This window comes from Phymastichus coffea, unplaced genomic scaffold, assembly GCF_024137745.1.
Source record: "Phymastichus coffea isolate CEN01 unplaced genomic scaffold, Cenicafe_Pcof_1.1 PCOF00038, whole genome shotgun sequence".
Lineage (NCBI taxonomy): Eukaryota > Metazoa > Arthropoda > Insecta > Hymenoptera > Eulophidae > Phymastichus > Phymastichus coffea.
In genome coordinates this window covers 891,166-963,038 of record NW_026706849.1, presented here as the reverse complement: position 1 = coordinate 963,038, position 71,873 = coordinate 891,166, and the positions used below count along the sequence as shown (strand labels likewise).

The 71,873-nt window shown below is 49.2% G+C and overlaps 1 protein-coding gene across 1 annotated transcript; it reads right to left on the bottom strand.

Moving 5' to 3' along the window:
• Positions 1-38,569: 38,569 nt before the first annotated feature.
• On the bottom strand, positions 38,570-40,129 carry LOC131663795 (keratin-associated protein 10-4-like). Its single transcript, XM_058934431.1, has 4 exons — positions 40,041-40,129; positions 39,029-39,965; positions 38,858-38,917; positions 38,570-38,770 (listed from the first exon to the last, which is right to left on the bottom strand). Exons 1-4 carry the CDS (start codon positions 40,127-40,129, stop codon positions 38,570-38,572), a joined length of 1,287 nt encoding a protein of 428 aa, XP_058790414.1.
• Positions 40,130-71,873: the final 31,744 nt, after the last annotated feature.

Below are 71,873 nucleotides of genomic sequence, written 5' to 3'. Positions count from 1 at the left end.
CGCTCGCTCGCCCATATATCTGCACTGCTTTCGCCACCGATTTCGTGGCTTTTATCACATCGCTTCCGTCTCGTTGCCTTCTGATACGCCTAGTCTGTATATATACCTTCCTCCAAATATTTTTCTTCCTCCCTCGAGTACGTGGACTTTTTCCAAGGCCGACACATCTTTCCAATTCATTTGGTCGGCGCACCAGTCGTTTGTTTTCATTCGAAACGCTATCGCGTGGACACGATACATTTTGTATAAAAAACTGACGGGTGGCGTATTCCCCAATAACTTTGACTTTCTCAATGGACGGGCCGAGTTTTGTCCATCGATGCGGTAAAAAGTCCGTCTAAAATCAACTCGCCTCGATACATCGTAGGCGCAAGACAAGCCAACGAATAGCAAAGACAAATGAAAGTATCGAGTAAAAAGATGGAATGGTTGGAGGCAGGGGGAACAATGAACGCATGTGTCCTGCATCGGTGGTCTTTAACGAGTAAACCACGGCTGGTACGAGATAGATTTCATTCTGTCCGTGCACTGGGCAAAAAGCTCTGGATTCGCGCGAGCGTAGGTGCCGCGCGACTCGTTCCAAGCTTCCGTCGACAGGCTGAAAAAAGCGCGGATTGGGAGCAGCAGCACCGACGACGGCGACGGCGACCAGATGCAGGAAGTCCGCTGCGCGATCAGTCGAGAATTTACGGGCGGGCACTTATCGAAAGCGAAGTGGCGAGCGAGCGCAGTAGGCGCAAAGAAGTTGCTAGCTGTGGGAGTAGGTAAGTAGACGACGACGACGACGACGACGACGACGCACTCGTTATGCGCGCCAAAGACAATTCCGGTAGTTCCTTATCGTTTGCGTGCTTGATTTACTACCAATTTAAATAAAGCCCCCCTCGCCCTCTTACCTTTGCCAGGCTATAGCTAGTGTTCAAGTTTAATTAGTACGGCAAATGTTTTATGCTATCTTCGGCTTTGCCGCACAACTTTGCTTTTGTTTCGTTAGCTTATTTTGCTGGCCAGATTTGAGAATGCGATTGTCGCTGCGCCGTATTTGCTTGCTGGGATTGGCACGCGAAATCGTCCGCCGATACAGGTTCGATAATGCGTTTGTCGTCGCAGTGCGGCGCAATTATATAAGCCCCCGCAAAAGCGACGCAACCTTCGCGCCAGATCGCGGAGATTCTTATTTCGAGCCTAATGGCAGCTGCTGCTCGCGAATCCGATCGAACAGAGCAGAGCCATCGTATGCACAAACGAATTCTGAGCACATAATAAAGACATTAATGCCGGCGTAAAATCAAGAATAATGAGCATTAACGATAATGAAATTGGGAGGAGAAAAAATTGTTTAGAAGCCGCTTGATTAGGGTCCCAGCACGTACGGACCTCATTATTGCTTCATTGTTTTGCAAAGTATGGTTTACGCGGGAGAACATATGGGTACCGTAATGCCGCAGCAGCAGCAGTAGCGGCGACGGCGGCGGCGGCGGCGGCGGCAAGTAACTCAAAGCAGCGATTTAAGCGCACGTCGACGTCGTTGCTTCCAATTTACCGTTCGACAGTCGTAGGCTGCACGCGATGCGGTTGACATTTTTTGATTATATCCGCGGAAAACCTCTCGGCGCGCTCGAGTATTTGAGCTTCCAGGAGAAAAGTCGTCGGTCGATAAACGCCAAAGTGCTTTCGAAATTGATTCGCAAATTACGCAGCTCGACAAGCGCGCGAGCGAGCGCAAAAAATGATCGATCAAAGTGGATTTGCATGCATAGGCAAAAGGCTGGCTCGCCTCGTGCGGCCAAGGCGAGGCGGCTGATTTTAATAAAATCGTAATAGGAAGGTTCGCTCGCGCATGCAGCGAAAATTGCCCGAGAGCGCGTGCACGCAACGCTCATCGGGCATTCGGTATTTTCGCGTCGCGGTGAGAAGCTCGGGGATATATTCCAGGTGCGCTCACGCGGGACTTGACTTTTATTAAAGGCGAGCTCGGACAATTGCGCAGCATGAGAACGCGGGGCCTCGACTGGCTCGCGGCTCTGCGGGGCTCGCCCACACGAGCCTCGATGTGACACGCGGATGAGCGGTTACGAGCTGATGATGTGCCCTTGCTCGCCGCGCGCTCCGCCAACCTACGTGCTCTCGCTGTCTTTCCCGTCTCTCTCGCGCGCGCGTAGGTTAAGCGCTCGCCGCCGCCGCCGCCGCCGCCACCTCAAATCTACGCTAATTTCATCCTTTAGCGAGATTATTGCAATTTCGCCGGCTATCGATTGTTGTGATTCACGCGCCGAGCCGCGCTCTCGCAGTTTTTCGCGAGCCCTACAAGGACTCGTCCTGACGTCGACAAGTTGCTTCATTCGCGCACCGTGCCACTTTCGAACAACCACCTTCGTTTTTAGATAGCAATTTAGTATTCACGACAGAACATCATTTCACCAAACATTAATCACACGATATGGCCAAATCGCAAGAACAGCGCTTTCTTCTTTCATTACAAACACTTGAATATCTGTCTCTCGATTGCACTCAATTTTCTTCGCGAGTAAAGGCTTTCTTCGTCGTTCGCATTTATTTCGAAAGTATTGCTTCATTAACAGTATGTTCATTCCAGTATGCACAGTTGCTTTTTCTTTTTCTTTTTTTAAGGAGATCATCAGTGGCAAAGATACAGAGGTTGGAGCATTTCCTTTCATGGTTTCTTTAAGAAACGAAACTAATAAACATTACTGCGGCGAAGCCCTGATTACAAGGCTACACATCCTAACGACAGTTCATTGTTTATTCACCACAGCAGTGTTTTTCTATGACGATTCAGCAGAGACGTACTCGTATGTGGCGAGCCTCATAAGAGCAGTCGTCGTCTTACCATATCGACTAATGACCTGCACGAGGAACTTGTCGCCTCACCCATAATACAACAGTCATTCGGATTCCATATTCCATAACATTGAAATTGTCGAGGAAAAACTGTAATCGTTCTACGCGATTCTATCCGTTGCATTAGGACGCATAAACATTTTTTACAAAGATTAATTCCTTCGCAGTTTCATAATGACTGGAACCTAAGTAAATTTATACATTTCAGACTCTTATTCACAATACGCACTTCTATTTATAAAGATAAAAAAATCTTTAACGTTTGGAATATTGTTAACTTCACGCATACCATTGCTATGTCTCAAAAAGTGGAATTCTTTTACTTGAACATGCAAATACGTTCGTTTCTCTTAATAGATCAATTTAAAATTGTGTATAGTCACTCAACTGAACAGGATAAAATTTGTATTATAAAAATGAAGGATTTTATCGATCTTTGAAACATATACGAATTTAAATTTAGCCACGAAATACGCGCCGCGATAGAAAGAGCCTAGTAATCCTGTAGGTTTCGGAAAAATCGAATTCTTCAAAAAGCGGATATAAAAGTTTAGAAGCTTGTACGAATGCATACTTGAAGAGAACTGTAAAATTTGCTTTTTTCCAGCGGCCCGAAAGTAGCATTTTCCGGCCGTTGTTCAATCGGTAACATGCTCATTTCGGCTTCGCTGAGAAAGAGAAAAAAAAATAGTACACGCACCACGGCCGCGAAATTGACGAGTCCATAGCACCGCTTCGCCTCGGTTATCAATACTTTCCCGGCAATACTTTACGTAATCTATTATTTGTAACGAAAGCTCTAATTTTCGATGCGGCTTTCTGCGGTTTCCGCGATCATCATAATGTGTGCTACGTAAGGCTGCGTAGGTATAAGATTTTCAAGCATTCTCGTAGTAAGTGCCATTTTTTATAAGATAATCGACAACAGTTTGCGCATTTATTTTTAACAGCGTGATAGCGGCAGTCGATCGATGACGAACTTGCGATTTTTGAAAATGAGTGTATAGAGAGCAAAACCCGGACATTCTTACGTTTGTATTCTGTGACTTGAATTTCATTCGTCGTTGTATTGATAATCGATGCACATAATCGCGAACGTGAATTGAGATTTCATCATTTCTAACCACTGGTGATATCTCAATTGTTGAATAATTATTTTGTCTACGTATTAATTGTGAATATTTAGTTAATCTGATTTTCCACGACAAATTGAAGTTCTGAATATTTTCGCGATTTGCGCGATTTGATTAACAGTCAGCAAGGTATAAAACTTGAGAAACGAAGTGTGTGGTATTTGTCGTCTTATCGAAGTAATACTTAGCAAGAGGAAAAGAAGAGTGAAAGTTATTCGCTACTAAATGCAGCCCCAGCGCTCGAGCTAAGAAGAAGGCGAGTGTTTAGCGTGATCATCCTCATTTGAATAAAACATGACGAAGTGGCAAGCCTGGAAAAGGAAAGTTGGGCACGCAGCCGAGGTCGACTTTCTAATGGAGCAGCGGCAAGAGCAGCTTGCATTGTCTCTGTGATTCTCAGGACATTTGATATTTCAATCGCGAGAGCCGCGCGGACGGCGACGGGCGTCAAACTTTTTTCGCGAGCGCGCTTCGTTAAGCCGCTCGGCACGCGATGTATCCGAGCATGAGAGCGCACGCGAGCCTCGAAAGCCGAGGAAAGGCACGGAGTGAAAGTTGATTATACGCGCGCGTGCGCTGAGGCTGCATATGCACGAGAACAATCGCTGGAGAGGACGAGTGATAAGCGCGTGGCGATCGAACGCTCGAAAGTACAAGGGTGCCATTAGAAATTTCAGCCGAGCCGTTGGCGGACGCGTGTGCCAGGCGGAAAGAAACGCTCGCCGGCACCGAATCGACTGTGCCTCGCTGCCGTAATTCACGCCAGTCCCACAATTAATTGCAATGGAAATGTGGGTTGTTCGACGTTGGCCGTGTTGCGCTCGCGCTCGCGAGTCCGTCGCGATCTGTCGGGAATGAAACATGTGTCGGCAGTAGCGCCAAGCTCAAGAATATGCTGTTCGGTCTCTAGTTAGATTGCTGCAGTCGGTGGCGCGCTGTTCCGTTAGGGAAGAGAGCAGGCGAATGGTAGTTAACGAGAGTTGCAGGGCGCATTATCGCCGTGCGATCGGCCAATACTGTCGGCGAATAAACGGAGAGGAGGCACTGCGCCGGGGCACAGCCAGTTGGAGACCAAGACGACCACGAGGCAAAATCATTACGGTAACGAGACATTAAGCGCAGATAAGCCATGGCTAAGCCTTCGTCTCTCTGCATAGCTCCCGCGGCACATTGCACGATCACTCGCGCAATTTACACTTGGCCCTTCGCAAGTGCCGATTCGACGTGCTCTTCTTTCATAATTCTCTGGCAGAGCCAGAAGGACGCAGAGCGCGCGCGGCCAGGGAGGGAGACAGTAATTGCGGATCCTGATTTGATTGCATTGATTGCACGCGCGCGAGAGAGAGAGAGAGCGAGGGGGGGGGCAGTGTGCGCGGCCTCTTCAGATCAATCAGGGTGTTGAGAGGCTATCCTCGCTGTGAAAAAAGCCGTATGATTACATACTGTAATTACTTCCAAATACTTTTTCGATGAGCCCCCCCCCCCTCCGCCACCCCACTCTCTACCGCAATGAAAGTGTAAAAATTCTTGTCAAGATTTAATTATCGGAGCTTGATGCCTCCGAATTAAAATTAACTTGGCACATTCTAACTGTAAGTTTAAAATTTGTTTTTGAAAAGCGCGAGGAATGTTCAGAACAAAAGAGCAACGATTGTCAGGAGGGGCGGATCAGCCATGCCTGAAATTCGCATTATGATAATGAGCCAGTTTTACGTGAAAAAGGAAAAAAAAAATTTGATCGGCTGGCTGCCGCCGCAGCACGTTCCGATAGGCACTTTTGCAATATTATAAGCTGCAGACGCGCCAGATAGATATAGGAATGCGTACACCGGCAGCAGCTCCAACGATAGCGGCCGCACAACGAAGCTTACGCTTCGTCAGATTATAACCTGATCGGATAGCCTCGCGCGTGCGCGCATAGTTTTATTTCTTAATTATGAATCGATACGTGACATTATACACGCGCGTTTGCATATCGAGCCTTCAACTTATTTATATTCCTAAGATAGATCTCTGTCTGGACTCGGCGCGCGCGTCTGCGAATGCTTCTGAAAGTGCGACAGGCACGTAGGTACGGCGCTTATCCGCGCGACCGCTGTTCGCGGCCTATCCGCGACGCCGAGAAGGCAAACAATTCATTGATTTGCTTTCGTTGGCATAATCTTGTCCGAGTTCAACTGGTTTACAGGTACACTCGATACGGGGCGTCCCCTGCCGGATCAGCCATCGAAGCGACAAATTAGGGAAACCAAAGCTAAATCTCCTTATCTCTGCATTTTAATTTCTCCCAAGCGAGAGCGGCCGGCTTGCTACAGGGATTACGGCTTATCGCGCTCAAGAATTTCCCCTAATGGAAAAAAATCCAGGGCGTCGACGAAACTCGTCTTAAAAGCATAGCCAGAGCGAGAGAGAGAGAGAGAGAGAGAGAAAAGGTGGGGGGAGGGGCGAGAGGCTTATGCAGGCGCCAGTATGGTTACACGATCGCCTCGCGAGAGAGCCAATTCACACGAGGGCCCGCGCGCGCTCTTCAAAGAATCCGGATCGAGGGAAATGGAAAAAATACTAGCCGTGAGCCGGTGAGACGTCGCGCGAAACTCGGTATCTTTCTGCGCTCGAAACTGGCCGACCGCGAGTCGACCGCTCGAGCGACTAGCCCGGACGAAATTCGGAGGGCTGAAGCGGCCTTGACACGATAATTTAGGACCGAGCTTGATCGCGCTCTCTCGCGGAGCTGCTAATGGCGTACTCGTGTCGGTCGCCGCGCGACGTCCATATGTCTTCTGATTAAGATTAAAGAAAGCGCGTGCGTATATCTGCGGCTCGCCGCTCGAGCAGACCGATAGGCCGTGTACAAGAGAGGCTCTTTGGAAAAGGCTCACCGACGCGCGTGGCATTCCCGGCGCGTATCTCGCGGCTAAAACTTTTTCCTCCTGTCCGCCTATGGCCGACTCTTGCCGGCGAGTTTTATCGACGCCCCTCCGTCGTTCCAGCCTTTCCTTTTGGCTTCGCAACAAACGAGCGCTTTTCCTGTCTATCTCTGCGAGGGGCGGGGATGCTAATAAGGCCACTAAGAAATCCGCGCCGAGAAAATGATAGTCAGCGTTTTTCATCCGTTCCGACCGGCCGCTCCATCAGATACCTGCGCTACTCTCGATTTCTCCTCTACAACAGACCGCCTGAACAAATACGACGTCGCGACACGATGAAATTCGTAGCCTGCCTCCCTCCAGCTGTGCCCAAGTCGGAAGTATCGTCTTGCTGCACTCACGTTTGACCGATTCACCGACTCACCGATTCGCGCAGACAGACGAGGATAAAAACTGTGTAAAATGAAGAGCGTGTGTGATCTAGTTTGCCGATAGTTTCCTCATAACGTCGAACGTCGAGGGAGCAGAGGAAAGGACGTATCGAAAGTAGCCGGAGGCGTCGCGACCAGCCATTCTCTGCGTCGGCACTATTTTCCTGCTAGGCAGGCGGGCAGGCAGGCAGGTAGGCGGCCGCGCTGAGAAGCCATAACCCGCAAAAGGTGTTGGATGACGCTCACCTGGCGACCGCACACACGCTTGTACTAGTGCTACTCGTCGAAGTATCGATCCTTGGCCCTCTCTCTCTCTCTCTCTCTCTCTCTCTCGACAGTCGACGCTCGCGAGAGAGAGAGAGAGAGAGAGGGTTGCGAGCAGCTCGGCTACGTGTCAGCGGGGTTGGCTGTGTTTGCGCGCTCAAAAGAAGGGCGAGGGAGATTCTGCGACGATGAAAGACGCCCGAGCCGCGCTGTACTTTTAATTACGGCTTCTAAGTTTTTTGCCTACCCCTTTTGCTCCCCTCTCCGTCGCCACTCTACCCTGCCACTGACAAGGCGTCATTAAACTTTCCAGCTGCAATTTTTGCCTCCTCCTCCTCCTCCTCCTCCTCCTCCTCTCCAGGCAGACCGACACTTTTATTGATGTCACGACTTTTCTCGCGGCTTCGCATGTGCACTCGCAAGACAATGACCGCGTTCCCGTTCTTATTCCCACTCTCCTCCTGCGCCGTCGCCGTGGCGAGGTGTTGATTTTTGTCAGATGACAACACACAACTGCTGGACAATGTCAAGCCAACTTCATTCGGCTCGCAAACAATGTCGTCTCTGTGTAATTGTTTCAGCCACTCGGGAGTTCCTCAGTTGCATTAAAACTTGGTCAACCAAGTGATTTTCTTTGCTCTGTAATCTGGCACTCGCCGAGGAAAGGAGATGTTTTTTAAGAGCTGACACAGTTGTAGAAGAGGCGGCTTAATGCAGCAGCGCCGTAAAAAGATAAAGTTTCCCCGAGCTGGCAAAAAATAGGATTTTTTCTTGGGACGAGAAAAAGAAGCTCGTCGTTAAAGCCCTTTGCGCTAAAGCACGTAATCTAAGCGTTAATTAACGCGTTAAAGGCTAGTTCGCAGGCGAAAAAGAAAAGCGCGCGAACGTTTAATTGGCTGCCCTGGCAGGCGTGAAATTTTGGAAAGAAGCGGTCCCGCGCAAGCTCGCGCAGCGCCGGGCCAATTAGGAGAAAAAAATTTGTCTCGTAGGTTGTGGCCTAAGGGGGCAGTTGGCAGGGGAGGCGCGGTAGGCAAGTGTCGCTGGCGTGGGGCGTCGCTCGTCGCTCGTCGAATGCATATCGCACTTGCCGGCGAATGCAGTCGAGCTATCGCACCTCGGCATTGCAGCAGTGCAGTGCAGCGGAAAAGGGGTGGCAGGGGTGGGGCGTCGCGTTGTAATTGTAGAGCGCAGAGAGACAGAATTTCTCGCCTCGCTAACAAAGACGCGCGCGAGCTCTCTTGAGAGAGCTGCAGCGCAGCTTCGACAAAGCCCATCGTCCCAGAAATAAAGAGGCGTCCGTACGTGCGCGCATGCACCCTTCCTCTCTCGCTCGCTCTCTCTCTCTCTCTCTCTCGCGAGCGCGCGCGCGCGGCCACTGAGAAATCTCCCCCATCGCGACTCGGCGCGTATACGTGTGTGGCGCACGCTCGCAGCCCCGCATATAGTCGCACATCAATGGCCGATGCCCACACGAGAGGAAATATCGCGCTAACCGATGTTGACAACCATTACGCGCTGCCACCGCCATTGAGCCGCCGCTATTGTTTCTTCCTTCTCGCTCACTCTCCATGTGCGCATTTTTTTCTCAAGTGGCGCACACAGCTTCTTCGCCAATTTGCTTTTTCATTTTCTTCACGCCTCTCTCTCTCTCTCCCTCTCCCGAGCTACTCACATTCGAATAATGCACGCGTGTTGACAGCAAGGATTTTGTAACAATCGAACTGGCTTCCGGTTCGCCATGTCGCTATTAGTGCTGCTGGCCAACTTGAATGGGCTAAATTTCTTTTTCTCTCGTAATGCCACCTTACATATTCATTAGTGGAGCTCCGCGCTTGTGCGGATGGCAATCTATATGTATATCATGTGGGGGGCTTCGACCTGCTGGCTTTGTGGACGGGAGTCTGGTGAATAGTGACGCGCGCTCAGTGTAATTCAATCAGTCGGGCGCGAAAATGAAAATCAATTTTATTGAAAAAGTAGTCTTACAAAATACAAGATACTCGAGACGGGCGGCATTGTTGCATTTTTTTCCCTTTACTCATCAGCCAGTCTTTTTCATGTTTGCGCTGGTTGCCGTATTCCCCTCGACACGTATAGGTGGGGTGTCGTGTTACGCGCGCGCCCCGGGTGCGAATCGGAAAGACGATGCAGGATTCTCTCGTTCCCGCAGTGCGCACCTACGTTACGTACACGCGTGTACCTGCTCGCAGCGCAACGGCCGTCGCACAGCCATCGCCGTTTTCCAGCGCGCGCGCAACGCACGACAAGCTGATTAATTCTCAACGGCGACGACGCTCGATCGCGAAATCGCGCGGGGGGGGAACCGATCGTTGGAAGATACTTTGCGCGCGCGCCAACGATCACGAAAGTTATTACCTGAAAATTGAGTGGCAAACCATAGACCAGCAAGGGCGGCGGCCAGGCCAGAGAGAAGAAAAGAAAGCGCTATCTTGGCACGGCCGTTCAAACGAAAATCGGTAATGCACGCGCGGAGCGCGCGGGGCGGCGGGTAAAGATCGCAATTTTCATGAAATCTTTGGCGCGCGAGGAGCAGAGTCGAGCCGCGCCATCGGCCGAGAGAGCCGTATAACAAGATACGGATAACTCGGCGGTTCATCTCGTACGTGTATATGCGCGTATTACGTGTATGGCCGTATTCTATTGAGCGATCGCTAACTAAAGCTCCCATCGACGCGCGTCGGCAATTTTCACGTCGAGCCCTCTTAACGCCTCCCTCTCCTTCTCGCTGCCGCAAGAAATGCGTGGTGATCCGGCGAGCGGAGCTTCTTTCGCGCCGACCGCCTCGTCTCTTTTTCCAGATTTGCTTTTTTCGAGCAGCGCAATATCGCGAGTAACGCTGCGCGATGATATCGGGGTGGGGCCCGCGGCTGCTCCTCGTTTCTCGTCATCGGTTCGTCGGCTTAGCTCGTACCCAAATTATAATAACAATGGCGATAAGGGCTCGGAGCCACCGCCCAGGAGCTGCCGATGCGCGTGCAAGCGCGACATAGAGTCCAGTCCCCGAGCGCGCTCCTTCCAATACGCTATGTAATTACAGTTGAATCGCCGAGCCGCATCGGCTGGTCGCAGTGACGCGCGGATTCGCGATTGGCCGTCGTTATTTCCTCCCGTTATCGTCCTCGGCGACTTTTCAGTTCGGATCGCGGGGCCATCCCCGTGGCGCTGCTCTCGTGTAGGATTCGCTCGGGGCTAATGAGGGGCTTCGCGTTTGTGTGCGCCGCCGTAATTTCGGCAGCGTGCACGCGTGCCCGCTACGTCGTTTCGGTCAAATTGAGTATGAAAAATATACTTAGGCGCTGCCCAGCGACCTGCCTCCATTTCTTTTCCACGTCGCGCGAGGCTCAATACCCTTTATCGCCTCCACTTATCTTCCCAATATTACCTCTTTTCAATAATTAACGCGCAATTACAATTGATTGATAAGCTCTCGCTGAGCGCTCGCGCGGAATAAAGTTCGAGCGGCAATTTGGCATGACAAGGTGCGTTCCATCGGCCAGGTGAATCCTTCTGCGATGAAAGTTGGGCGCGAGTCAAAAATGCCGAATGAGCGCGCGCGAGAAGAGCGCCTGTCGTGGCGATAATAGCAGCGCAAAACGGTACACGCGCTTCGATCGTCCATCACTCGCGACATAAATAACCGCGAAAAGCAGCTTTTCACTTGGCGCGAGCGCTAACCTCCCGCTCCGCTCGTCGTCGATCCACCGACAAGCCTAACAGAATGTTTTCATTGATGCGCGAGCAACTGTGTAACCTCGGCTCGCGTGGCAGACGGTCCACTGATTAGGATGACTGGGTGATTCGCCAACGAGGAAGCTATTGCTGGCAGCTGCGGTAACGCAAGCGGACCCGGCTATAACCGCCGAACCGAAGATGACCGAGTCTCGAGTCTTTGAACGCTTTCGCACTAATTGGCGCGCATGGCCTCGTCCACTCGACGCGTTTCTTTCGCCAGCTTAAAAGCCACGAAATTGATCGCGCGCTGGCAATGTTTCGCATCCATATGTTTTGGCTACTTGCCGACCCCGTTGCGAATTCCCGTTGGTCAACGCCTAGATCTTTGCGTCGCGGCGACACACCTTGTCCCGAGAGTACGATTCGCGTTTCGAGGGGGCTTATAATTTAAATTTAAGCTTGCAGGAGATGAAAGGGCTCGATATGAGTAATTATAGACTGGCTGCTGCGGGCGCGCTCGCTGGATTTTCTCGTTTTGCCGGCGAGATATTGTCTGACGCAACGCGCATGCACGCAAAATCCCAGATATATTTACACCTGGATTTCGCAATAAGTCAAATATATTTATAAAGGAGCAGTGCGTGAAAACACAGTCATAAATAACGGCCGGAAAGTGCGTTGAAAAAGAGAATAAATAAAGGAGTGCGGGCCGTTTTTTTTATTGCTCAATCAGGAAACCACAAAAACGACGAGGAGAGAGAGAGAGAGTACGACTACAGGTCCAATTTGAAAATACCTCGTACAGTAGTAACTTCCATTCGAAAGAGGATCCCGTTGGTCGCTGCTGCTGGACCCCCATGAACAACGGGCAGCATGCCGAGGACCCGAACTGTTCGTTGCGAGCGATTTCGACTCGTTCGCAGAAATCGTTTTGAAGCCTTTTCTCAGTGCAAACACACGCGGCCACAGACTTTTGGCGAAATTACGATCGGCTCGGCCGACCTTCTTCGATGATAGGCCCGCGTCTGCGCGCTCGGAGTCCGTGTTGCAATTATCCGCGGGGCAAGTAGTAAAAGCCAGCGATTGGAAATAGAGCTCTCGGACCAGAGAGAGAGAGAGAGAGAGAGAGCCTTCGGGCACCTGGGCATGCACGTGTGCACAGAGGCTTCCGTCATTAGCCGAGCCAGAAATAAATAAATGAAAACGACCATGCTTGTGGGTTCTTGTTTTTTTTCTTTTCCCTCGTTCATTCTTTCCTTTTTTTTCTGTGGCGAAGAACCGATTATCGTTGTCGCCTTTATAGCTCGCTTCGCTGCGGCTTCGCGTGATAAAATTGCCCTTTATTGGGCATTTTGCGCGAGCGAACGCGATTGTTACCGGGGAGCTCTAAGTGATTGTTTCCGACTACCGAGAGTGGCAGCCGTCTTCAAATGCTTGTAAATTAGCTCGTTTGCGCACTTTTCGAAGATACAGGACGATAAAGGCGGCCAGAGCTGTAAATCGCTTCTCCTTATTTCGGGCTTTCTTAGCTTTTCCTATATAAGCCTTTGCCGCTAAAGACAGGTATATGCTCCGCGCGGCAATAAAGCCCGTCCGGGGAGATGATTGTTTTTTACGAGACGTTTTATTAAGCTCAAATAATGCTCGCTTACACACCTCAAAAAATTTACGGAAGCCGGATGACAATTCGCCCGAGCACTCGATATTTTAAGAGCTGCCGTAAAAAGAAAGTGACATCTGCGCGCCTCCGACTTGCTCTCCCTCGCCGGCGCAAGTTATTTTCCTCATTAAGATCGGGATCACATTTTTCGGTCGCGAGCGAGCACGAAGAAAAAAAGAAGAGCGCAAAAAAGGCACGAAATTCTGGTGCATTGCCGATAAAAAAGTCATCGTAATAACAAGCTTATTTTTTTTGTGCGCCTGAAACGCTTTTATATTCGCCTCTCTCGTTGCCACGAAGAGAGAGAGAGAGAGAGAGAGAGAGAGAGAGAGAGAGAGAGAGAGAGTCGTCGCTTTGGCGCATACTTTCGCAATCTCGAGCGAATCATTTCCATCGCTTTTCAATAAAAACGAGACGACGAGCTTGAGCTGCTGCCGTAGGAGGTAAATAAGGTAAGGAGACAGCAGCAGCATCAGCAGCAAGGAAAGAAGGAGGCGAGTAGGATATGGCGGCAAAGGGGCAGGGGGCGGGAGACGAAAAAAGAGCGAAAAGTCCGTGGACGTTCGTCCCTCGACCATAAATCATCGGGCGTGCGCGGAGCGCGAAAGCGATTTTCTCCGGGGATCGATTATAATATTTAGATAAGGAGTATATATATCGCGGCCGCTCAATCGGCCTGTGCGAGCTCGCGCAAGCCTCTCATCTCGATATTGCCTGTCGCTTCGTGGATCGTGGAGGTCTTCCTCTCTCTCTCTCTCTCTTTCTCTCCCCTTTCGCTTTTGCAGGCACTGTACAGCCGAGCAAACGACGTCGCGACGCCGTTAGAGCGAGCGGCGAAGATCGAAAAAATCGCGCGAGAGGCCCACCACCAGCCACACTATAGTCTGCCAGCCTTTATTTGGGAATCGCAATTTCACGTAGTGCTCGCGGCAGACATTGTTCGCATTTCTCCGCTCGCAATGCTTCCGTCCAACTCTTCAATTATTTTCGTATTTTCCGGCAATTCCAGCAGCCTCCCAAGTAAGCGCAGCCACATCGATCGAAAGGACCCTCCAGAAGCCAACTTGAATCCGCTCAGCGGTCGAATCTGGCTGTCGCCAACCCTGCGGCTCTCGAGCTGTGCGTGCCGATGACGCAACAAAGTAAAACAAGTCGGCAGATTGATAAAGTCGCGCGCGACAAACGGGCGCGGATGTGATTGTTTTCGCTGTGGCACGCTGGCTGCCCGTGGCGCTTCAATTAAACAAGTTTTGCGCAATCGCAGCGATTAATCTAAATGGCCGATAATGAACAGCTTTGCTACTCGCAAGTGCGCGTAACCGCGAGTGCAGCTGTGCTTCGCGGGCTAATATATCGATAGAGAGAATAGAAGGCGCCTTGCGATCTGGTATTGGCGGCGCGCGCCGATCCCTTATCCAGCGGTCCGAACGCGCGCTTATCGAGATACGAAACGCGCCGCGACATCCGTCCTTATCGCGGTGCGCGAGAGTCCTGCGCGCGCATCATATACATCTCCGTCGCGCGCTCGGCGGCAGCTGTGCTACGCGCGCAAATGTGTCCGAGGCATAAACAAACGCGGCCGTGGCCGCCAGATAATGGAACACGATGTTGCCGCGATAGCCGATTAGTACATATCTTGAGCGCGCGCGGTGACTACATCTGCCCGCGTTCGTCGTACTCTTTATTCTCTCTCGCGCGAACTTTACTTGTGCACGTTCACGCCCGAGCTTGTGAATTCTTACGCGGTCACCTACTCCGCGTCCCTTCGCGCGTTTGTCAATGTGGATTTCGTCACGGAGCGTGCCTTCGCTTTTCTTGTAGTCGCAGTTTTTCTCAGGTGACAATGTTCCGACCAATCGTTCGTCACATCGATCGTTGCCGATGAGGTCCGTACTGTAGCAGTAAATAACAGAACGAAAAAGTGACACGCTCGAGTGGCTGTAAGATGTCGCGCAACAGATACAAATGCGACGCGCAGTCCCGGCGAATGTTTGGCGCGGGCTCAGTGCAGTGCGATAATAGCATTGTATAATATCGAGAGTGGACGTGTATATGCATTCTACTTAGCGAAGCCGGCGTCGTCGCGGAACAGCGGCAGCAGCCTCGTTAAGTGAGATGGTTACATTGAGAGATGGCCGATGTAAATTGCAATGACGCATGCGTGGCTCGCGAGCGCCTGTGTCGCCGGAGCGCGATAAATCAACGTCGGCAAATTGTGATAAATAAAGCGCAATTAAAGTCGGCCCCGATGATTTTTCATCGCGGTGCGCTGCTGGCGCTGTGTCCGCGTGAAAAATCTTATCTACGCGCGCTCGCGCACGGAGGAGCAGCCGGGGGAAAACAGAACGCGAGGAACCGAGGCGCCAGAAGAATAGCGCAGAGAACCGGGGCGAACGTCGAGCGCCGCGGACGTCGTTATTTTTCCTGACTGACAATGTCCATTTGTCATCGCGCGATGTGCCGCGTGTGCGGCCTCGCGGCTACCGTTCAATCTGGCCGACCGACACGACGGCCCGGTAGCGCTCGCGAGTGTGGCTCGCCCGTTGCAAATAGCGCAATCGCGTTCGGAGCCGCTGTGAAAAATTGCTCGGCCCTCGTACAGCGCGAAAATCGAGGCTGCGCTTTGCGATATCGCGCGCAGCGCGCGTGTTTAGATACGGCCGATTTCGCGCGCGGCCAAACTGTACTTTTTATGCTCAATAAAGTTAACGAGTCGAGCGCGTCGCGCGCTCGTGCTTCCGTGATTTTTTTAGGTTATTACTGCCCGGCGCGGCCGGAAATTATCGTCGTACAGCTAAAACTGTAATAACTCATTCGAGGTATACAGCACTTGCGCATCGTTACGGAAACAACCTTTTATATATCTGCTTTCACTCAAGCGTATCACGTACTGCATGCGATTATTATCGGCAGAAAAATTATTGCCGTTGAAAATTTATTACGCGCGCTTTTAAAAGCACCTCCGATCTGATTAATTGCTTATTATTAATCACAGCATCGAAATTAGGGAGACGAAACAGAAATGATTACCCGCATGCTACGCCGTTTCCCTATTCAGGCCGATCGCTCGGCGAGTCGAGGAAATAACGCTGCAGAAGGAACAGAGAGGTGATGAAATATTTGAGAAATGCCTCGACACAATGGTCCGAATACCGAGGATAAAAGTTTGTCTCGAAGAATGTTCTCACGTGTGGCGTCGCTCGCCGTATCTCGCGTGAATGCGTGCGCCCCGAGCACTATGGCCTTGCCCCGTCAGTGCCGAGAGAAAGGGAGCAGCTAGCCGTTCGTTCGATCCTGTTAATTTCGAGCGATTATCCACGCGCACCACCCTCGAACAGTTGGCGCGGGCAGACGCCAGTCCGCCGCTACCGATCTCAGCAATGGCCGCGTCCAATTAATCGCGCCTAGCTAAACAGTAGTTGGCCGCGTCTGGCTGACGATCGCGATACATTTCACGGTATTACGGAGGCGAGGACAGCCGGAGGCAATTTGCGTGCGGCGGCGGCCAGTCGCGCCAGCGAGCGCGCGATCCGTATCTTTAATGCGCGACTATCAAGAATGCGCGCGCGCACTCGTTCGCCAAAACTCGATCTCCCTACCGAGAGACGTCGCCGTAACTATGCCGCGGCCTCGGCTCGCGTCGGATTAATTAAGTTTTTACGCGAGGCGCATATTCCATATTCAAAGTTTCGGCGTTTCGGCGTTTCGGCGGGCCCGTCGAAGCTTTTTTCCTCGGGTGGCGCGATTTCGGTCGGCGAGTATGCGCGCGCGCGCGCTCGCGCGTGCGTGCCGCTTCGTCTTCTTGCGCGGACCGCCACTGATTGATCGTCCCCCGAATAACTAAGACGCGAGAGTCGGTCATTGTCCGCGCTCGTTTGGCCCGTTCCTCTTCGTTTCATTATGCCATTTTTAATCGGAGCCGCTGTCATTAGGCCCCGCGAAATGAGAAATGAGAAGGATCGAAAATCGAGCCAGATAAATCAATCGATATCACGCGGCGAATTGTCAGCACGCGGATGCACAACGAGCCGCAACTGTTCTTTCTCGTTCTCGAGTTGCGCCCGCGGCTTTTTTTTTTTCTCGCTCGTGCCATCGAGGAATCCCCGTGAAAACTTATTAAAAGCGCGCACGCGGAACGACTTGGTTTCTTGCTGGCGCAGTAGCCTCTCGGGCACGCCAGCTTATGTAGATCGCCGAGCGAGGCTTCTTCTTGCGAGCCCGTGGTGGCTCGCGCGCGCTCATTAAAATTGCATTATGCAATCAATACACAAATCAGTTTTTTTGCCGCGCCGCGCTCGGCCGCGCTCGGTCGCGTTCGGCCGCGGCCAGACGCCAGCCAAATAAATTTACGAAATTAGTATTGATTGGATTCGTTATTGATGCTAAGCGGCGGCCGCGGCCCTCCGAAGTTTTTTGCCCCGCGCTAGCTAGCCGGCCGCTGATTTTTGGTATGCTGCCAGTGGCTCGCCGTTATGAAGCCGCCCGATTAATTAGTGGCTCTCGAGGCGCGGGGGAAAAAAGCTCTCGTCTACTGCTCGCTTCCGAATCGGTTTCTACGACGGGCAAAAACCACGCGGAGCATTCTTCGGGCGAGCGCGCGCGACGAGCGAAGCTGTCCGCTGAATCGCGCGCAAGCGAGCGCAAGATTAAAGGAAAAGGCTGTCCCCGAATTCCCCGAGCTCTATTCGTTACGACGCTCTTGATATATAAACGCTCCCTGGTTCAGCATCTGATTAATGCGGCCGCGGCGCGCGAGCGACGCAGATAAATAAACGCGGCCGCGCGGCTGCGGAAACAAAAAGAAGCGAGAGAGGCCCGAGACAGGCGTTTCAATTGTAATTAAGGCGCATGTAAATCAACGTCCCGTAGATCGCGCGGCTCTCGGTCGGCGAACGCCCCGACGAGGCAGGCGCGCGTCGTCGATCGTCTTGCTCGGATTCGGCGGGGACGCGCGCCCCGATCGCCGCGCGCTACTCGTCCGATCGCCGTTATGAAATTCTTCCTCTCGACGGCGGAGATATGCGCCATATTTCTTGCGTCGGCCGCGCGGCGCGCACCCAGCCAAAAGTACGAGTGCGCTCATTAGCCCGCCGAATTTCTCGAGTATTTCATCTCGGCGCTGCGCGCAGCGCACCACCCGGGCCGCTTTCTCTTCTCGCCGAATATCTTAATAACGACCATTCGTCATGATTGCTCGTCGTCGGACTCTAATTTATTTATTAATGGCCGTCATCCGATTGACGCTCGAGAGCCGCTTCTGTTTTCCTGCGCGCTCTTCCATTTTTTCTTCTTTCGCGGTTTTTCATTCCTTCGTGTGAGTTGCTAATTGACATTCGCAACCGTTGGAAAACTCACGGCCAAACTAGATTTTTCAATTGGAGAAACGTCGGCCTGGCCGGCTGATATATAAGCATTAAAACGAGCGAGCGTTAGTTAAGAATCGCTATCTGCGCGAGCGGCGCTCACTCTAAAAGCAAATCAATTGATGGATCCGCCGCATAACTGGTATCGGTGCTTAATGCGAATTCGATTAGCGAGCTGCAGCAGGCGATTCCGGTGGCCGCGGCGCGCCGGCAATTACCCTTATCTCCCGTAATTAAACGCAAAAATGTAACAAGCGCGCGCCAGAAAATTCGTTGTCCCGACGGCTGCTTTACTTCGTCGAAAAGGTAAATAAAATCACGAGATAGCCCCGGCTATCCGCCGAGTGCAGGGTCTTCTCCCCTAGCCGAAGCTCGCTCTCGTTTGAAGCTTCCGCAGCGTACGCGCGAAAATTAAGAGCGATATAGCGAAGGGACGCGCGATTTCTCGATCCTCGTAGCGCGGCTCGGGGTACGCTTGGCTAATTAGAAACGAGCCGACGACCGGATACCGCGTTTGCTCTGCAGACTCTATTTGAGGCGAGAGAGCCACTCTGACGGATCACCGGCAGTTAGTTCGCGCACCCAGACGGAGCAGCAGCGAATTTATATATTTCGGGATATACGCGAGCTGCACGGCGCAGTGCCATGCCTTTTCGCACGAGCACAAAGGCGAATTATCTGCAGTCGGATTACCATATCGGAATTCCGCTCTCTCTCTTTCTCTCTCTCTCACACACACACACACATACACACGAAATAAGCCTTAGGATAAACAACGTTGATTAATCGACACGAGCTTCTGTTGTTTTACCCTGAATTCCAGCATTTTTTCGTCGCTTTTACGCAATAAATTCATTTGGCGATGCATCACGGCCCTGCGCATTATTATTTTTTTTCATGGGTCCATTACACTTGTCGATGTGTTTATGCAATACACGAGTGCCGCTACAATTGAGAGAGCGTGTAATCTCTAACGCGGACACAGAAGCAGGCGCCGAAAGGAAAAAAATGTACTTTTGCCTGATTTGCGGATACGTCGATTGGATTAAGCGAGCATTGTGGGCCGTAACAGTAGCGGGTTCGACGAAACCACTCGATCCGCGTGTCCGACGCGGAGTATCGCCGAGGTAATCGAGAAATTAATTGAATTAAGTAGCCGATGTAGCTGTGATAAAGCAATGTACTAACGAGTAGACGCCATGCAGACTGGTGTACGGTAGCGAGCCGCCAAGAGCGCCGAGAGAATGGTGCAGCCGCACGCTGCTCGTCACCTTATCTTAGAAATTAACTATGCATCGAGAAAATGAAGGCAATGGCAAAATAAAGCGCGCGTGAGAAAAATTAGCCTAACGCGCCATATCGGGCGCGCTTGCCTTCGTATCTGTTCGCTGGAAGTTGCTGCTTGCCGCGAAGCGATTCGTAGGTTGGCGGCTCGTTGCGCTCGGCGTCGAAGAGCGCGCGCTGTGACAGGTTTTACTTAGCGAGCGAAAACGAATTGAAATTCTCGCGGCGATACGGCCCGATAGCTCAGACACACGATTAACAATGCCATTCGTATTTCAAGCTGTAAAGAATCGGCCATAGGCGCGAAATTTTTCCTCGCTCGCGCGCTTATCGGCCTCTAGAATGTCGACTTTTATAAGCCCGCGGCTCCGCCGTTAATTACGGCGCTCGCAACACTTCGCCGAGCGCAGCTGCTTTGACACGCATCGATGATTCGCGCGCGCGCTTATATGTACCGCGAGTTATACACGATACGGCGAAAAAAAATTGTTAAAAAGGCGAAAGTCGTGCGCGCGAGCAAATGCATTTCGCGTGTCGTGCCGATAATAAACACTGGGAGCCGGGGAAGGCGCGACAAAGTTATCACGTTAGCTTTCTCGATAAGCTGCCGCCGGGGCCACATAGCCAGAGCTAGAACTCGACGCGATTATGTAAATATGCAAACTCTCTTTCTCTCCAGCTCCGACTCGCGGGTGTGGTCATCGACACGTCGTCGGCCTCCCTCCTTGACAGACGTACGCCCGATTAGCATTAGCTGTGTAGCCGATTAACATTCAAAAGCTGGGCCATGCGATCACGAGCAGCTGAGCAGCTTTTTACTTGGTTAATGAGGCTTGGCTTTCGACTGTTCAGATGGAAATTGCCACGCGGCTATTGCTTATCGCTTTGCTTTTTTCAACTCTCTTTAGCTTTGGAAGCTAAGTCACGCCAGGATTTGTTGAAATTCATCGACAGTCTCCAATAAGAAAATACAATATTTCCATTCTAAACGTATAAATACATGTTGCATATTGTTTCTCATTTAATGATGATTGGTACCCTAATAGCAACTTACGTACCTGAAAAAAATGAAGACAGGATGTGGATAAGTATGTAAGAGATAAAGATGTTTAAGAAAAATGAATTTGCAGACAACAATAATCGTACAGGGCGGTGTTTTCACTTGCAAGCGAGACTTGGTGCAGCGAACGACGAACACATGTCGTAAAGTGGTCGAGCGCAAAAGAGCAGCAGATGAGGGAGTGAGAGACAAATAGAATAGCAGTCGCAGAGCTCGTTGAGGATTTCGCGAAAGCCCTGGAAAAAAGACGAACGAAAGTGCGAGAGCGAGAAAGAGAGAGAGAGAGAGAGAGAGAGAGAGAGAGAGACAACGGCGACGCCAGATAGGATCGACGTGACGAGGTAGCTACTGCTTCTTTCTCTCTGTGCAGCAGCTAGGGCGGAAAGGGACTCTCTCACTCGCATACCTGTAGCCGCGGAATGCACATCCAGAGAAACGAGGGAACGGCTATTGTCTTGTCAGCGGGAGCCGCTAAATCTGCTCGGCGATCTTTCTCTCGTTCTCGTTCGTCCCTCCTCCCGAAGAAATCTTTCTACCTGCGCAAGCTACCTCGCCGATTTTCCTCTCTCCGAATCTAATCCAAGTCAGTCAGTACTGCAAGCCCGCCCGACCATTTTCAATTTTCTTCTGCTCACTTCTCGCTACCTCACGGGCTCCTTCTTTCCCCGAAAGGAGACGGTCTTCCAGAATAATTATAATTTTTTTGTGTAGCGCGCGATCGGATACCTCCGTTCGTTGAATGGAAACAATCATTACGAAGATGAAAAACTGATATTTTTTTTGTGAATAATCAGTGGGATACATCCACATTTGGCGCACATCAGACTCAATCAGAGGAAAATCCAAAGTTTTCCTCGACGAACCAGGTGCGTCCGACAGACCCACGACGCGACCTTCTAAACAGGCCGAGCTTGCACGAAAAAAAGTTGGAGAATTAATGAACTGCCGCGCAATCTCGAAAAAAAGTAACAAAATCATGCTCGGCCGTTACAAAGAAAAAAAAACACAGTGCTTCGATCGTTCTTTTGAGTCGGTAAATGGGACGAATCATTAATCAATCGGGAGGAGCGCGCGATGCTGGCCGCGTCCCAAAGAAAACTGAAAAGCTCAGCGCGCGGAAAACGCAAGCAAGCCGTGTACTGTTGCTCTCTCGCGAAATTAACGAATGCGAATGATCGATGAGGCTCGCGCTTCTTCCGGCAGGCGCGTCTTTGTTTTTGCCGGCGCATTTGCAAGTCCGCGAGCAAGCGAGTCGTCGGAGCAAGACGAATGAAGAGAGACTAGAGCGACGAGTCTCTCCAAGTTCGATATGCGATCCTATTGTACTCGCTTAATGGGCCTCTCCCCCTCTCTCTCGCTCTCTCTCTCTCTCTCTCTCTCTCTCTCTCTCTCTCTCTCTCTCTCTCTTTCAGTCTAACTCTTTTCGTCGGTTATAGACTAGCGCGCTCGTTTATCGATTGACGTGTTGATCATATTTCCACGTCAGTTGCGAAATTTGCCTCTGCGCCCCGTCGTTGACGAGAACACGAGAGGGTCCCCTGACTAATCGATTTCCTATGCGGAAACTCGCTAATAGTGGTGATTGCATCGTGCTGGCCTAAGAGGCACTGTGAAACAAGTGGGTCCGATCCGATCCTTTTGACGAATCAACGTCGGCCGAGAAACGAATGGCCCTTGTAAACTGTCGTTGAGAAATTTCCAAGAGAGACAGCTCGAAAGCTTCGTTATATGATTTCGGTTTGACATTGATGTGCTTTCAGCTTGCAGCCAAGCAGTACTTGCTTAGACGAGACGAGACCAACTCACCGCGAGAGAATCACCTAACAGATAGGCCGGGGCTCTTTTTCAGTGCTTTTTTACAATCAATCGTTCGCTTCTTTTACTTTCTCTTTCTCCTTTCTTTTGCATATGATAGTCGATTTTCGCATTTTAACACACATAAGTTTTTCGCTCGGAGTAGGCAGAAGAAGAAGTAAGGGTAGACGTGGTGTTGTTCCGCTTAAAGGCCCCAAAAACACTGGGAGAACTGGAAAGGAGACAAGCTCAGAAGCGACTTATCAGTCATCGCCCTGGGTATATGTGCAAAGTGCGTGCATTAAATTACGATTTGCTGCAACGCCGAAATCCCCCGTCATTGATTTGGTCAGACGAAGTGCAGGAAGCCTGAGAAATCTCTCATTATTTCGGTGAATTTCGGCTGCGTACGACATCACAGAATGAATAGTCTCGGCTATACTCGATGCCACAGCTGGTCGTTCGCTCGGGTCTTATTAAGCAAGTGGAGTTACGACAAATGACTGGGAGGAGATGAGAGGCATCGCGGAGCCGCTTGAGTCTCGATTAATAACGTGAGCTCCTTCGGAAAGGTAGGCCGATTGCTACCGCTCAAGCGCTGTGTTGGTTCTCTCCTTTCCTCCTTTATTGCTTGCAATACTCGACTCACTGTCATTTATGCCGCTCGCCTTTTGAACTTTCGAAAATGGCTATAATTTTATTCGCTCGTCAACTGGTTTTGATCGATCGAAAAGCTTGTCATTTCATACGCAGAGGCTTAATAAATGAGGGAGAATCCGTTCAAAAGTCGAGTGGAGTCGCATAAGAAAAAACGCCTGTAAAGATCAATGGGATGAGTTCTAAATTGAAAGGCAAAGAGATGAAGGCATTGTCTGAGAGTGCGCCGAGGCTTGGTCGTTCGCATGAGAATGAGTCGCGCGGGGTGGCGGTGCGTGCGTGCGAGAGGCGAAGATAAACGATAGAGGAACAGTAGCGGCAATCAAGCCGGACATCGGACAGTGACGAATGCCGCGTATCATCGCGTATCATTAGGACTGCTTGCCAGCTCTCGCTCTCTCTCTCTCTCTCTCTCTCTCTCTCTCTCTCTCTCTTTCGGCCCACACACGAGAGAAAGAGAGAGATCGCAAGTACATAAGTATGCAGCACGTACGTTGCACTCATACAATCGATGCTAATGCCGCGCGAGAGCCTCGTAATTAGGCTTCTGCCTGCTTAATCCCCTCTGAGCTACCAACCACAACAGTAACAACAGTTGCATAGCGTTTCTTCGCTTTTCTTTTTTTTTGTCAGCCTTAAAAAACCGGCTCGCTTGAGTAATTTATTAATTGGCGCATGGCGTACATTGGGCTCTTCGCGTCTCTCCGCGAGGGCCGACTATAGTGGCCTCGCACGCGCATTCGCGATAATAAAGAGTTGAAGCTTGTCTAGTTGCATCGATGCACTGCGAAAATTCTGACGGACGAGGGATTATCTTCGGCTGAAATCGCGCGAAAAGAAAAACCGCGAGTTATCACATCGGGCGCTGCTTGCAAGTAACATTTGTATCTGGCATGCGGTCCTACAGAGTTGGGCTTAATTGTAAATTGAGTCTGTTGAGAAAGGCGGAAGCGCGAGCATGAGTTACCGAGGGATGACTGCCGATGCTCGGCGACGTAAATTTTTCTTAGCCCCGGCAGCTCTCTCTTCACGCTCGATCTGCCACAGCCTCTTACCAGGACGCACAAAGGACCGTCATTTTTTTTCTCTCGCGGCGAAAGAACAAGTCGTCGGGGATACATAACATAATTTGTTAACTTTGACAAAGCAATTGCTTTTTTCCTCTTATTACGGCCCTCTTCTTTTTCATCTCTTTCTTTCCATCGGCTGAAAAGTACGATCGTACTTGGAAGCGATAGATTCTCTCTCTCTCGCGCGCGCGCGAGAACTTTACGAGCTTGAAATATTTCTTTCTCGCCGCGTGCGCGAAGGATATAGAGTTTCAGCTGGTCAGAGGGCCCGCTGTCTGAATTTCAATTGCAGCCGATCACTTAGGGCTTCGTATAATTAACGTTGCCAAAGAGCTGCCCAACTTGGCGGGCACTAATTAATGAGTAAACGACCGCGAGTCTGCGACGATCATTGCAAACTGCTGCATTCTAGCTGCGAGCAGCCAAGGGAATCCAATGACGCGCGCGGCGAGGTGGACCGAAGGGGAAGCGGCGACGGTTTACGACGCGCAATAGATCTGTCCGGGAAATCGATTATGTAAAGGTCGCTGCGGCCAGCGATGGAAAGCACACGGGAAAACTCGCTCCGTCATATCGCGCTCGTCCCGGCTATCGCGCTCGGGCATCTCGATCACGCCTGCGGCCTGCTTCTCATTTCGGAAACGTCCTGCATTAGCCGACCAATCCTACGCGTGGCATTTCCATTTCGAAATTTGTCCGATCTGACGTTTGATGTGACTTTTAGTGCGTCTAATGGCTGGAATAACTCTTGCGGGCGCGCAACTGTGATTGCTGGCATCGATGAAAGCTGCCCTGCACGATTTGGAATTGAGAGATTTTGGAATATTTTAAAGTCTTCCATGCCTCGACAAAAGAGTCGTCGGATGATCAATCACGCGCAAGGCAGCGCGTAGGCGACGAGAACATGCACTGAGCAACGTTCCGACTGAAAAAGCGATAAAAGTCGGAGTCGTGTAAATGTGTTGGCGGCGACAGAAAGAAATGCGCTTCCGAAAAGGAATAGGGAGTAGTGGTGGATTGCGTTGCACTCGCGGAAGCAGTGTGCTCCGACAAACGGTAGCCAAAAACTAATATGTCCAATGCTTGCAGGGGGAGAGGCTAAGATCCTCTTTGATAAACGAGGACCAAGTATTTTTTCGCGACATAGTAAAGGCAGCAGCTTTGCGCTTGGCAAGAACGAGCAGCCGGCAGTAGCCACCCAAGTAGTTTTGACTCTCGTTAATAGCGCAGAGAGAGAGAGAGAGAGAGAGAGAGGAGTCCGGCTCTCGAGCGGCGATAAGAGAGGACGAGAGAGAGAGAGAGAGAGAGAGAGGGAGGCAGCCAAGTGTCTTCCGAGAAGCACCGCCCGACAAGAATTTCGGTGTGCGCACGAAGAAACCGCCACTTCTTTCTCTCTCTTTCTCGTTCGTTCGGGCCGAGAGCTGCAGCAGCAGCCGAAATCCAGATAACAAAAATATTTGCCGTCTCGCTGCTTCGTGTGTGCGTGCACGTTCCCGTGTGTTCCTCTTCTTGCCGTGTACCCTGTTCCCCTCTACTCCTGGAAATCAGGCGACTTTCGCGGAGAAATTAAGCTGGATCAATTTTCTCCGACCGAATTAGGCAAGTCTGCTCTCTCTCTCTCTCTCTCTCTCTCTCTCTCTCTCGGCCCATCGTTATTCCGGTTAATCGTGCACGAGCAACACTCGGTCTGTGCACCTTTTGCCACTGGGTAAACGCGATCGCGCTGAAATCAACATTCCAGACTCTAATTCGCCGATATGTTCCGTAATACCGAATAAACTACTCGTATACCCTCACACTAATTTGATTTCTCGAGGAATATTGAAAATTTCTTATTTTATTGGTTTTTCGCCGCGTTCGTTTCCTCGTCGGTTATTTCGAAATAGGTACGTGTTACTTTGTATAATTCCGAGCGGAAACCGCAAATTGGAGAATTGAATGAGGTGCAGTTTGAGAGAGAGAGAGGAGAGAGAGAAAATTACCGTCTAATTCGCGAGCCTCAATTATTTACAGGTCTGTGAAAAATATGAAACTCTTCGGTGTTTATTGAGACATCGTATATGGCGTGAAATCAAATTCATCTTGCTGAGGCAAAACAAGAAATAAAGTGCGAGTACGCGGCCTCGGTGTACAAGAGGACCACCCAGCAGTGGGCAAACTGCACGCGGGGATACTTGGAAAGAATCTATGTGCGCAGACTGGCAGAATTCAGCGGAGTAATTAAGTGGTAAGCCCACTCAGTCGGTGTGAGCAAAAACTGCTGTTCTTGCGATCGAAGTTTTTCTGCCGACCTCGAATAGTTGGCCAAGTTAGTCATCGTTTCGTCAGAATGAGTGGCATTTATTGGACGGTTTTTCAGGCGCGCAGGCCGCTTCAATGACGAAACTGAAAGTAGCGCTCTGACGTAACGAAACAATAACGGTCTTTTCTATTGCCATGCACGATCTGCACGCACGTAAAATCACGAAACAAATTGCACCAGTCAGAATGCACTCGATATCAATCGGCAAAAACGTCACGGCGATTATCAGAGTAGCTGAAGAATCGTACGAATAGCTTATATACCAATGGAAAATGTTCATACTCGCGCGGTAAAATTTCTAATCTGCGCCCTGCTGGGGTCGCGTCTAATTAGCAAAGGTCCAAATGATCTCGCTCGCAGGAGTACTTGTTACGTAAGTTGCGCCGCTAATTAGATGTATCCTAGAAATTACCGCCATTACAGGTATTAGCGCAAAATATTATTATAATGCGAGCGATAACTGTTGAGTTCGCGTTACGACGCCACCGCGCTGTCAAGTTCGCAGCTCGACTACTCCATAGACCTGCAAGTAAATATAATAACAACTACAAGTCTCCGTGCGGGAGGCACGCACATAATGAGCGACAGGGGTCGAGAGGTCCAATCAGCTTCGAGTGGCGTAACCCAGTTGGAAAACAGGTACGTCGCGCGGGCTGCGTCGGGCACGAGCGTGAGAAAGCAGCGACTACGCGGACCGCGCTTTCTCATCGCGCGTTTACCCGAAACTTTTGCGAATTTCGAGGTCGGGCCGAAGCTCACGGCTGCGCGCGCGCACAATCGCTTCGCGTATCGGAGAGCCGCGTCGCGCGCGCGTATACAGAGCAAGTTGCATAGTCGCGCTCGCAGCGGAGAAACAGGTTGCAGAGGAATATCTCATTTGCCTGTGCGTGGATACGGAACCAGTTGGAGTGTGCTTAATTACGCTTGTTATACAGCACTTCGCAAGCTCGCGCGCGCGCGCACACTGCTATGTCGCGTTCAACTTCACTTTGGTTTCTCCTTTTTTAGATACGCCGACCCAATATGCGCTTCGATTTATTACGCGTCTCGGCGTAAAAATATTCAGATAACGTATCCAAGTAGTTTATCAATTGTTACCGCTTGTAGTTCATTTAGCGTTGACTTATTGGGATTGAGAGTTATGCCCGGAGCGGGAGTCGATAGCGCACAACGGGAAATTTCAAAATTCACTTGGCAAACAATTCACGTTGGAATGGTTGACCTCTCTCGCGAGGTGCGCGTAAACTCAGAATCGACGGAATCTCGCACGGCGATTAATAGAAGAAATTGAAAGGTATTTCAAGTGATTGTCAATCCAGTGATTGTCGGTTGCAGGTGCGGGCGGTGACAATGGGATGAAAATGAATCAGAGAAAGCATTTACACACTTGTCAGCAGGAACTGGAGTCGCGCGACTATACAGCCTGCATGCAGCCAGACGTCCGTCCGCGCGTCGATTAGCAAGAGATTATACTGGATCTGCGCTAATGACCACTATTAATGCGCACTCTGTCTCGGACTAGCCGGCTTCGTTCATTGACTAGCTGTCGGCCGCTAATTTAAATGGATTCGCAATTGTATTCCGCAGCATTTAAATAAATATGGATGGAACGCTCGCACGCAATTGAATTTTCAATGATCACAGGCCTCTGCGGATTTTCAATACTTGTCACTCCACTTCGTACGGTAAGATTGAAATATCGGAATGAGTAAAGTAGTAATCGTCGCCGCCTCGATCTATTTGGATTTGACGCGAATGACGCAGTGTTTGGAAGAGTGGCGAGTAGGCGAGAGGCAGGCAAATCGAGGTGTAAAAAAAGTAAAAAAAGTCTACGATACTCGTAGCTTATTCGCGAGCATTACGAACGCGCGCGCGCGCGCGGCGGATAAAAAAAATTGCAGGCTCGTACAAATCGCTATCGCTCGACTTGAATCTCTGCTCTCTCCCGCGAGAAAGAGAGAGAGAGAGGAAGAGAGAGAGAGAGTGGAGAGGGACGACGAGCAAAAGGAAAAGCGATCCGCTGACCGCAGAGCTGGCTACGGTGCAGCAATGGCAAGTGCATCGGAGTGCCGATGAGTTCTCTTCCGTCCGCCTGCTTGGAAGCAGACGTACACATTACAGGTGCAGAGAGGCGCGAGGCTGGCTCTCATCAGCGATAAGCGTCCGCGATCGAAAAAGACGGCAAAGCCAAGAACGCTTCCTCGTTCTCGAAAAAGCTCCGGGGAGCTGCGCGCGCGATTCTCTCCCGCGAGGATTTATCGAGGAGCGCGCTCACGCGGAATCCCGTTAAGGATACGCCGTAGCGAGACTTGGAAAGCCTCGACCATTTGCGTAGAGAGCGAGAGAGAGATAGGGGGAGAGGGGAGAGAGACTGGCATTGACGATAGCGCAGCGGCGAAAAATCAGCGGGCAAACTTGCAACGGTATAGAAACGAAAGGTCGGCCAAACATGGCGACTGCTACGCGCGGAGAATCTCGAGCTGCATATCTGCGCGGTGTCGGCAAACAATATTTAAACGCGCGACTCACGGCCTCTTCGGAAGCGAGCCGAGACACTTACGCTATACCTATCTCTCGGTGTTTGTCCAGGCTGATGCTCTCGCACTTGATATCTAGCGCACACTTGACCCTCTCCTACGCGACTTCATAGCCTCTTCGAGGAGCATCCAAGTGTTTGGCAATTTGCTCATTGCTCTTGTGTATGACTCCTTTTCTCCGCTATTATAGCCGACTCGTTAGTAGCTGACCAATTTTGTCTTCGGGCCACGGCTAACAAGATATAATTTCACCTACTCGACGAGGCTCCTCATACCATTATCTTGATCCGCGATCTACTTTTACAAATCACCTCTCCCTTTCTTCGATTATACTTGGAGCTGGCTTATTTTCTACTTGCGCACGCAACCATAACGGAGCATGGTTTTTCATTCATTCGCCAATTTACCAAAATAACAAGACGCAGCTGTCTTTGCATCCTTGTAAGAAGGACGATATTGATGAGCTGGAAATCGACAGAGCGAGCGAGTGCTGGCTGTTGCGCAAATCCTCGTAGGCGTTAAAGTCTATTGTGCGAGGGGGCGCTTGTTTAAATTTTTCGGCTGTCTAGTCGCCGCGAAGCGCAGTTACTCGGCGCTCGTTGTGGCTCGCTTGGAAAAAGGCCAAGTCGCGAGATCGGCGGACGTTTTTCTTCTTTGTGTCTTTCCAATCCCATCGAAGAATGACGAATCGCCGTGGGTGTCGACGTCGTGCTCGTCGTGCGGCCTCTAATTAAACCGTTAACGTCCAAGTTCCCATAGCGTTATTTTAGCGGGCTCGCGCGCCCACGCATCGGCAGAAGCATCGACGACGCGCTCCCCTTGTTACGGACCTTTTTACGCCTGGGCTTCCAGTGGGACGCGAACGAGAGAACTGTCGTCTCCTCGAGGCGAGCGATTTCCTCTTCGATACTCTCCGATGAATAAAGCGTACGGCGGACCGACCAGCTGCTTATTATTCTGGCTCCGCTTGCGCTAATGATGTTTGCGCGTTACTTATTGCTCGCCCGTGCTTTTCACGAGTCTCGTGCTCCACGTGACACTACGATCAATTATAGATGGACTTGCCCAGTGCTGACGTAACATCCGAGTGTGTGTTCTCGTTGCCTATCAAAGGTACCGAGAATCGAGGACAAATCGCCAAATAACCCGAATAAAGCGAGCCGCGTGCGGATTGAAATAAAAATCAATTCATCTCTCGATCGCGTCGACGGTTATTAATTTGATATCGAGCGCCGGCGGTGGCGATACGTCGGCGACTCGTAGGCTTTTTATTGGCCGGCGATGAAAACGCCAAGGCGAATAAAAATGTCGCGCGCGAGGCGTACTTTCTCTTGTGCGCGCGCGCGCGCGTGGACGTGGCTTCTTTGCTCTCCGCGTCTCCTTCGCTTCTCGATCTTTTCTGCGCGGAGTGGCCCCTCGCAACGAAAGGCAAGAGTGAAAAAACAAAGAAAACGCGAAACGGCCGAACGGGCGAACGCGCGGCGACGACAAACGCGCGAGCGCGCGCAGAAAATCGTCGTGGGACGGGAGTGGAAGAGCGCGAGAGCGAGCGGGACACCTCGAGATCGTAAATTTCCTCGTCGTGTTGCCGGGCGCAGGTACGTCCGCGCGAGCGCGCGCGTGCATTAAACATAAGGGCGCGCGCGAGAGGGAACGAGAGGAGGCCATAACGGAGCTGGCGAAACGAGAGCGAATCGCGTGTGCGTGCGTGCGTGCGTGCGCGTAGAGCAGGCCAGCGCGCGAGCAGGCGGGGAGTCCGCGGCGATCGCGCTGAGAAAGAAGCTCCGTGTAGCCGCGCGGCAAGAAGCTTGGCCTATCATTTTATTAAGTTGCCTAGCCCTTAAACAACCGCCTCTGACCACCTGCACTCGCGGCGAGCCGATGTTTTAGCCCAACTACGGCTAGTTACAGCTTATCATTTGTCGGCCCGAGACGGTGCCGATTCGCCGCCGCCGCCGCGATATAAGTGCGCGAACGAAGCGCGCCCGAAGCGCAACTCCTGTAAATCGAGGCGATTTCAATGGTCGACCCGTGCCTTACGCTTGGCTCGCTGTCAAAACTCTAAGGTGCGAGGCCGCGCTAATACGGTTATTAGAGAATCGCGACACATCCTTTCGCAATAATTGATTCGCGCGCTGCCTCGACACCGACGACTATCTCGACGAGTCTTGGCCTGGCGGTCGAGCGCGAGCACAAGTTTAGAAAACACGCGCGTGGACATCGCCTAACAAAGCAGGCGGCAGTCTCGGAGCGACGAGGGCAACGATGAAGGGAAAACAGAGATCGACCGGAAATTTATACGTCCGAGCGATCGTCCCGATCGCCTACGCTAATCGCGATGCTTGTGCAAACTGGTTTGGCGCTGCACTCATTCACAGTAATTATTTCACACTTGGTCCGTTGGAAAAGCCGCTGCCGCTCGTAGCCGTACGCGCACAGGCTTCCGATTTCGTACACACACGCGTACTTTTGATCTTTTAATGTCCTGTAAATCATGATTACCTTCGGTAAGTAGAAATAATGGTGGATTGGTCGTGAAGCCGTAGCCCCAGTGGAATGATCAGCCGCGCATCGCGTAGCGTGCCTTCGACCGGCGAGCACTCGGGCTTTCCAAAGAAAAAGCAAATCTGTCGGGTAGGAAGCAGCTCGCTTGGCCGCACGCGAGGAAAGTGCCATCGAGAATTCGGCGTGGCGTGTGTAATATCCGATTGATCGGGCGATCCGGGCGATCCGGGCGATCAACCGCGCCGACGCCCGTAAAGCCTCGGCTTATCTGGAGCTGCTCGTTATTATAAACATAAATCGTTTGGGGCCTAGGTGGACGGACGCTATTGTTATATCACCTCCAGCCGTGTAATCGAACGATTCGGCGCCGCGCAGTTCTTAAATCATCGCGAGCGCTCGTGAAAACAGAGATAGCGAACGGGGGGCGTGTTGCGTGTATATAGCTGTATACATACACACGCACTCCACGCCCGCTTGTCATTAACAAGCTCTCTGGCCAGTTATACGGCAATCGTCGAGAACCCAGGAGAACGAGGGAGGGGGGAAAAAGCGAGCCCGACGGCTTATTAAAACCATTATATAAAGGATCTGCAAGGGCAAAAAGTGCGCGCCTCTCTGACTTGGAGCCCGCGCAAGAAAAAGTGCATCAAGAAATAACGAGAATCTAGTTAATCAATGTTCTCTGCGTTTACACGTTTGTTGAGCCAACGAGTCTCCCCACGTGCGATTAATTGACTTAATCGTGGCCAAAGAAATGAGATTTATTGTAGGAAAATGGTTTCTTATCTATCCGCTTGTCTCTCTCTCTCTCTCTCTCTCTCTCTCTCGCGTCAGGATTAATAACAGATTCACACTACATGTGTTCACTCGTAATTTATACACATGTTTATTTATTTGCTTCAGAAAATTATGCACTACTGCTCTGACTCGCTTGCTATTTTATGAGGAGCCGAGATTTATATAAATCTAAAATCGCTTTTGCACGGATACTGTAAATCGCAACGTAGCTTCTCGCTTCATTTACAAACGTCGGTGCAGCTCATTCAAATAAATCAACATGTGCTTACTTGCTGGAAATCAATTTTTGAGGTTCTCATGTTTATTCGCTGAGCTGATTGCTGATGATATTCCCAGAGCTTTACAATTATTATTATTATTATTATCTTGGCGATTTTTTCTTACCGCCTACTGAATGCTGTCGTAGAACTGGTTCACATACCAATTCATCATAATTTTCAACTGCAAAATTAGAAAATTTGTTTTCACTGCCTAATTACTAGAGAAATCAACGTTACTTTCAGTATGCGTATTACTTGTACATTCCCTTGGATTTCTCTCGAAATTTACGATAAATGGCTTATACGTGCACACTGTAGTGCAATTAGCAAGAGCATTACAGTGAAATACCCATTGTAATCGAAATTATACGAGAATGCAACGACATTGCTTCCGTGCATGCAGCAGGGCCGTTTCAGAAAAGAATGCTTGTTGGCACACGAGCAACTAGGTTAGGAAAGCTTGCAAACCAGAGAGATGCTCGAACGCGATAGCAGTTAATTATTACGCAAATTTCTGAAGCCTGCAATACAGCTCGCTTTCGAGTTCAATGGCTCGCTTGTAAAAGACAACGATTTGCTCGGTCGAATTTTTGCAAGGCGATAAGTAATCGAGAGGTTAACAAACCATCGGACGTAGATATTAGCGCGGTTATCGGTCGCAAATGCGCGATGGCAACGCGAAGCTTACGCGGACTGTCGCGGCGGCCGCCGGCTCGGAACAAGAGGATAAGTCGCGCGCGCCTCGCTGCAGCGTGTAGCGCGCACACGTGTGCCTCGTGTGCGCGAGCGAGTGCATCGTGCGGCAAGTCTTGCGCAGGAGACGGCAAAGTGTTGGCCGTGCGGAGGACAGCCGCGAGTAATTGTGCGGCGGTGTTTCCCATGCGGCGGCGAGTGCACGAACACGGCAGCTGCCCGAGTTATCTAGCCAGCTACCACCTACGGCTTCTGCCGGGCGCTGTGTATTATAAGCGCAGCGGTTGTATCCTGCGCGCGCGCACCATTCTCGCCCAGCAGTGCAGCAGCACTGACTCCTGCGAGGTTCATATTGCATCGCTTCGTTGTTCTATTATGCAGCCTATTTATCGTCGAGCCGCCAATGCGCACCGAGGATAAGCTGTATTTTTTTGCAGAGCTGCTCTCTACGCACATTACATAGGCGTAGACCGTGCGTTTATCGCGCGCTCGTTGATTTATCGCGATTATTACACCTTGCTGACGATTTATGCGCTATCCTCTCTCCCTCCCTCCCTCTCTCGCTCTCTCTCTCTCTCTCTCTCTCTTTTTCTCGCTCTTCCTGGGAGCGTCACGTGTCTCGAAAACTATTTTGCAAGTAACAGTTTTGCAAGATAAATAACAGCTCGTTAATTGTTATTCGCCGCTTTAATAGACTGCGAGTAATCTTCCTGCGCGCCTGCAAAAAAGCAGCGGGAGAGGTACAAAGTAGTATAAGTGGGTGCACAGGTGCGCTCAAAGCAACAAGTTAAAGCCGTGGGTCCGCGCAGTGTACATAGAGCGCGGGCGCTAAGTAGTGCCGCGGAAGCTTTACGGTAGCAGCGAGCGCGAAAAAATGGATTCGCGTGGTGCTGGCGGACGGAGAGGAACGAGCGTCGCCTGCACTTAGGTGCACTGCTCGGGCAACGCGGCCCTCTTGCCCTCGTGCGGCTGAGCCGAAGAAAGCGATACATCAGCCGTAGCAGCAGCAGCAACAGCAGCGCGTCCGGTCTACGCGCAGATCGTGCTGGCGATTATCGCCAATAATATGTACACGCTCCGTACGCGACTTTCATTACGAGCAGGCGCGCCGAGCCAGCAAACGAGCGCGAGATCACTCTTCTCGCTCTCTCGGCTTGCGAGCGCCAGTGTCGAATGGATGGGCTTTCTGCGCCCCGAAAACCTCGAGAAAAAAGCCAGCTGGCGCGTTCTTTCGTCGCTCTGAGCAAAACGCCGAGATCCGCGTTTCCTTGCCGTTTGTGCGCCTGATTGCATCCAGTGACCTTTCGATAATCAATCACGCCTAATGCTTTCGTTCACGCCGCAATGATAAATCGGATATTCATTAACAGGTCCGTTCATTAGTAGACGCACAGGGATGGAATCCCAAATGAATGCGAGGCTTTCTAATAACAATCGGTAGAATCGAAGACAATGATCTGCATGGGCCGCGCGCTGTTGGCCAAAGCCATACATTAGCGAGCGCGGACGTTGGCAGGCGCGCGAATGCCTCAGCAGCAAGCAGCAGTCATTCGCAAGACTCGCTCGCGCGTGTGCACGTGGGCGTAGCAGGCTTATTCGTCTCTCGCGCAACGTTACGTCTCGGCAGCGGCGGCGGTGGCGGCGGCGGTGACACGCGCGCGGGGATAACGATTGCCTTAATTACGGATTCGATAAGGAGCGCACGGCCAGTGCGGCTGCTCACCTGCTACCGGCATCTCGCCCACGCGCACGCCTGCCTTTCCTAATGTCTTCATCGGATGACCTACGATGAGCAGCTCGCGCGTCGCTTTACAAATGATTAAACAGATTTTATATGGCTTTCCGACCATCGGTTTATCTTCGCTCAGCAATGCCGGCGGACACTCCAGAGAGACTCATTGTCGTGCTTCTAACCGTTGACGATGCGGATATTAAGTACTGTGATTGTCGCCACGAGCGAAGATTGCGAAAAATCGTTAGCTGTTAATGGATGAAAATTAAAATGCCAGGCTGTCCCACTGTCGTTGCGCGCTTCCTTATCCGATGCTCTCCGGCGCAAGAACAAAGACATTACTCGTGACTCATGTTGTCTGATGCCTCAGAAATTTTCGTGGGTGTTGAAGAGCCAACCAATTTCTTACGGCTCTGTTACAAATGACGTTGGGAAAGAGCAATCAGCTGCAGCACAATAACACACAGCTATACGTGCACGCATTCACCGACGCGACTCTGTTATGCGAAGCATTCTTTCGTGAATAGACGTGTTAAAATTAATTTACGATACGCGCCGCGGTCCAAGATCTCTCTCTCTCTCTCTCTCTCTCTTGCTCTTGGAGTATTACAATAATGCGTTTTACAACTCAGCGATGTATTAAATTATTATTTATGCGCGAACCCGAGCTTCCTTCTAATGACATACAACGATACATTTTCCGATTTACCGCCTGCCTACTGTCTATTGTCGTATTGTTATTTATTGCCGGCATATAATCGTATACGATAATGATGACATTCGATTCGCGGCTAAAAATGCGCTTAACGTATAAATTAGAATGGTAAAGCGGGTACGTAAATGTGAGCTACGATAATGAAGGGCGTTTAATTACGCTGAAATAACGAGTGCGCTCGCTTATCCTTTTTCTCTTGTTCGCCTCCCTCCCGCGCGCCAAAAAGGGGGAAAAAAGTCGGAATCTGATAAAGCGCCGTATCATATTTCATCGCGTCTCCAAATGTTACAGCAGGCTTGCTTCGCTAGGCAAAAAACGTACAAAAAACACAAGAAAAAGCAGCGGCACAGCAGCGGCCTCGCGATTACTTATTCATTCACTCGGCAACTCATTCATTTCTGGCGCGAGTTTACAAAACGGCCGTGTAGCCCCTGAGCTGAGCCGCGCTGCAGGTTTCCCCATGGGGCGCGCGAAATCGCGCAAATCGCGAATATTATTGGCCGATCGGCCAACAAAGGCTGTAACCAGACTCGGCGGTACGCGGGAGAAGTGGCGGAGAAGAGAGAGCAGCGAGGCGCCGCGCGAAAATTTGCATAGCCAACGATCGGGGCGACGCGCGTTTCCGAGTCGGCGGCTTCGAGGCACGCGAGTCTCGTTAAAACAAATAAAACGCTAGCTACAGCAGCTACGTCGGCGAAGCAGAAAAAAGCCAAGAGGAGGCGCGAAAAAGGGCCGTCGTCCTTCGCTTCTGAACCTCTGCTGCTGCTGCTGCTGCTGCTTCTGCTGTTGCTTCTGCTGCTGCTTCTGTATAGCTATACACAGAGTGGATGGGGTATCCGTATTTGTATACAATAGGGCATCATAATACGTAATCTGCCTAAGGTATTCGGCAGGGGAGGGGGGGGGGGGGCGTTGCAGCCTCTCCCACGTTCAAGTTGCGCCTCACGTGTGAATCGGCCATCGGTTCTCATAAATTCATGCGTCGGTGACGCGCTCCGATGTTAATTAAGCGCCGATAACAGACCCAAGATTTACCTTTCCGCCACCTGTGTCTGTCTGCGCTACTGCCGTTCGCTGGTGCCGCTAACTAAGTATAACGGAAGCACGCAGGAAGAGCCCAGTTCACCTGCCCTCCGAGCACCATTGATATCAATAAATTGCATTGTTGGCTCTCCTCGCCACCTTTTTTGTTCTGTCGCCGCTTTTGAGCATTTTCCACTATATCGCCCAGCGATTCACTCGGCTGCCCGCACTTTATACGACCGAATTATACGCGGCATAGAACGAGCGCAAAAAACTTCTCGTGCCGGGAGAATTATTACTCGAAGGAAAGCATTACTCGCAAAGTGATTTTGATCGCGCGCATAGCAAAGTCGAGCGATATACCGTGCACAACCACAACTCAACGGTCAAAAATTGTCGAGAAAAAGAAAGACAAGATCGTAAAGAGAGCTCGCGGGGGCGTATACGCGACATCACACGTTTGCGCGCATTTCGAATGCGAGAGAAAGAGAGAGAGAGAGAGAGCAGCTGAGCTCGCGCGGGGATCACGAAGTCCACGTGTCTACACGGTCGCGAAATACCGCAGGGAAAACCTGTTTCTCCCGGTGTATAATCGCCTTCCGATCTGCCGCCGCCACCGCGACAATCTTTTTTTCTTTCTTTCTTTCTCGCGGTCACACAATTTACGATTCCTCCGGCCGCGAATTTTCAATGAATCCTTGCGAGTTTGTGGTAAATTATAACTAAAGCTTCGATCGGCTGGGATTAGAGCACTGGCTGAATGATGATGTTAAGCGCGCCATAATATTTGTGTAACTGTACCGAGTAGTAGAAGTCGTTCGTTACGTGCTCTCGCAGATAAAGTTGGCAATCTTCTTCTTCGTACAGTTTCAATATTTTCCTGCTTTGCTAAGGGGATTACCAGCATCGCACGGAGTTTTCATTACAGTACGAACTCAACTGCATATTCATTCGCGGGAACTTATCACTGGTTTTCGTGTAAATTTCGACTATTATCACAGAGGTATGAAAACATTAAAACCCTTTCCTCTATCGATATGCATAGACATGCAGTCATCGGGGAAATTTCGTCACGACTTTCCTCCAATCTTTAGCCAAAAATATAAAGCTGCTTGAAAAAATTATCATCGACAATTATTTATGCCTAGATTGTGGTTAATCAATCTTGAAATATTTTCATCAGTGGTCTCTTTGTATAGAAAATAAAAAATCAATCACGTTCCTCAATTTAGTTTGGTTATGAGGTGCAACAACATTTTGTTTTTTCATCGTTAATGTAAACATAAACATACACATATTCAGCTGGGAATTACAATCGGCTTGTTAATTTTTTTATGAAAAAAACACTGCTTAAAACATTCCAAAATTGATTAACCGTAATCTAGACATTGATTATTTGTCGGAGATAATTTTTTTTGAGCATCTTCGATGGATATTGTAGACAAACGACTGGAGGGAGATGGCGACAAAATTTCTGCATTGACAAGAAAATAAAAATAGATATCGAGCAATAAAATTAATACGCTGCAAAATTGCGCATTGATAAACATAAGTGTTGGTTCGATTTTCCATAGCATGGTCATTTATAGCTGATCGATGCATAAATTAGAATCGGTATTTAATGATCATTTACAATAAAGATTGAAATAAGGCAAGCAAGTGAATATCCAAGTTGAACTGATGATTTATTTTTCCTGGACATAACGCTCGAATAGTTTGACGGACGAACATATAAAGTCATACGCGAGAAGAGTTGTGTTTGGCGGAGAAAGAGAATAAAAATTGCTTAAACTGCGATTATCTAAAGTAAGGTATGGTGACAATATATTACAGATGAGTGGACAGAGGTTAGTCGTTGTATGAGGTTCACGAGCCGCCCAAATAACACAGCTTCATAAGTGCGCACTGTCCGGGATCGCAAATTGGGAACAACTTGGTCATGCACTCTGGATAACCCATGCAGTCCGACATCAAGCATCTGTCCTGAAGCCCGTTCCTCTGTATGCACTGGCATTTGTGCATGAGACTGGACCGAAGTTCAAAGCTTTTGCACGGCTTCAGTGGCGCCTACGCGAGCAATTTCAACAGCATATTACTTTGTTTTATCGAATTCCTCCGAAAACTGGCTTTCGGTCTATGATATTCGATACTCACGCAGCAGACCATTTTGGGCTCAGGGCAGGCAGTCAAGCACGGCCTGGGCTGACACTTGGGCTTCTTTGGCCTGGGACAAGCAGGCTTGCAAGCTGGCTGGCAAACCACTTGGCAATAAGGCGGCGGCGGGCACTGTGGCTCGCAAGGTACCGGGCACACTAACTGATAGGCCGGTGGACAGGGGTTGCAGGGATCGGGGCAGACGATCTTGCAAGAGGGCGGGCAAGCTGGTGGACAAGGTGACTTCAAGACGACTTTACAGGGAGGTCCGCACGGATTGCACGGATCTGGACAGACAATTGTGCAAGACGGTGGACAAGGTGGTGGACAACGTGGTGGACAACGTGGTGGACAACGTGGTGGACAACGTGGTGGACAACGTGGTGGACAACGTGGTATGCAACGTGGTGGACAAGGTGGTGGACAAGGTGGTGGACAAGGTGGTGGACAAGGTGGTGGACAAGGTGATGAGCAGAGCTTGCAAGGCACTGGACAAACTATTTTGCATGGCGGAGCACACGGATTACACGGATCTGTGCAGATGAGAGTACAGGGCTTGCAGGGTGGCGGGCAAGATGGCGGACAAGGCGCTGGGCAAGAAGGTTTGCACGATAATTGACAGATTATTTTAGCCGGTGGAGGGCACGGTATTGGACATGACGGAGGTGGGCACGAAGTCGGGCACAGGATTCTGTAAGGAGGTGGACAGGGCGGCGGACAGGGTGACTGGAACATCGGCTTGCAAGGTGGCGTACAGATCAATTGTGTACAAGGTGGCGGACAAGGTGGCGGACAAGGTGGTGGACAAGGTGGTGGACAAGGTGGTGGACAAGGTGGTGGACAAGGTGGTGGACAAGGTGGTGGACAAAGTGGTGGACAAAGTGGTGGACAAAGTGGTGGACAAAGTGGTGGACAAAGTGGTGGACAAAGTGATGGACAAAGTGATGGACACGGTGGAGGACACGGTGGAGGACACGGTGGAGGACACGGTGGCAGACAAGCTGGAGGGCAAGGAATCTTGCAAATCAGCGGCGAGCAGGTCACCACAGATTTACAGCTACTGCTGTTACCACCACCACATGGTTCCTCGTCCCATTCGCACGGCTTTCTTAGCGAACAAAATTCATTTTTTGTCAGCAATTTCGTTATTTTGCTTTTTCTGGTTTCGAATACGACTGCTTACTTTCGTTCCATCGTCGTGATGAGACATTTCAGTTGATGAAGCAGTTCTCGCCTCTGCTGGCAAGATTTATTTTTCCCGTCACAAGGCATGATTTCTTCCAACTTTTTTTTCTGTTCAATAGCAACGTTTCTTTTTATTACGAAGGGATTTAAAATTTTTACTCATTAATTTTACTAGAAAGGGCACTTGAAAATTTTAAAAACCGCGAATTCGACAAATTTTAGCTTATGACATCTGTGTGTGTACACGGATAATTTTTCTTCGAGACTGCGAATTTGTTGGTGTTACGGTTCCATGGTAACTGCAAAAAAAGAGCGTCTAATAAAAAGAACAGCGCGTGTTCTTTCCATGAGAAGTAATACGAATGTTTGAAAGACATAGATTTTAAGAAGCATATACACAATATTCTATAGAGACGCTTTCGATTGAATTACGAGAACAGTTATTTTTATTTCATCGCTACAGTATGACTCAGACGCGTGAGGTGTGAATATTAGAGTCTCAATCGAGAGTCATTAATAACGATTAAATTAAAAGTAGGGAAAAAAGTTTGAAGGTTGAATCGATGACGTTTTGTGGGTCAAAGTCCTCTCGATCGAGCAGGCTAGGAGGTCACAAGCCACGAGGATTACGGTTCCTTTTATTCTCTAAAGAAGTCTCTTTCTCTCTTCGAGCCGAAGCAGAGCACTGCACGTTTGTCCGCGCTCAGCGCGCGAAGTGTGCGCTGTGCGTAGTTTTGTTGTCTTCTTGTCGAGTCCCGCATCACTCTATTTATCCTGCCGAGAGAAAAATGAAAGGTCAACGGGAGCGGCGTCTCCTTTAAATTTCTCACGCGAGCTTTTCAAAAGAACGTTTCAAACGACGAAATCGCTTGGTCACTTCTAGGCGCATATCGTCGAGAGCGGCACTCGTGACCAACGCGATTGGGGGATTTTTACTTTCTGAAAAATGACACACTGAGCGTGACGAAAGAGAAACGTGGCTTGGTAATGTGCCATCGCTCAACACCTCACGAAAAAAAAGTGAAGAGGCCCGCGGGCATTGGAAAATACGCAATTGACGAGGATTGAGAGCGCGCGCGTCGAGTATTGACTTAATTTGGCGGGATTGACGCGTTTTACGGATGTAGAAATATGATGGGGTTCTGGGCGTCGCGATCAGTCTGCCGTGGTTAGAGCTGGCTCTGCGCCCATACATATCTGGAGTATCTATCGCTGTAACGTTTTTTTAATTACAAAGTGCCTCCGTGTAAGGCTTGTATTTGTCGACTGGTCAGCGGGGCCGGGCTGTGATGTGGCCTACTGAGCGTATAAGGCGAGAGAGAGAGAGAGAGAGAGAGGAGAGGAGGTGGCGACTTTTATCACACGCTGTTATTTGCAATTTGGTCTGTAATCGGCGGGCCCGATCTCGCTGTCCAGACGGGCCTTTTCCCTCTTTTAATTTCGGTAGGCCCCATCAACGCTTCCTCCTCGTTCGACGCGTCTTATCTTTTTCTTGCGCTCGAATGCTTTATGATTGGATCGAGCGCGCGCGCGCGCGCTTATATATACGTTTGCATTATGCTCCGTAATAATGCTGCAGCCGCCGACTCCGCCACCACTACCACTATACCGAGATATGTTTATGCGATTTTTTAAAATTTATTAGCGCGCGATGAGTTTGCATCCGTGAGCCACCTCTGCTTCGAGCGAGCGCGAGACTTAATAAATATTTATAAATGCTGCATTTCTTATGTAGCATTCGAATAATGCGCACTCTGTTATTATTAAATTTAGCTGAAATAAAGTAGTGCCTACGCAGATTGAGAATTAAGATCCAAGCCATGAATTATTTGAACGCGCTGATGTGTTTCTGCGAGTGCATGAGATAATTCTCCGGTGTTAAAAATTAACACTCTCGTCGTACTTTAAGCTGTCTATCGCTGCTCCAACCGAAGATCGCTATGGGATCTATTGTTGTGAGAGGAGCATAATTGAACTTGGTTTACGCGTGACGGCGGCACTCGCAATATTTTTATTTCAGCCCGTATAAATCAGTCGGCTAACGAGTATAACACGGGCGTGCATTGCCGCGCGTATATCGCACTCTTGGTCGCAATTAAAAAAGTATCGTGCGTTATTGAGTGTGGCTTGAAGCTTCAGCTTGAAGCCTTCTCGTCATTTAATTACTGTAATTACTGGCTTTTCAGTGAGCCGTCTTTTCAGCGTGAAAAATGAAATGGCCTTTACCCCTTTACCGAGTCACTTTCCCGGCCGCCGCACGGGATAAAGCCAACATTCCCGCGGTTATCAGCGTCGAATTTTCATCTATCGTGGCGCGCGCAAACAAACAAATTGTGCCACTTTTGACGTCAAATACACCGCAGTCTGACGTGCAACGATTAACGAGTCAGCAAAGTGTTTTACAGGTCGCTGAAGTTGGCAAAAATGATTTGCAGCTAGTGCGCGGCAAAAAGCCCCGTGGCCATCGTGAGACCTATCCGGGACGTGTGTGCAGGGCGTAGATCACGGCGCAATTGGGTCGAGCCTAGAACAAGTTCACCCTATAAATTTCACCGTGGCCCGGCACGACGCCGCGCTCTGGCCTGCTTGGCTCTCGTCGCGTGAGCGAGCGAGTGTCGCGAGCACGGATAATTAGCCGGCAATAATTAGAAGCACGCCGATAGAAAGTATCTTATGTGGTCCGTTACGTGGCGGCACGTGTCGATCGTTTTCCCACGAGAACGCGCTTCCAGGCGCACACCGAGACGCGCTACCGGCTTCCAGAGTCAACTGATTTACAAATTTTCACCTTTTTTACGCGCTTCACGCCGACGCCGACGTCTCTCGATTTTATCTCGCACTGTGAGTCTTACGATCGTTATCCGCAGCGACGCGTTTTTACGCGACCTAGCTGCTGTCCAAGATGGAAAGAGGGCTTCAAAAGGCTTATGCTTTTCTTGCCAAGCTTGAAAAAACCATCCAGCTCGACTGCAAAAAGATATTCTCTTTTCATTCTCCTAGTATAGAACAACAAGTGGACTCATGCTTCCCTCTCGACTAAGTTCATTATAACGAGAGACAATCTGGCAGTGCGCTAATTAAGGTCTTTCAAAAAAGAAAAAGGAAAAAAAAAAGAAAAAATCGGGCGGTAACTTTTGTTTATTGTGCTACCAATTATAATGCGATTATTATGTTTAGATTAGACCTGTTAACGACTTCACAAGTGAATTTCACTGCTCGTTAGTTGAAAATTCGTTTGGTTGTTTTGTAGTAGCGATTGTTCATTTGTTAATAACATTGAAGAGAAGCACAACAAGGAACATTGTCCATAATGAGGAAAATTTCAATACAAAACACGAGCGCAGTTAATGTTTCCTGGGCGGCGGCGCAACTTACGAATGCAGGATGCGAGCCGTGCACTTGTGCGCCGCGCTGCGCTGTGCTGCGCGCAAGATCCGAAAATCGCGATACACAAGTGTCGTCCCTTCATACTTACGCGCGCGCGCGCGCGATATCATTCACGATCGACTCGAGCTACTGTGGTACACGCGTTGCTGCATCGGCTAACGAGCAAGTGCCAAAAATAAAATGCAACAGGACGAGCAGCGGATCGAATGTCCTTGGGAGCTCTCCCCTCGACTCGCCGCTCGTCTCTGTTTTTTATTTTATTTTATTTTTTCGTTCGTTGCTGTCTCGTTGTGCTGCAAGCCTTCGCCTTGAATTTCGTTTCGCCGGCAAAATTATGACGCTGCTTGTGATGCATTAGGGGCTCGAGGCACGTATATCGATAGAGTTGATCGATTCTCTCCGTAACGGATGCCTTTCTGTCTTTGAATGTAAATCGTTTCCTTTATTACGCCGTGCAACGCTCAAGTTAATCAAGTAGATGCGTGCTTTTCACCTATACGCTGGGATGCGCGAAAAAAAATGGAAGCAGCCGGTGCGAGTCAATAGTGAGGTAGATTTTTTGTTTTCAGCGCAGAACCAACGAGGCAATTTTTATCGGCTTATTAATGAGCTACTCGTCGAAGGGTTATAATATGCCGTGGCTTATTTGCCGGGCGTAAATTAGCATAAATTTGAGTGGCGTCGGCGGGCGCATTGAAGCTGCGCGCTGCGGCCACGGGATCTGCACAATACGCCGAATTAAAGCGCAATATTTATCGCTGGCCGTGGCAAACAATTACCGCTCTCGCACATGTACGTATACGGTTAGCGGCCGTTCAACCCGCTCTCTCTCTCTCTCTCTATCTCTCTCATACGTATGGATGCGCGAGCAGCAGCGAGTGCGCGAGCGCAGGTGGGAGGATTAGCGCGCGCGATAAAAGACCGTTTCCGTATTCCAGGGGCCACAATGCGTGAGCTGATATTCAGTGCTGATTTGCATTGAGCTTCGCGGTATACGCTTATAGCCTCAGCTAGCGTTTTCCAAAGACAACCACAAACAGCCAGAGCAGCCGGCACCGAGCGATTGTTCTGCGTGGAAAGCGGTGCCTCGATAACGAAAAATCGAGACGCCGAACACGAGGCCAAGATTAATCTCGACGGACGCGCTCGCGCCACTACTTTGCCAGGCAATCCTCATTCTCATTTATCACCTCTCGCTCGCAGCCAAGCTCTCGCCGCCTTTTGCTTCTTCTCTTCTCTTCTCTCTCTCTCTCTCTCTCTCTCTCTCTCTCTCTCTCTCTCTCTCTCCTTTGGCGAACCTTCAACGAGTCCAATTGGTTTCTTCTTCGAGAGGCTATCTTCGCTGATACTTTCCTCTTCTCTCTCTCTCTCTCTCTCTCTTCCTTCGCCATTTCTCAATCTTGCGCACGTCCTATCTTTCTTTATCGCTGCTTTGAGATTCGTGTGTTTCTCGCTGCTCACCGTACCATCGTATCTTCGCCACGCGCGCAACCATCATTTCGCAGACGGACAATTTGCTGCGAACCCGTGCTTATTTTCGTAATGATTACACCCCTTTTTATTGCCGAACATCCAGAGGCCAAAACATCGTGGCACTTGACGCTCTCTACAGATTACAAAAATACATACATGTATTTTTATTTGTTCGATACAATTGCACTGACAACAGACCCATTTACAGTCGACAATGAAGCGTCGCTGCGCATGGTGCTTCATCGATTCTCCTTTTCGGTTGACGTCGTGTAGCATTGGAAATCGAACGATGCTTCGTTAGTTTGATCAATTAAGCGAATCGCGGGTAATGTTTGACTGATTAAATGAATACGAATAACGCAAAAATCAATAGCGGCTACGAAAAAGGGAAAGATTTTTTAACGATGGCCGATAAGTCGATTTTATTAATTAAATCAATTTGTACACAGCATATATAATAAGACTCATTTACAAGCTATTGATTATTGGTAAACCTTAATGACTATTCGATTACACAGCTTTCACTTGTTTATTAAGTGTACGGTTTAAGCTCGAACTTTTAATAAGCGTGTTGAACGAAATGAAAAAGCTCTGACATTGTTCTTTGCTGTCAATATTGTGAACGTGCAATTTTATTGTAGTATGCAAAGTTTGAAGCATGACGAAATGGCCGAACTCGTCGACGAATGCGCTAGAGAGCGTTAATCAAGGCAGCATTGATAATAATAGCATTGAGTCATATGACGAATGCTCTCCTCAATCAGTAGCCTTACAAATTCTGTCTGGCTGGCTGGTTGCTGCTGCTGCTGTTCGAGCAATACCGAAAAGCTCTTTTCAGCGTCGCACAACGAGCTGGCGAGCAGTCGTTAACGATAAGACGCTCGAGTCAATCAGTGGCAGCAGCTGAAAATCGGCTTAACGTCGAGCTGCTGCATTATGCAAGCAGCCTGTGCGCGCACTTGCGCTCTTTAACGCCAACAAAAGTTTGGCTGCTCGCGCCTTCCTCGCGCGTCAAACTCGTTAGTACCTCGTTCGTACAAAAGTTTCTCACCGGCTGGCTAAGTAATAATCCCTCTCTCGGCTTTCAATGCTGCCAAGCGTGGAAATACGCGTGAAAAGGTGCGTGGCAGCAACGAGCTGACGAATCACTGATGATCCTTCGGCAAACGATATATATGCAGGATAAATTTAAGCGATGGATTCCGTCTTCATATACGTATTCGTTACCTTTGCCACCATTTATCTCTGTCGCGCGTGCACTTGGCGCCTAATCAGTTCGAACGAGCTGCCTCGACCGATCCTATACAATCGCCAACCGACTATTAATAATGCCGAACGTATCGCATGTTATTGACTCGCGCGACACACTGATGCATCTTCCTCGAGAGACTCCGTGGCATATGACGACGCTCTATCGACGTTGCCGTCAATGGATTCCTTCAACTTCTTTCATGCAGCCTTCTACTAAATTCTTCATGGAGTTTTTCGACAATTTCCCGCCCGTTCTTCGTAGGATTCGATAAAATCGCCTTTTTCCTAACAACGAGGTGGCTTTTCCTGGAAGAAAGTGCGGTGTAATGGAATGCACATTGAAAGAGAGAATAATAATTGTGAAGCGCGTTAAAGTGAAGGGCAGTCTGTAAATTAAGAGGTGTATAATTCAATGCCTTAGATTCAAATGAGTTGCGTTTTTGCGGCTCACTTGCGCCATTGAATGCGCAAGACAAAGAGAAGAGGAAGAGAGTATCCTTTGGATTGGGCTGTTGCGCCACGCGCTGAGACAGAGAGGAAGAAAAAAAAATGGGGCTGGCTTATCCGAGGCCGATCGCCAATTCACAATCAATAGCTACGGAGGGAGATCAAGAGAGCGCGTTTAATAATGAGAGTGCGTTTATTCGTCGACATTTTATTACCGTTATTATTTATTGTCGAGCGAGCGTTGGCGGCCGAGGCGGCAAGTCGACTGGCCGAGACAATGCGGCGCGCAATCGTTGCCGCTTGCAATTTCTTTTTTTCTTTTTCGCCTGTTCTTTCGCGGGCAAATTTGCATGTGACATTGTATCACCTCGCTGCCGCTGTCGCTACTTGCGCCACCGAACACGTACACACATTCGGTAGGAGAAAAAGCAGTTTGCTTCGCTGTCTTTGCTGGCTTCGTCGTCCGCAAGCGGGGCTCCATTGTTGTCGCGGCTTCGTGCGCTCGATGTTTATTTTACGCGGAGAGAGAGCGAGAGAGAGACGCGCGTTTCCTGCTCCACGACGCCTCGAGATATTTATTTGCACCCTTGTTGCCTGTCACTCCTTACGCTCAACTGATTTGCCGAGAAATTTGGAGCTACCGCTATACTTACGTTATACTACTCCCGCTCCCTTCCCTCGCTCTCTCTCTCTCTCTCTCTCTCTCTCTCTCTCTCTCTCTCTCTCTCTTTCTTTTTTGCCTTACAACCCGTTTCTTTTCAAAGCCACGCTTTATTTCTTTCTCTTTTAGCATTACACTGCAGCACACAAATTGTATTCAGCTGTTTCACACAATTGATTTTCTTTTCGCGGAATTGGCTAAAATTTTTTTACATTTCTCCTTTTACTCGCATGCGGGCTCGGCAGGCGTTCATCAAGTCCAGAGACGATTTGACAAAAATTAGTCGTTCAAACAAAACCAACGAAAATAAGTGATCGTAGAAGCTTATCTCCCATGCATATTCGAGTATAGCATGCACCGACAGAACCTGTTGAAACAGTGTAAAATGCAAAAGCGACACACTGGTATTTCCTCGCTGTGCACTAGTGTGTGCGCGTGCGCACGTGTGTATCTACGATGTGACAGCAAGAAACGGTATAGCGCATAAAATGATAATAGCATAATGCAGACAGCGCGTGATTATGGTCTCGGCGAGCTTCGGAGTACAGCATGATCCGTCGTACCGTTAATTTAATTCCCAATGATATCGATGCACGGCAGTACGGCGCAGCAGCGCACCTCCGCGATGTATCGTCGATCTAATCTGGGCGCGCTTGCGTCAGGTGTCAACGCCGACACTTTCTCCAATGATAAAAGCACTGGCGGCTTCGGCGAGGGATGTCGTGCGATCGCACAGTCACGTTGATTGCTCGTCCGAGTTTGCCACGCCGGACAAACGAGCCACGACGTCGACGACCTTATTTTCGGGTACTCAAGGCAACGCTCACGAATATTTGGGTAAGTTAAAGAAAATGACGAAGAGGCGAGCGACGACGCCCGCGGGAGGTCCCGCATTATGTTTCTGCTGCCGCAGCAATCTAAAAATCATGGCTATTAATTCGGTGAATAAGCATGATCCAAAGAAGCGCATCCGGGACGAAATTGATGCCGCCACAAGAGCCTGAAATTAAGCTTGAGTGCGCGCGCGGCATACAATGTACGCGAGAGAAACGGCGCTCTAGGCGTGTACGAAATTTGGGTGAAAGCCCCCAATTGCAGGCGTGCAGCTTGCTTCGTACGCACGTGCACGCCTAGAAGGTGCGCCGGGACGGAGCTTTCGGTTGCACTTGTCGCACCGTGGGCGGCCGCTATTGGCGGAAATAATTGCGGCTTTGTAAAAAAGCGAACGGCCGAAGGAATGTGTCGCGCGTACGCGGGTAGATGGACCGGCGTGCGTGCGCGAACGAGGCTCTCGCGTCGATTTCTCTTATTGCACCTGTCAGGCGCGAGCGCGGAGACGATAATTAAACCGACGAAATGAAAATGCCCTCCCTCCGCGCATAACTCATCATTATACCCCTCTCGTAACACGCCACCGCCGCCGCCGCCGCCGCCGCCGCCGCCGCCGCCGCCGCCGCCGCGCAGCGCTCGTAATAACGCCATATCGATTATAGAAAGCCCCGAGCGCGCGAGCCTTGCGACGCGGTAAATGCATGAGAAAAAGAGAGAGAAACCCTCATGACTCGCGTGCATACTCATTAATGCGCGCCTCTCGCCTGCTGCTGCCTGCTGCATTGCACTTTGCTCTTACATAACTACCAACCTTGCCACTTGCCTCTATGACAGATTTTTCCTGCGCGTTCACGCGAGCGTCCAGATTAATGAGGTCAGCTTAATATATACACTTGCTTGCGAAAAAATTCTATATTAAATTTCGGTTGTAAATACATCATGCGCGCCCTTACATTTTTAGTCTCGCTCATCGTGCTGATATACTACTAATTGCCCATTCCCAAGTGCAAGCACTGCGCCTACTCTAATACGGTAGTAACCCCGCAACATTTTATTTATTGTTATCTCTTACGTTTATTCTTAATAAGATCCCTCTTCGAGAACTCGTTTATTTGCTGTAAAAAAGCCCTGCATTTTATAGGATGCAATTGCTATCGTCGTATATAGAGATGCTATTTGTCAAAGTTTTCAATCGAAATATGCGACTGACAGAGGCAATATATCTTTGGCAGAAACAATAAGCAGATCAACGCGAAAGGAGGGAGAGGCGGGGGAAGGGGGGAGGGGAGTAGCGGCAGGACGTATTTGCGGAAATAAGCCATCAACGAGTCAGTCTTTCTCCTTGTTTTCTCTCCTCGGGGACTCTTGGATATACGTCATACTGCGCGCCAACGACTCGCTCTGAACGACAGCTACGATGACGACGCCCGCAGTTTCTAGCTTTTTTAACACGTTCCTCCTCACATTTCTCACCCTATACCCCTGCGCGATCGCCTCTTCACGCTCCCTTATCCCCCTTCTTTTTTTATCGTTCGTTCCCCCTTTTCCTCACTTTTTCTTACAGGAACCAACTTCGCAACCTTACTTATAACCTCATAATTTCGATATTTTTTTTAATCAATATGGAAACATCCTTTTTTATAAAGTGTTAGCAATAGAAGTTTTATTCGATTGAATTTCAGAAGTAAGGGCTGACTTCGTTAAGAAGATTTATGCGATATTTTGTGTTCGTAAAAATTGGGGTTTTCATTTATTTCTGATGATACCTATAAATTTTGTATTTAATTACAGGATTTTTTATAACTAATTTTTGTTTTATTTGAAAATAAACTCAGCTATCTGCTTTTAACCGATACTGATATTGATACAATAAATTTCATAACTTGCGAAAATCATAATATATTTTTTTTTATTTTTGCCGAAGTTGTCTTGTATAATTAATAAAATATCCTGTAAAATTTCAATTTTTACAATAAATGGTCATTGAAATAAATTGTAATGTATGTTGATGTTAAACATTAGTGTGGCGAAGATGACACTTTACTAAAATTTTCGTATTGGTTATCAGGTGGCGACATAACATGGATATTTTGATTTGTTTTGATCGATTTATTATGTTGCCGAAATATCTTTGACTTCTGCTGTTCATTTCAGTCGATATTGAAACACAATTGAAAATAGATGCTCTCGATACATAAATTTGATTGAATTTTGATATCTTAATCTCAATCTTTTGTAATACTAGCGTAATTAAGCGCGCATCGCGCACTCTTTCGCTATTTTTCTGTTATTTATTATTTATATGAAACAATCATAACTTTAACCAAAAGTAGTGGTTTTCTATGATCTCAGTGTTATGTTACTATTAATAATAAATTTCCATTTCCCGTATAGCTCTTACTTTACAAATGTAACATAAAAATTTGATAGCCTCCATTTTATTCTATTCACTTTTTCTCTCTTCCAAACATATTTTTAAGACAACACTATTAATTTTACACATGTAATTAAATTATCAATTCGTACTAATTATTCCAGCCTAATTTGAAATGATAATTTCTTATTTTCTTAAAATGATTTATTAATGGCGTATTTCCATTTTTATAAATTATTATCGAAATTAATTATTCATAAATTGAATTTTATGCTGAAAATAAATTTCACACTCATAATCTATAATACAAATATTTCAAAGTATACGAATTTTCAAATTTTTGCGCTCTTTCTTAATACGAGTATCAACTAATCACAAGACTGGATGTCGGCAACTTATAATTGTTTTAAAGATAGGAGGATTAGTGTGAAAATTTTGTACAAATGATAAATGCAAATAATTTATGATATTTCAGACTGTGAAAGGCGAGAGTTGATTACATTCTGTTTCTTGTTATTTTTAATAGGCACATGGGGTAAAGGTGCTACAAAATAAGTAGAAGAAATGCCACTGCCATCTTACATTACAATGTCATACAAAGAATAAATCTGTTTCAGTTTCGTATATGATTTACTTTTCATATGAAGTCATCTGCTTGTTGAAGAAACTATGAAGATTGCATAAATAAAAACTAGAAAAAGCAGAGTAATCTACTCGTCGAGATATTTGACGATTAGTATATATATTAAAATTGATTTTTTTTTTGTGAAAATGTTCTATTAAAATATGACATTTCTTATTCTTTCATCAAACATAATTTCGTACATATTTAATTATTACGTATTATTCAATATTGCATTGTTTCTATAGTTATTTTAAATAAATTAGATTTACTTAATTAATTTTTATTAAAAATAAGTATTTTTATTTTTACGATAATTGAAGTAATTTAAATCCAATCAATCTGAAACTTGGTAAAAATGTTGCTTGTTATAATTAATACAGCTAGGTCGTTGTAGAGATAATTTAATTTATAAGTACTTGAGTTATTGCGAGTAATGTAGTATAAGGTCTTTTAGTACAAATAGTGTTGACTGACATCGAACACTTCATCGTGAGAGATTTCAATGAAGCTTATTGTAACAGCTTCAAAATAAAGTATCGTGCGTTTAATTAGGCACCATTTTACCTGAGATATCGCAATTTAAGCTAATTCTTTTTAGAATTATCGCATTATTATCCATCATTTTTTTTAACGTGCAAAATTCCTTAAAAATATTTTTTTTTAGATAGGAATCATCCAACATTTTCAACCTGAAATTTGTTGAAAATTGTTAAAAAGTTTTGGACAAATCAAATCAAATCTGCTTGGACTTGAAGTATTGATTAAAAAATGATGAAGTATATCTTAAAAGAACTAACCACCCGTCACTTTTGATATTTTGTTATGAAGTTGAGCACGAAGAAGTTTCAAATGTTGATATCGTCAATAAAATTAATTTAGAAAAAAAAATGATTAGTGCAAGTGACTTGTATTAAGGATAATGACTCGTTGAAATGAAACAGTTTGGCTGGCGACTGATTGAGAGGAGAAAAGTGCACGTGGAAAAAATCAATATAATAGCTCTGCGGCATTGTTCGTGAAAGAAATGAAAAAGCCATATGTTATTTAATAATGAAACGTGGCGCGTCAAGCAGTGCTGGCGAATGAGAGAGAGAGAGAGAGAGAGTATAATTTCTTTCTCTCTGTCTGCAATTGGTAGTATGAAAAGCGCTAAGCCAGAAGCAGTTGGTATAATAATCTGGCGTGTAACTCTCTCGAGCGCGCGCGCGCACACACAAACACGTGCATGAGAGCGCGCGGGAAAAATCGTTCGCAGCTGCAGCTAAGGCAGCGGCAGCAGCAGTATTCGCATTTTAATAGCCCGTGTCGTGATAGCCCGTGGCGGGCGTTGGCTACATTTTTGCAATAGGAATTATACTTTCCTTCTTCGTCTTGCATGCATGTGTGGCGCTGCAGCCGAGGCACACAAGGTGACCGGGATATCGCTGCTTCCGGCGAGGTTTAGCCTTCGCAGTATAACCGACAGATCGATGCGAGAAAGAGTTAATGAGACTGCAGCAGCAGCAGCAGCAGGCCTCGTGAGAATTTACTTTCGCGTTTCTTCGCGCCAGCCGGGCAATCTCACGACACCTAACCAGCTTCGTCCACCGCGTGCCAACTATACGCGGCGAGGAAGGAGGCTGGCGCGCAGGCCAGACGGAAAGAGATCAGATCTTATTATCCGCCTCTCTCGCTCGCTCTTTCTCTCTCGCGGACTGCGTGTATTGTTAATGCGCGGTAATTCTCCTTTCAACGTACCCCGCCGACGCCGTCGCGGCCGCCGATGCGCCAGGCACAGAGAGCACTTTTAATGCTATGCAAATGACAACGCAGCGTGCCCGCGTGCCGCGAGATGCGTACGTGCGCGCCGACTCTCTCTCTCTCTCTCTCTCTCTCCCTCTGTGAGAAATTTGCCACTCGGACTTTTGTGGTTTTGTAGATTCATGGGAATTTGCCAAAAATACTGTGTCGTAATTCGAATAACTCGTATAGTTTCGCAGACACTGGCAACCGATTTTATGCCTATGCAAATTCTTCGGATACCCGTCCTCATGTACGTTCGAAATTACTTTTAACTGCCCATAGCCTCAAGCTCAAAGATGAAAGCACAATGCGGGCGCGATGATCACTGCCGACTTTTTGAAATTTAAATCTTGACACACATACTTATGTTATTACAATAATTCTCTTTTTCCGTTCCTCGCAGAAATCTGTGCCCTGCATACACATATTGCACACTCGTGATCTAGTTGAACAGTCGGCACGCAAGGGTATTGAGTCCGCATTCGCGTATATATGTATAAACGAGAGCGCATTGTCGCCGTCGTCGCACGTCAACCTACGATATTTCGCAATTTGTATTTCAAATACATTTTCTGTTTTCATGTTGGAGAAAGAACAACGAGAAGGCGGCGAAGAAGAATGTACAAGCGGCCCGAGATCATTTATAAAAATGCCGGATGACATATTACACGTCGCTCTCGACGGCTAATTTACGTCATTATTCGCAATAATAATGCGGTAGAAGCATCGATAAAAATCGATACGGCCGGCGCTGCTGACAATGCTTGTCTCGCGGCTAGCTGCGAGAATGATAATACTTTTTTTTTTGCTCTTCCTTCTTCGTCTTTTTTCTTATTACGAAGCATCCGAGATTCAAAAGGAAGTATGATTGATTATGCGCGCTTTTAGGGTGTCCCGAGGACACAAAAATAGCCAAGAAGAATGAAGGACACGCGAAGCGCCCGCTTCCAAACGAACGTTCCAGTTATTCCGGAAGATGGATAGTTCCATTGCCTGTCTGCCCAACTGTTTGAACCATAATCCCCAAACTCCTTGAAAACTAGTACGAGCTGACTTACTTTACCATTAGTGACATTTACCTCTTCTATCGAGCTGTCGCTTTCAAAGCTTTGATCTGACAGTATTTTGTTGTATCGTTCGGAATTACAATTGCTAAATCGGAAGAGGGGAACCGCGCGTGTGAATGTGGTTTGAACGAAGTATTTACATCCATCAAACGCGTGGCAAAAAATAAAAGGAAAAAAAACAGCGAGTCCTGGAAAAATCATGTACATATCTTGAAAAGAGTGATTGATGAAAATACGTCGGCGCGCAGCTGATTAATGACAGCAGTCGCGCATCAACAAGCTTATTTTCTATTTTTATCATAACTTGGCGATCTACTTTTACGGCAGGCGTGCGCGGGCAGGCAATGGCTCATAAAAGTGGGCGCAGCGTAATTAAAGGCGACTAATTAAACGCAGATGTAGATGCGCAGCTCGAAGTGCGCGACGGTGGCTGGAGGAAAGGAAAAAAATATGGGTGCACATTAAAAAGCAGTCGGCCAGCAAGAATGTTCGATCCGTGGTGCAGGATGTAAGAATGATGTTGCACGTCGCGTTAGCGTACTTACAGGTCTTTAGTATCAGGCTCGTATCTCTCGGGGATTGACAGAGGGAGTGTACGCGTACGGGCGATGCATGCGGAATCGGAGTTATCGAGTCGCGTCAAAAAGCCAAATTCGGAGGCGTGCCGCTCCGTTCCTTCATTTTTCTTCGCTTGGCTCGAGTACGCGCGCACGTGCGCGCTGCCTGCCCGCAGCCCCGAATATCTCTCTCTCTCTCTCTCTCTCTCTTAAGCGCGCGGAGATATGAGTTTTAACGATGACGAACGCTCGCGAGGCAAGCATTGTCCTGCTTTCGTATTTGCACGAGACGAGAGAAAGAGAACGCACATGGCCATTTGCGAGCCGCGTGAAACTGTTATAAATCATTAAAGGACCGCTCGTTTCTGTCCTTTATTGCCCGACACTTACTGACGTGCACTCGCAGCGCGAGGCGACCGACTGCTTCTTTTATTTTTCCCTTGCTCTTTTTCTTGCTTTCTTTTCGACTTACGCTCGTTTTCTTTGCTTGCTCCCTTGTACGCCTGTCTATTGACAATATCACCGAACTGTCCTGGCTTTTATCACGTCGATGTATCCGAAAACTTTTAAGATCAACACTTACGTTACAGCGAACAAAGCAAACACGCTCGGCGGCAAAGTCAACTTACCTGAAACAAAAAAACGTGCAATTTTATTATTCATCAAGACCACTTTAAGTATGCTCTAAATTGCACATAAGTGCGCAACATTTTAACTCAACGATGGATTTTTCGGGAAACAAGTGCAATAATGAATTTCACCAAGCTACGTGTTTTATGCGAAAACATGTAATTTCACTCACTCATTTGGCTTTAACGACTTTATTTTCCCTTATCTCATCTCGACTCTAGCAAATTTCATGCATTTTATAAAAGAGAAAACAAGTGCACGCGAATCTTCGGAATTTAAACTGTTAATTCCTAACGAGCAGCTAATGTAATTCCGCATCCGGACGATGAAGCTGATAAAATTTGCCTGTAAAAGCGCTCGCGTATACCTTTTTCCTTCTCTCTTTGCCAAGTGAAATTGCAAAAGATCTCGAAGTCAAAGTCAAAATGTCCGAAGTAAAACGAAAAAGTAAGCGAGCAAGAGCACTGCGATTTCGTCTGGCACTTGCCAGCGTACAGGTGAGCGCGCGGGGGCGCATTAGCGTAATTAATACCGACAGCAGGAAATCGCCCAGACACTATCGCGATGCCTTGTCATTTAGAGGACCGTATACGCGCATGCTGCTTCCACTCGGTGATCGTTTCGTTTACGCATATAATCGTTGTCGGGGCGCACTTTTATCGAGGCATTTAATGCGCCGCGTCAGATTGTACGAGACTAAAACTTTGCCACCTGCAATGTTTGCTAGGTGCAACTGGCAATTTCAGCGGACATTTTCAGTCGGGCTGATTGATAATGCATAGAAATTCCTTTCCATGTCCATAGCATTATGGGTAGCGCCTGGATCGGATTTACTTTTCTTTTCAATTACTTTAGATCTGCCTCCGGCTAAATATGTTACCTTCTCTTCTTGCACAATTCGTACCGTCTCACAAAATTTTTAATTTTAGAAGAAAATAAGACGTAGAAAAATAAACCTCCATCTGGATCAAACTTGCTTAAATAAATAAGAAGAAAGAGAAACCAATTTTCAACGTTGCATTCGATTCAGTAATCCAAAGCTGTCTACAAATTCTAGGCATGTGATATTGGCAACACTTGTAACAGCCGTTTCATGAACAGCATCGTCACTTTGCTGTCAGCTCGGAAGTTTTATACACAATGCTTGTAATAATACCAGTTTGATTGATGCTATTTCATGGGAAATGAAAAAATCTGTTCAGTTTCTTGCGTCATCACTTTAGTAAATAGTTTAAGTTTGAGATATTAACGTTTTGAGTTTTTCAGAAATATTTATGCATATAGAGCGTTGATTTTTCTTCATTATAAAAATGCGAATTTACATCTAGACCTGTGATAAGACGTTTGAATGACGAAAAAATACATACATGTATCCAACGGTATATGATTACTAAACTAATGTAGTAATCTAGCTTGCTATAATGTAAAATACCTAACAGAAATTGAAAGGAATTTCAAAGGAATAGGTAAAGTTAGCCAACGACAATGTCGACAAGTTTATTCGTATGGCAGAGGACGTAGAGCGAGCCCTTGCGAGAATTCGGTATATACGTACATTGGGAATGCAGTCGTGTCCCAGCGCCACCGCGAGTACTACGCGTCTGCGCCGAGCGCGTGCTCTTGACTTTGGTCTAGCTTGTAATATTTCGCACGCGGCCGCGCGAGCATTTAATTAAGCGATCGATCGGTGCCCAGCCACGCGAATTATTCGCGGGTCCTCGACCTCGCGCACGAGTTTCCCAATGGAGGAATTACAGTTACCGATGATGCCGCGCTGATTTTTTTCCTCTCTGTACCTGCGAGAGCCGCAGCCACGCCAGTCATCGCGTGACTTTTCACACTAGAGCGATCGCCTCTTTCGTAGAGAGGCCGTCATCGGACGGCGATGCCGCAATCGATGAGTTTGCAATATCGAAGCCAGTATCGATGGGCTATAAGCCCACTCGTAAATTAATTTACACAGATCCGTATTATGAAAAATGAGTTAATCCGAAACGAATGTGCTCCATTTATATTTATGAATTTTTTCGTGCTTCTGACTTTTCTCTTCCGCTGTATGAAAGCACAGAGTTTCTTTGTTACTTAGCTTTTCCGGATTTTCAAAATAAATTCATTGAGCAAAAACAGTTTTCATCATTCTATTTTCGAACATATAAAGTGAATTCAACTTTGGCAGAGCACGAATTTCCCAACAAATTTATTGTTTATTCCAATCGATGGCGCGTGATCACTACAGAGCGCTGCTAGAATCTCAAATCATGGACGAAACTAGTGAAAATAGCGAAAGCAGAAAAATGTCGAGCTCAGCGTATATACAATTCAAATATTGGCGTACAAAAAAAAAACAAGTTTTATCAGCTCCACGGAGCGGGAAAAAAAGAGAGACACGAGAGAGCCGCGAGGAAAACATAAAAATGCGTTTGTGCGAGCTTGCAGAAAACCGAGTGAGAGAGAGAGAAAGAGACGATGCGCCGATTGCTATCTGCAGTTCGCGGCGTGTCGTGCTTGGCGCGCGTGCGCGCATAAAATAAATAATGCACCAATATCCGCGCAAGTGCCCCTCTCTTCCTGACCACTCGGCTTATACAAGCAGCCAAACTCTCTATACGCGGAGAGCGACTGTATATACTGGTTGGAGAGCACTCTCTACTCGCGGAATATTAATTCGTGAGTATGGAGGGGAGGGGGCATTCGTCGAGGGTTTAAAAATGACGGTACGCGCGCGACAACGGGCCGATCGATATCGCGAGCCATCCGCCGGTCCGGTCCAGGCGCAGATATGTAAACGCCAATTAAACATTTTATTGATATGATCATGTCGTGTTGTTCGCGTCGGCAGAAAGAGAGAGAGAGAGAGAGAGAGAGAGAGAGAGAGAGAGAGAGAGAGAGAGAGAGAGCTCGGCGTGCACATATGCAGCGAGAACCCTCATTCCCTTCCTCTCGCTGGCCGTGCGGCATTTCCGGCGCTCGCGCACGTGTAATCGATTGCGCGCTCGATCGTTTTTCATTCCTCTTCTCGCGCAGCCTCGACGGCCGATTGTTTTCAGATCCAATTGAAAAAAACCCATCCGTTAGATACACTTATTTATCATGCTTGTTTTGTATATCTGCTGCGTGTAGAGCTTGTCGGACGCTCGCGATGCCTTGCTGCAGCGGTCTGTCGACTCGCAAAGGCGTCTCCGGGGCTTCGTTAATCCACAATGCTCCGCGGACCGAAGAAACAGATCCGATCTCGTACGCGTATGCGAAAGACGGACGGGCTGACAGACGGGCGGCTTTCGTTGACTGCCAGTTCTCACGTGGCACCGATCGCACGTCACTGGCTGCCTATACGACTGCGCCTACACCCCCCGGCTATGTGCTTCTGTTTCCACTTGGATCCTCTTTTTTCCGACATCGGTCTGACTCGCCACTTATTTCGCTGGACGCACGACCACTGGAAGCCTGCACCGACCAAAGAACGAAAGGTTATCGGGCTCTCGCGTAAGCGGAAGCTACATCGAGCTAGTGAAATGTCGGCTTGTCAACTGATGCATCGGAGCAATAAAGTTGCAAAGTTGTATAAGGCAGCTGGTGATGTGGCTTACGAGTGAGCGTGCGCAATCACGGAGAGGCGAGTAGCCACGCCTCCGACGAAAAAGATAAGTGGAGAGAGAGAGAGAGAGAGAGAGAGAGAGAGAGAAAGAGCGCCAAGCTAGGGACGTTTCAATTAATGAATTTCACAGGGAGTTAAGCGTCGACGCTCGTTTGTCACGGGCCGCCTTGTTAATTCGAGACAATAATGACGTCCCGAAGAAACGCCCGATGGACGGTTTTTCTCGGGCGAGCCAAAGCCTCGGCTGCGCGCTCGCGCCGCGCGATTTGGCCCGCAGCCAGCGCCAAAACGAGCGGACTCTGTTATTTGGACGTTTTTGCGCGCTCTATGCCAGGAGCGTCGTGCAGGCCGCGCCGCGTGACAAACGGCACTCCTCGCGATCGCTTTGAGGAAAGCCCGAGATATTTCGCGCGTTCGAGCGCTCCGACGCGCCGCGCTTCTTCTTTCTTTTCGCCAAGAGGATCGTTGCAATTGAAGATTACGGCCGAGCCGACAGAAGAGCGCATTGTGTCGAAAAGCAGCGTTTAGCTGGCGCGTCAGAGACTGGAGATAGAGAGCTTACGCAAACTTTCCCATAACGAATCGTGCATAGACTCGCGAGCCCGAAAGTTGCTCGCTCACCATTGAGCTGCAGGCGGGGGAGGGGCGCCCGCCAACGGGATCTAGATAATACGCGAGTTTTCGCGTGCCGCGCAATTACCGGGGGTTCACACGTGTCCGATTAACCGGCGATAACTCGTCGTCCGGGGAATATGTTCATCGGTCCGTGACGCGAGAGATGCGCGATTAGCGCGCGCGTACAATGTCAAGACGAACCCGCGCGGGAGAAAGTGCGAGAATAGACAAGCCTCGAACGCACGCTGGGCCTCTCGCGGATCGGCTAAACCAACTCCGTGCTGTTTATGATTTATCGTCCCGGCCGATCGGTTGCGTTCTTTGTCCGCCGAACGCTATTCGTTTTCGGCTAGATCTCGGATTTGCAAAGTCGTAATTGATGGGCCTCGCGCGCGCATTTCAGAAAACGGATTAGACTTGGCGCGCGGATGAAAGTACGCCTTGGCTATTCAATATTTACGGTGGTTATTTGGAAGAGTCCGCGCGCGCTGATTTACAGCACGTCCGACGTCCTCTATCATCCTTCGCAATTATTTATTGCTGGAAATCGAAAGTAACGCGAGAAACGGGAATCCAACTCGTTAATATCGCCCGATGCTAATTCAATAAGACTCGCAATGACTTTTCTTCTGGATGGCTTGGGCATTAACGATATCGTTAATTTTTATTGGCAGTTGATCGATGGCATATTTAAAAGTTTCAGGTGACGCGGCTATACATGCAGCGCGCGTGTACTCGTTACATTACTCGCTTTTTAACGATCAATTATCCAGTGCATTATGGGAGCTAATTCATTCCACGATGTATAATGGGATATCCTTCGTTGATATCTAATCTGATTTTGCATCGAAATTACGTTAACTCCGCAATACTCATTCGGCAAATCGATCTCTTTGTCACGTTTTAATCTAAAAGTTTTTACGTTGCGCACAACACGCCCGAGCGGTTAGGCACGCTATACGAGTACATAATCTCAGCCGTAACGCAGTCGAGTGTGGTAATGAGTGTATTAGTTCACTAGTAAATTTAGGAACTGAATAATTGGAAGGCCGTTGCGCGCGCACAGTCGATAATCATCGATAACCATCGAGGTAATTATGCTTGCGCAATTTTTTCCTCGTAAATCAAAGTTATCGCTGGTTCTAAATAGATGCATTGTTTTGGAGACTGACGAAATTCTTGAAACGCTTGTTAGGAAACGTCATCTACAGCGGATAGCGACACCTAGAGCGCACGCGCACAATCGATCAAGTTCAGTCGGCGTGAGCGAGGCTGGCCTGAGAGAGAGAGAGAGAGAGTGAGATAGAGAGAGAGAGAAAAGCAGCATCGTATGAAATAGGTGTTGCCGGGAAAGCTATCGGCCGGGCGATCGTGCGCCATGAATTCCGTCTGCGTGAGTTGGCGCGCTCTCCGAGCGTGGCAGCTCGCTTTGTAAAAAAGACGCACGCGACAGCAAAGAAGCAAAGGAGCCAGTGCTCCGCGCGCCGCTAGCAATTCAGCCTTGACCTCCGCGACGACGAGTCACGCATTGGAAACGGACGCGCGCGAATTTCAAGGCGAGCCGAGAGAAAAAGAAGGCGCACACAGCCGCGCGGAAACAGATTCGATCGTAAATCGAATTTCCTTCGTGTCGTGCCTGCCTTTCGCGCTATTTGGAGACACTTGCCGCGGAGCGAGGTGCACGCTTCCAGGCGAGGATCCCGACGCGTGGTTCGTCTACGAAAAGCGTATTTGAACGCGCCTTTGTCAGCGTTGTCGCAGAAGACAAACGAAAGCGCAGGCGCGGGCTGCTGCAAGATGAATCTAGGAGCGGTGAAAACGGCCGAAGGATCACCGGCGCGCATATTTTAATTCATCGGGCGTCCCGTAGACATTTCACATGGTACGCGTACACAGGCGCGCAAAGCGACGGACACGAGAAGGGAATAACGTGCGAGCGAGAGCCAAAGGAAGATACGAGGACAGATACGGAAGAAAGAAGAGCCAGGATATACATCTGCGAAACATCCATTGAATCGGTCGGTTCGTAAAGTGCGCGCGCGGCTCCGACGACCACGTCGACGGCGGCGGCTCGATGCAGGAGTATCCAGGATATGATCGCGTGGCTTATGTTTTCGTGAGAAACAGCCAGATGCAGGGTGAGAGATAGAGCACTCATTGTCGAGCAAGCAGCCACATTGTGTAAAGCGATCGCGACGACTTTTGCCGATCGCGCATAAAGTGAGCTATCCCGATGGATATCTCAATGACGTGCGTCCTCCTTGCGCCCCTGCGCGTCCGAGATGCAGCGTCACCCTCGTCTCCATTGGCACTCTGGTGAATCAACTGCGAGCGCCGTTCGCATGACGCGCGCGTTCGGGACAATCGACGTATCGACGGAGCGTCGATGGAGCCATCGCGCAAAGTCGAGTGGAGATTAATGCAAATCGAGTCAACAAACTGTTTGCGCGAGGAGCTCCCAAAATTTTAATACGCTGGCTAAGCGAGAGACTGGCTTAACTCGCATATAGATAAGGAGGCGTAATAAAAATCGAAATGTGCCCGGTCTCGCGCCGAGTCACCGGCAATAAAGAGGCTCTTAATCCTCCGAAAAATGGCATAAATCAAGCCGTCGATAGATAATACATTCGTTCCGTTTGCCTGCTCGCTTGCGCGACACTCTCGCCGGAGATACGGTTTCCGCGCGCAGCTCTCTCGCTCTGCTCCTGTCGGCCGAGCACGCAGAGCAGCGGGCGCGCGCACAGCAAGATGAAGACGAAGAAGGACGAGCAGTCAGTCGTTCGCATCGAAAACTGTAATATTCCCTGCACGCCCACGAGTCCCGGCCTATGAATCTCATCAGCCGCAGGCTGTAAACATTCGACGCAGCTCGCGCGCGCGAGCCAGCCTCGGTACTTTGCGTGCGAAAGCTGCCTCTTTTCCCTCGGCCGCAGAATCGTTCCGAAGCCCCTTTTTTCTCTCTCCTTCGCCTTGACTTTCGAAGCTTCGCGTTTGCAGCGGAGCGAACCTCCCGGAGCAGTCGGCCAGACGCTAAAAACAGCGCTCGGTAAATAATGCCGCGCAATGCTCGTTTCAAGGGGCAAGCCAATCAGCTGCGCCGCCCGCCGCTACCATTTCGCCTCGCAGCGATAGTTACGATTTCGCCTGAGAAAACCAGGCTAAGCGACGATTTCGGAGGCGCGAGATTCAAATCTAAGCACTCGGAGCGGGCAGCGAGAGCGCTGCTACGTAAGCAGAATCTCCGCGCGCAAATGGGATTCGGCCGAGGAAGGGAGAGAGAGGGAGCATAAAATTAAGCCGCAAATAAAAGTGAATGCCGAGGCTCTCGCAGCCTTCAGCAGCGAGCCCCGGAGATGGGAAAAAAGGATTGACGCGCTGCGAGCACTGAATCACCACAGCTAACCTACTGACGTTTACTGTCGGAAATAACGTTTGTCATACGCGTATATGCCCGCGCGCGCACGCGGAGAGGTGTGGGCGCCGAGCGAGAGAAAGAGAAAAACAACAACGACCGCGAAGGTGCGATGAGATTAGCGCGGGCGGTTTCGCGCCGAGCTTAGCCAGTTGTAGCAAACCTGTTTCTCTCGACGCGCAATAACCCCCTAGCTCGCGCTCCAGCCAGACTGTATTCGCGTCGTTTAAAAAAGTAGGCTGGAATTTATCGCTCGCACTTTTCTCATCCTTTTTTTTTTTATCCCTTCTTGCACTTTATGAAAGGATGCTGTAAATATTGATCTGTGGCGGTTAATATTTTTTTCTCCTCTTCGACTCTTTCATCGTAAACGTGACGTGCTCCGACTCAACTCGTATACCTTGCTTTGAATGTTCTTCTACCCTTCCTAATTTTTCTGAAACGGTTACTCATTACAGTTTCATGGTAAAAATCAGAGTTGAAAAATCACACCGCAACAATGCACATCAAATTTTATCTTTGACCTCTGGCATTTTTCTCGGGTTCCGCCATTGGGATATGATCACACCTCGATAGAATGACAAAACATTTTTGGATAAAGAAGGCAACGGTATGGTAAAAGTACCGTTTTACTCGATTCCAAAATCAACAATCTCGTGCTTGACCTCGAACAATAAAACATGCAAAAACATTTGTATCAGCTCGATAAGGCTACTCGAAGAGTTACACTTTCAGAGAGGATGTCTTCAGTCGCAGCGTGCACATGACAGCCAAGAGAAACGAAGAAAAAAAAACACGCACGATGTGTCAAATTGCCTCGGATGCGTCTTGACATTCTGATCCTCTGTGGCAAACGGGAAGACACGAGAAGACATCGGTTTTATCAGTGCAGCGAGCATTATATACGTCTTTACACACATACACACACACACGTAGATGCAGCAGGATCGCTTGCACGCACATGTCGAGGAAATTGCCGCGCTCGTAAAGTAGCTGGGGCCAGTTGGGAAAAAATTAATGTCACTTGGAAGGAGAGAGATTAGACAGTCTCCCTTGCGCAGTTGAAGTACTTTCGATGTCGGGACTCAAAGATTGTGCGATAAAAGGAGAGTGGAATATGAAATAGCGCGTATGGGAGCCGTTCCAATTGGGAGCCATCATTCTAGAGAAGAAAAACACGCCAATTCATGTATCGTCGTTCTCCCTTATTTATGTAATTTTGTCATTTCTTTCGCACCTGCCATTTTTGTAGGTGAAGAAAATTGAATGTTGCGTTGACAACATAGTTTACGCTTTACTGTCATTGAATTGAAGTTTCTGAGACGGTTAACGATTTAGTTAGCGAAACGTGTAAAAGTGTTCTATCATTTCTTTCTTTTATTTATATCCCTATCCATTTGTTCGTTAAATTAGAAATCTATTGACACGTTTGCATCGCAAACAGCTAGTCCGTCTTCAGTGTTCTTTCTGAATACTTTAGCATCTCAGAACACAATTTCGAAATCCGGCAACGAAGCACTTTGGTTTAAACGGCAATCTATCAAGGCCTTCAGCTTCGAATCTCTTTTTTTCTTCGCGCCTCCCAAGAGCAAAAAGTTGCCCTCTGATTCGCGAGCGAGGCCCGAGAAAAGGAATAGCAGCAGCATTGACGCGATAGTGAGATCGGTACGAACGCACGAGAGAGAGAGAGAGAGGGAGAGAGAGAGAGAGAGAGAACGCGCGGCAAGTAGGACGAGAAGGGCGAGTATATGCAGAAAGCCAAAATTTATTCGCGCGGCTGCAGCGAGTCACGAGAGGGCCGCGAGCGAGCCCTTACCCGGTCTGCACGCGTGAAGCGACCTTATCACGAGCGTTTTATCGCGCGCGCGCGAGAAACTAACGCCGCTGAACACCGGGCTCACGAGCTGCTTGTCGTTGTCGCTGCTACTTTTGAGAGAACAAGGTCTCGCGCGCGGCAGGGCTCGCGGTGAGAAACTGCGCTAAAACATAACGCTCCCCTTCGGCCACGGCGTGCAAGTCGCTGCAGAACACGAGCTGCTGCTGCTGCTGCCACTGAGCCGTTTTCGGAGCTCATTTTTAGCACGAGAAGCAGCGCCTTGTAATTAGGTGAACTTTCGCCGCGAGTTGCACTTCAACGAAATTAAAAGTGACACTCGCAAAGAGCTCGCGACTCGTGTGAACTTGCAACCTCGTGGTCGTATCCGCGCGACTCGTATAAGACACGTTAATTGCGACAGAAAAATAAAAGAGAAAAGACGAGAGCCTCCGTTGAATTGGCGCGGCTCAGCAGGCCACAAATGTACCAAGATCGATGTTTAATTGACAGAATTTACATGACAGCGCGCAAGTATAGTTCGGGGATAAAAATAGCCGAGCGAGTAACGTGTACAAATGGACATCAACATGGGCGCAAGCTCGAAGAAGAAGACTATAAAAGGCCGTACGAGCAGCGCGGTAAGTCTAAAAAATGCACGCTTGCTCGTGGAAGAGAGGACGCCAGCTTCGAGTCGCTTAATCATGCAGGCTTAATCCGTACAAGCAGTGGCCGGTCTGTATGCATATGTAAGAGAAAGAGGAGGAGAGGGAACCTGTCGGTCGGCCGAATGAAAGGTCCGTGTCAGTGTGGATGTCGTTGCGGTGGCGGCGATCCGTCAGCGCCGATCTACACCGATCCTTGCTCTCTTATCACCTGCTACTTCACTTGATCCCGGCTAATTGATTCGTCATCGAGTGCGCCATTCGTCGAATGACCTAACGCGGCAGAGCCACGAATTACGCAAAACGTTACGAGCAGCTGTCGGACGATTAAAAATTCCGCGTGACTAACGAAATGTCGAGCAAGTCGAAGGTCCGCCGTTGGTCATGCCGAGCTTGAAAACAACGTTGCCTGGCTCGGCGCGCACAATGACACAATGGCTCATCGCTATCAAACTGATGAACAAGTAGCGGGGCCAGCCAGCCGCGGCACCAGCAGCCAAGAGCGCAGTGAAAAAAAGGCTAGGATCCGAGATGAGCAGTTTGGCGACGAGCTGCGAGTGGCATTCTGCGGTTGGCAAGGCTCGCACGCCTTGTTCTGGCCGGTGGCGCGCTGCGCGGCGAGCGCAGCCCCCGCGGATAAATCACGCGGCGCTGAGAGCAGATAGACGCTGCATTAGCTTCTTGCCGGTCCGATGCAAAACGCGCGGCCGTCTGCGATTTGGTCGAGATTTACGCGCACTGTCGTCGCTTTGGCTAGCATGCCAACGTAATCGCCCTATTACGAACGGCTTGCTTGGTTGCTGATACGACTCGCGCCCCGTTCTTCCCCGTTCTTCCCCGTTCTTCCCCGTTCTTCCCTTGTTCCTTTTTTGCCTTATCTCCGCGCTTTCGATTGCCATTCCAAAATGTTCCAAATAACGGCTTGGTCGGGACAAACGACACGGCTGGCCAATTGTATTTTCGACGGGGTGGAAAAAAGCGCGGAAGAATGTTAATTCGCTTGGGCGAGTGGTCGCGCGATGGAGGATCAAAGAAAACGGTTGTTTGCGCTAAATAAAGTAAGCCAGAGCTTCGCGGCGGCGCAATGGATAGTCGTGGTGCGGTAGCCAGCAGGAGAAAAAAGAGCAGCAGCAGCGGCGTATCCTAACACGTCATCGCAAACGAGGGCGGATACACATTAGCAACGAGGCAATTCCCATTCAACTTCGTCAAGGAATCCGCGCCGAGAGGACGGAGAGGCGCGTGCAGCGGCAGTGTCTCGTTGCCGAAGATGAAGAGCGTCGTTTGGATTCAGCTCGGAGTCTTTCGTTCCAAGCCATTTTTTCGCAGCCGTTTTCGTCTTCGTCGTCGAGTCGAATAATCGTGGCATCGCTCGCGTCGTCCTTTGTGAGAATTGTTCTCCCTTGAAGAGCGCGCTCCGGGGGCAAAAAACTCTAGCGGTGCGTTGACTCCTTGCAAATTAATTAATTTGCCCGTCACTCTCTCTCTCTCTCTCTCTCTCCTCTCCCCGATCGCACAAAAACCACAGCACGGTAGAGAGCCATCGAATAGAGCTTCCATTATGACCAGAGCGTCTTCCCACAAGCCGCCGCAGGTTTATTGCCAGACGCGCGTTCGACAATCTTATTGAAAAGCAATTGTCAGCGTCAGCCGCTTATCGCTATAGTCGCAACGCAATCTCTCCGTGTATAAAGAAACCAGTTGGCCGGCCGCTCGCAGTGGCCGCCATTAATTAAACAGAATTACGCACAATTTGTACTTCATTAATGCATCCGCAGTTATCTTTCGTGAGGCAGGCCTGCTCGCGCGATAGCTGCCGCGACGCGCCCTTTGCAAATGCGAGCGAAAGTAAAGACGAAAAAAGGAGGCGGGTAGACAGGCAGCGGCCAGATAAATAAATAAAGCTATTTTAAATTCAGTGGCTCGGCGGCAGTAGCCGAGCGTGCGTTATACGCACGTATATATATATGTATATATAGGCTGCGCGAGGATCGAACCTGTTCTGGCGCAGCGAGTAGTACGAGAAGATAAACGAAAAGAAATGCAGCGCATTTCGAGAGAGAGAGAGAGAGAGAGAGAGAGAGAGCTGCCTATACGTAAGAAAAGACACAAGAAGAGAGCAGCAGCGGGCGCAGCGGAGGAAGAGGAGAGAAAGAAACGTCGGAAAGACGAGCGCGCGCTTAGCCGAGCTTGGCCGTGTGGACTGGCTGCACTGAGAGAGAGAGAGAGCCAGTGCAGCGAGTTTACATTCGTTATCTGATCAGAAGTGCAGCAGGCCAGCCTGAATGAGATGAATGCCTCTACGTGTCTCTTGCACTTGCCTAGGCATATATTCATTCTTCGGTTGCTTTCATTTCACGAGCGAGAGACCGAGAGAGAGAGAGAGAGAGACGAAGCAGACTCTGCCCTTTCGCGGGTGGCTCTCGCGCTCACGCGCCACCCATCAGTCTCTCTTTCGCTCTCTCGCTTTATCTCTCTATCTGGGCGGCCAGCTATCTGCATCTGCATCTATCGCTCTATCTTTATCCAACACCGGTGCGGCGCACCGAGCGAGCGGGTAGCACACTGCCGCTTGGCTGCCACGGCCCTGCTGCTTATTTATTGCCCGAGCGCGAAAATTCGAGCGAGCGCTATCAATTTCTGCGCTGACCGACTGCAGCTCCCCACCAGTGCTTGGGCCCTCGGTGTCAAGCGTGCATGCAGCCACGATTTCAACTCCGCGCGCACAGCGTCAAATTGATTCGCCCGGCGGATAATAAAATAAGCAGGCCCGGCTTAAAAGTATATTGCAATCTAGATAGAGGCGTGCAGTGTTTCGCACAAACAAGAGAATAGAAAGTGAAAGATGGAAGGAAGGGATAAAAAGGCGCGGGTGCGGGTGCGGGAAGGCGAGCCTGTGTAGGCGCGCGCATCCGTACGTACGTGTATACGTATACGTACCGGATTCAGGATCCGGAATCGCGCGCTCGGATCCGGTCCTTTAAACTTTCTGCCGCGCGCACGCGCGGCTGCGCCTGACCTTGGCGCTCCGCTCGCGCTCCGCCGCGGCGCGCGCTCTCCGCTGCCGGCTCTGTAGTTACGTACAAAGGCGTGTTGCTTCTCGCGCGCTCGCTTCGTGCCGAGGCCCGAGGCTGCTCCGCACGCTCCGCGGAAAGAAAAGCACTGGCCGCGCTGCGAAACGTCTAGGCGATTATTACTCACTTTACGCCGCCAATTAAACGAGCGCGCGCGAGCTCCTATCATAATCGACGCCGTCGATGCGGCAGAAGCTTTTAATGGATTACGCGAGAGGCCTCTTTCTCGCCGCAAGAATCCGCGCTGCAGCCCACTGCTCGCCGATAAGTAGCCGACGATGTTGCATTACTCGTCGCCTTCGCTGTCAAACTTTCTATATGTGTATACGCGCGCATTCTGACACTCCCCCTCGCTCCGTATCCTTATTTCCATCCTGATTATCGCTTTACGAGCGCCTTTTATTGGACCTCGAAAAAACAACGGATTTTTATCTCCCTCCTAACTTTGTGATCTCACGATAATTAACCGTAATGAGTTTATTATGTTCGCATAATAAACCTCGACGTGCGAGTCGATAAAACAGCTCGTCAAAAGGCGTTGTTTTTTTCGTTTTTTCCTGGATCGCCACTGACATGTTTCGCGGACAGGTGAATATAAGCAGCGAAACCAGAAGAAGACAGAGGCACTGCGTTTTACCGAAAAATTGCAATTAATTAGAACAAGCTCGCATATAAATTAACGTGTCCCAAGGGCTTGTGTTGAATTAGTCAAGCAAATTGCAGTCTAAGGGCTAACAGGTTTGCTCATCGATCGATCACCACACGCACGTACACACACACACAAACACACACACACACACACATGAGAGAGAGAGAGAGAGGTGCGAAGTAAATTGATCGTTAGCGTCGCTTATAAAAGCTTCGCCGTTGGTTTTTCGTCGTCTCTTTGGCTAATTCAAATCAAAAGTGCTTATATACGAGAGAGGAAAGAGGATATCCTCTGGCAGTTAGCGCGACGGATCAGATCTTAAACGATGAAAAAGAAGGAGCTTCGCAGAGACTATGTCATCGATTTGGCGCGAGAGCTGCGCAGCGCAGTACGAGTATAGCGTCGGTCGATCGATGAAACATATCTGATAAGTAAGTATTTAGATCGGGGATCGTCGGCAATTTAACGAGCTGAAAATAAACGCGCTAGATCGCTGTGATATCGCAGCTTTTCATCGTCGTTCGTCGACAGACGAGTCTGTACAGGGCGGGATTAGCCGGGACCGAAAAAATCTAAACGAGTGGTGTTAATCGACTGACAAGCGTCTTTGGTATCGCCTCGAGAGGACGACTCGTTCTCGCGGACGGGGAGCGCTCGTAAAAAGCATTTTTACGGTCGATCATTATCGCAGTCCGTCATCCGTTTGAAATTTGGCGAGGGTCTGTTTGCGGGCGCACTCTATTAATTCTGCCGGTCGGTCGAGCGCTCGGTCCGGCGTGAAAAGGGTCCGCTCGGGTGTCGCTGCACTCTGCTTAGCCTTTTCGAAATGACAAGCTGATTTTATTAAGACGCGCTACCAGCGACAGGGAGGAGGAGAGCGCGCGGTGCACGCATGTGCGCGACAGCCCGTGCATTAATCCACGACGCGAATAATCGCGGCAGCGGCGTCCTCTCGTCTCGACGAGAGAGCCTGCAAATAAAAGAAGGCGTGCGCGCCGAGTGTGAACGGATATGTCGCCTTCTTTGATGTCCCACGCTACGTCTCTACTCTGCATACACGTACGCCTCGTCTCTTTTCTTCGTTTCTCTCTATCCCTCTCTCTTCTTACGCTCACTCTTCTCTTTGAGGCTCGTACGTGTGCGAGCGACCGACCGCTCTCTCTCTCTCTCTCTCTCTAGTTTTTCCTCGCACGCACGCGGTCTTTCATATCAAATCTCGCGCCTCTTTTTTCCCTCTCGCTTAGAGGAGCCCCGGCACGGGGGAATCGCAGCTTCCTTTGTGCTCTTTCTTCTGGCGAGGATACGCAGCCATTACCGCGCCTCCGACTCGCCAAGCGAGCGAGAGAGAGAGAGTAAATTCTTTCGAGATCCACTTTGTCTTTCGTGGCGCTTCTTCGCTTTGTCTCTCGCTTTCTCGCTCTTTCGCGGTGCGGGTGTGGAGAGAAGGGGCGCCCGAGGAAGTTATATCTCGCGTATTATCGTACAAAAGGCCAGCGGCACCAGCAGCAGCAGCAGCTTAGAGATCGCTTTCCGCGAGATTACGCACCATCTTCAATTGTTTTCGGCTATTACCGTAGCAGCCTAACTCTCTCGCGCGCCTCTGATTTATTTAATCTACACTGCGAGAATCGATCGTACGAAAGATAGCCGCCAAATGGCCACCCCATATAATAAGCCGCGCGACCTCGCGCGTAATTGTCCGAAAGCGTCGCCGGGTCGCGCGAGCACTCAACGCTCCACGCCAAAACAAGGAGACGCGTCCGATTTTCGGAAATCCCCGTGGGCTCGCCGCGGCGGCAACATAAATTTTGCCATTTTATTTTTCCTTTAACGACTTTACCACTTCGACGAAGATTCGGATGATGCATTGGCTGCTCAACCTACGTATGCCGGACCAGCGCGAGCCAATGGAACGAGCGAGCGAGCCGACCCAGAGACGAAGAAAAATAAGCCAGATGGAGAGAGCAGCGGACTACGGGATATGTCAGTGTTCACAGTCGTGCGAAGGCCCAAGGCAAAACCCGAGACTACTCCCGCGTGACCTCTATAGTCTATGGGCTAATTGGTAGGTTCGTGCCCAGAGATTTTAATTTGTTTTACTCGCTCTCGCTCGCCCCGTTATTATGCCGACGACCAACCACCAACGTGTATTCTCCTGTCCTACTGCACCGCGACGAGAGTATTTCCGATCGCCTATATTTTCAATTGCCAATGTAATCAGATGCGCTTTCGATTTCGAGTCGTTTTACCAGTGACCATATCGATTCACGCCAAATTATCGCCACTGACTCCTGCTGCGCCTTCTCTCACTTGCTCCGGCCGGAGTAAAGCACTCAATTGCCGTGCGGCGCTTGGACATGCGAGCTGCTGAGAATTGTAAAGTTTAGCCTGCCAGTTGGCGCTCTGGCCCGACCAACAACTGGGACGCGAGCGAAATATCCAGACGCAAGCTCCATTAGGGTATTGTTTTAAAAACGCGCGGAAGAGTTAAGGGGCAAGGAATGGCAGGGCAAAAGACAAAAGTCGATTAACGAGAGAGGGAAAAAACGGCGCTGAGTTACTGCAAAGTACATTGGCATTTCACAAGGTGAGCGAAGGCGAGAGCGAGCGCGAAAAAGTGCAAGCACTGCCGCCGCCGCCGCCGCCGCCGCTGCCGCTGCGTTCTTGCAAACAATAATTTCGCCTGCACGTATAGGACTCAGCGTAGGTGGTAAATCATCGGGGCCGCAGTCTTAACTCAATCGAGCTGTGCTAGCGCGAGGATATCTCGGGACACAGGAGGGCTGACGAAAAAAAAAGAAAAAAGGGAGGTCGGTCGGCAGCAAGAGAGCGCGCGCGGCGAGCTCCGGGCTACACGGTCTATCGCGAGCGCGCGCGCGGCATCGGAACAACAGCGCGCTCGCTATTATTTAAGAGTCCAAGG

Bases quoted from the DNA above. Each gene is read 5' to 3' on its own strand.
- LOC131663795 (XM_058934431.1), bottom strand. From the start codon at position 40,129: ATGCCTTGTGACGGGAAAAATAAATCTTGCCAGCAGAGGCGAGAACTG. The intron at 39,966-40,040 runs GTAAGCAGTCGT...TTGTTCGCTAAG, and splicing joins ATCACGACGATGGAACGAAA to AAAGCCGTGCGAATGGGACG. The intron at 38,918-39,028 runs GCCTATCAGTTA...AGGCCAAAGAAG, and splicing joins CCTGCAACCCCTGTCCACCG to CCCAAGTGTCAGCCCAGGCC.